This window comes from Myxine glutinosa, chromosome 4, assembly GCF_964187855.1.
Source record: "Myxine glutinosa chromosome 4, kmMyxGlut1.1, whole genome shotgun sequence".
Lineage (NCBI taxonomy): Eukaryota > Metazoa > Chordata > Myxini > Myxiniformes > Myxinidae > Myxine > Myxine glutinosa.
Genome location: NC_136264.1, coordinates 44,328,641 through 44,400,729, shown reverse-complemented (window position 1 = coordinate 44,400,729; position 72,089 = coordinate 44,328,641).

Genomic DNA, 72,089 nt, shown 5'->3' with positions numbered 1-72,089 from the left:
GAACAGATGGCTTTGTTGTATACGTGCGTTCTTTACAGGCCAGATAGCCTTGTCGTAAAACCCTCTCCTTGGCCCACAAACGGCGTCTCGAGCTGCGGGCAGGAATGCGGATTATATGTGTGTGAAATGTGAACCTTACGTGGGATGCTTGAATTTGTAGACATAGACCTTTGCTGATAGACTGTTAAAACATTAACTATATTTCGTATAATCAAATGATGCTCGAGTTATGATAAATATACTCTGGATTTAAGTTTAAATAAGAAAGTGAGCTGAAAGGTACATCCAACACCTAGAACTCATCAGAACGACCTCATACATTTTATGGCCTTATCAGGACCAGGAATGCAATCCCCCTTCAGTGAGTTATATTTCTTGTCACCTCGGAACCTTGAAAACACATCTGGTCCGGATCCTAACGGTGCGTGCTTCACTCCTCCAAGACGAAAGGACGGATGACGGTGGGGAACATGGCCCACTGGGGATGCCGGTGGGAGGACCCTTAGCCCAGTTTCTTTGTCCTCCCAGACTCTAGCGGAGATTCTCTGATAAAGTGTGCCTCTATATAAATGAACTGCGAATCGATGTGTCTTTAGGAAGGTTGACTTGGCATGTTGTCCTTTCATGCTGTAGATGTCTTGCTCCCTCCCAGCTGTGTACTTGGTTTTTAATAAACGTTTGTCATTCTCAAACTGATGGTGGAATTCTGTTACGATCAAGGAGTCACTCCCGACATATATATATACTAGGGCATGCCCGTACTATATCTATATCTAAAATTATATCCCCCCCTCTATTTACATGAAATGGTTTGGTTCATGAAATGTTTTGGTCCATTCGCAACGCCAAAGCGAACGGCGAACGCTTTACATGAAATGGTTTGGTGCATGAAATGTTTTGGTCCATTCGCAACGCCAAAGCGAACGGCGAACGGCTTGCGAGTACAGTGACAATCCCCCCCGGGGTTTTAATTAGTTTTAAAACATCGTTTAACGCCAACATAGCGCCAACATAGTTTGCCGACGGGATATAAATGAATACGCTCTCAAATGTGCCATCCGAGGCAGAGTGTGTTCGCCACGTTCGGCACACGCGATAGCTCGCTGCTCTCTGATTGGTTGAATCGTTTTTTGGACATACCTCGGTAAGTAATTGTCCGATTAATATGAAACCTTGAAAAGGCACATCCTCGGGTCCCCAGCAATATACCTGGCAAGTTTAAAGTATATCGGACCCGTGGTTGTCGAGAAACAGCGGTCACAGACAAACAAACGTACAAACAAACACACAGAGATTACTGGAATTATAGATACTAGGGCATTGCCCGTACGTGGGTGCCCGTTCCTTGGAAAAAAAAAAAAAAAACGCTACCCGTACGCTCTACCCCGCCCGTACGCCCGTAAACAAAAAAAAAAAACGCTCTTCGCTTCCGCCCTTCGCTCTGACTGAATTGGGAGAAATAATGCGCATAAGAAATCGAATTACGTACCGTAATGGCGGTCAGCTCGTAACGCGCTCAGCTCCGCTCGTCTCACATCGGCCACGCCTACGCAACAAAGCGTTCTGTGATTGGCTGCCGGAAAGCGTGCTGCCGGACAGTCTTCACTGTCCGGAAGTTCGCAAATCGCAGTTAGGATGAATCGTTTTAATTTAATCGCAGTTTGAATTCGTTTTAAAACATAGTTTAACGGCAACATAGTTTTCCAACGTGAAATAAATGAATACGCTGTCAAATGTGCCGTCCGAGGCAGAGTCTGATCGCCACGTTCGGCACACGTGATAGCTCGCTGCTCTCTGATTGGTTGAATCGTTTTTTGGACATAGCTCGGTAAGTAATTGTCCGATTAATATGAAACCTTGAAAAGGCACATCCTCGGGTCCCCAGCAATATACCTGGCAAGTTTCAAGTATATCGGACCCGTGGTTGTCGAGAAACAGCGGTCACAGACACACAGACACACAGACACACAGACACACAGACACACAGACACACAGAGATTACTGGAATTATAGATATATATATATATATATATATATATATATATATATATATATATACTAGACGACCCATGACCCGTTGGGTCAATGTTATTATATATAATTAAGGGGTTACCATGGTTACAGTGGGGGTCAAAGGTCAACCTATGGTGAAGATATATAATTTTCTCACACTTTCTAATAGAGAGGCAAAATGCCATATAAAACTAAATTTACTGGTTCTAATTGCTTTTATTTATCAATCCTCACATAGAAGAGCAGTTTTTAGTAATGAGCAGTGAGGAGAAGACCTCTCAGCCAATGATGCCACCCCGCAGCCAATGATGCTACCCCTCAGCCAATGATGCTACACCTCAGCCAATGATGCCACCCCTCAGCCAATGATGTGACCCCTCAGCCAATGATGCTACACCTCAGCCAATGATGCCACCCCTCAGCCAATGATGCTACCCCTCAGCCAATGATGTGACCCCTCAGCCAATGATGCTACCCCTCAGCCAATGATGTTACCCCTCAGCCAATGATGCTACCCCTCAGCCAATGATGCCACCCCGCATCCAATGATGCCGCCCCGCATCCAATGATGTCGCCCCTCAGCCAATGATGTCGCCCCTCAGCCAATGATGTCGACCCTCAGCCAATGATGTCGCCCCTCAGCCAATGATGTCGCCCCTCAGCCAATGATGCCGCCCCGCATCCAATGATGTCGCCCCTCAGCCAATGATGCCACCCCGCATCCAATGATGCCACCCCACATCCAATGATGCCACCCCGCATCCAATGATGCCGCCCCTCAGCCAATGATGTCGCCCCTCAGCCAATGATGTCGCCCCTCAGCCAATAATGTCGCCCCTCAGCCAATGATGTCGCCCCTCAGCCAATGATGCTACCCCTCAGCCAATGATGCTACCCCTCAGCCAATGATGCTACGCCTCAGCCAATGATGCTACCCCTCAGCCAATGATGATGATGATGATGCTACCCCTAGACGACCCATGACCCGTTGGGTCAATGTCAGTTTGAATAGATATGAGAATAGAACTAAAGCGAATGCTGGACATCTCCATAAGGCTCACCTCTCCAGCGTTCTAAATCACTTACCTGTGACACGTGATTTCGGCCCTTATCTCCGATCACGTTGACGGAAATCACCACAGCATATCGTCAAGATCCCTCCAAAAGGCTCGTCTTTGTCACATACATCACGCAACGTGCGATCCACAGCCTCGAAACTCTCTCTCCTGATCATAGGACACTCATCCCACACGATGAGTTTTGTACTTCGAAAGAGGTCTGCGATAGTGGAATTTTTATCGATGTTGCATACGCCATCTTCCCTCGGTGTCAGAGGGATTTGGAACCTTGAGTGCGCTGTTCTTCCACCAGGCATGAGGGTAGCAGCTATGCCAGATGAGGCCACCGCAAGGGCAAGTTCTCCACTCGCTCTCACTTTAGAGAGAATCAGGTTAATAAGAAACGTCTTTCCTGTGCCTCCAGGCGCGTCAATGAAAATCATTGATGACTGATTCGTGCGGATGTTGCTATTCGCGTCCATAGACGTGAGGTGTGAATGTGATTCATTGTCCGTGTCCGTAGCGCCGTCGGAGGGTTGATACGACATTCTTCCTGCAAATAGTATTGTGTTTGTGCTATCGTTTTGCCGATCATCAAATGACAAATAAATTACATTGTGAAAATTAAAGATTTCAAATAAACCTATTTAAAGTGTATGCGCATATAAATAATTTAAAAAATCGAAGAAATATCTCTCGGTAATTTCCTGAAACATATTTTACTTCCGGGTAATAATGTTTAATGAAATAACGACGATGTATACTGTATGCCTGTTATTTTAGGCGGTGTATTTTCGTATATCAACGTGGCGCGATTTTTTAAATATATCTCTGCAATTTCCCGTGTGTGCGTGAATGTTCTCAATTATTTCTTTTAACGAGTCTAAAACCATCGATAAAAATGAAATCAGATGGCGACTTAGATTGAAGATAAAGGCGTGAAACAGACTCAATGGCCTTGAAGATACAAGCCTTTCAGAATTCATTTCGTTCTATAAACGGAAACTTTCATCGGATTTTCTTCCCGTTTTTTTTCAACCGAGTCTAAAACTATGTTAGCGACTGTGAAAAATGAAATGATATATCGAATTTGATTTGAAATAAAACTGAGAGAGAGAGCAAGACACCACGGGCCTACAAAACAGGCCTCAAAGCTATGCGAGTTAATAAAATGGTGGATATTACTACTCTCTCAAAGGGGTAAGCCACGCCCCCGGACCGATCGAATGTTACATACAAACACGCAAGATTTCAATTTTATAATTATATAGATAGATAGAGATATATATATATATATATATATATATATATATATATATATATATATATATATATATATATATATATATATATATATATATATAAATGTCAAGTCGTAGATTCTTTATTGCTTAGAATTCTGTTTTAAACGTCGGTCGAATAATATGTTTTGATCCAAAATGTTGCTTAATGTTTTACATAAGTAAATAAAGGGGTTTTCCGCTTTGCTGGGGATAAATGGGAAAGTACTCGATGCATTTCGTGCTGAACGGATGGCTCGTCCTCCATGTGCCCTCTCGAGGCAAGATAAAGCCCGGTCATAGATTCTCTGATTCGGTCCGCAGATGGCGCCTCGAGCCGCGGGCTGGCGGACGTTTATACGCGCGTGGAATGTGTAGTTTCAAGTGGAGTGCTCGAATTGCAGATATAAACTTAAAAAACATTAATTATATTCCATATAATCATAGCGGCGCCTGAATTACAATAAACATGCTTCAGTTTGTGTTTAAAATGAGGAAAGGCTCGCTTCGGTCGTGCTGGACAATTGTATACGTGTGCTTTTTCGAGGCTAGATAAGGCCGGTCGTAAAATCACGCTCACATGCGCGTGATTTTGTGTAACGCTAGTAGAATGATTAGATTGCAGACATAAACCTATTGTTTTTACCATATATATTTTGTATTAATCACAGCGACGCCTGACTCTGTATAAACATGCTTTGAATTACTCATGTGAACAAACCCATATATTTTATGGTCTTATCTGGCTGGCCAAGCATGGTCTTATCTGGCCAAGCATGCACTCTTCTCTCTGTGAGTTACATTTTTCGTCACCTCGGAGCTTTTGAAACTATATCTGGTCCGAATGATAAGGAAGGGCTGACTCCCCCGAATGACAGAGCGGATGACGGTGGGGGCTAGGATGGCGGTGAGGGACTCTCGCCAGTCGCTTTGTTCTCTCGGAGATTTTCTGATAATCGTATTCCTATATAAGTGAATGAGAATCAATGCGTTTCCAGGAAGGCTAGACGTGGCATGAAGCTGGTTCTTGCTGTAGATGTCTGGCTTCTTCCGGATCTGTATAAGTTGGTTTTTAATAAAAGCTGCGTCATTTCAGGCTATTTGTGGACTTCTTTTGCAAACGAAGAGCTGCTTCTTCACAAATGGTACCAGGAGTGGGGTCAGCACCGGACGACGGGAAACGGAGCCCGAGGGACAGGAGGAAGGCTGCCTGAGGCCGGCGCCGGCACGCGGATTTGATTAAAGGTGGGAGTTGTTTTATATCAGAGGGCTATTATTCCAAATTCGTACCTTCCTCCCTCGAGCGGTTTCAGTCTCCCTGTCTCCGCGCGGCCTGCACTCGAACAGAAATTGTAAGTAAAGGCTCATTTTAGGCCTCAGAATGACGTGGCTTTGTTAAAGCCAGGATAAACAAGTAAGGATACCAGTAAGGACTTAACAGTAAGCTTAAAGTTACAGTTAGCACCAGGAGGGGAAAGTGAGGTCGGACAGCCGTAAAGGTTGAGCCAGGCCGAGAACTTTCCAGGAAGGAACAGCCCAGAGACAAGATGGGGTATGCCATTGCATGCCAGGGAACGAAGGGCTGTGGCTAACTTAAGAGGGCCATAAAAACATGGCCAGTAAAAGGATTTGCGCAGGATATCGGTAAAGATAACGTTCGATAAGGGTAACATTATAAGTTAACAAGGGAAAGGGGAAAATGAGGTCGGACAGCCATATAGGTTGAAGCCAGGTGGCCAAGATTTTTCCAGGAAGGAACAGCCCAGAGACAAGATGGGGTATGCCATTGCATGCCAGGGAACGAAGGGCTGTGGCTAACTTTAGAGGGCCATAGGAACATGGCCAGGAAAAGGAAAACGCGCAGTAGGTAGGCTTGACAAGTAAGTAAGCAGTTAAGCAAGTAAATCAGCGATTGATGCCGCTGGACCAGATGCCAGACCAAGACCCCCCAACCCCCCCAAGACCTGAGCTCAGTCCCGGGGCTCTAGGCAACACCCCCCACCCCCCCCAAGACCTGAGCTCAGTCCCGGGGCTCTAGGCAACACCCCAACACCCCGCCCTGCCTTCCCTTTTTCACCTCAACCCACCCCGTCCAACCCGTCCCAAAAATCCTTTTCCTTGAATGAGAGACGTAACATGAATGAGCAAAGATTGTACATGAGAGTGGCTGGAGAAAGGCATGATTTGAGTCGATCTGATTTTCGCGCGAAGTCTGGGAGACTCACTCGTATATGAATGAGGAATGAATGTATATTGGGATGTTAATTGACGTGTGTATCTGGCCAATGTATTTGTCTGTATGACATATGCAAAGCAGAGGGTTTCGGTGTGAAGCTTTGTAAGTGGTCTACTTGACATTCCCTAGCGACTATCCGAGGGAACAGGTGAGGTCCTGAACTGAGTCCGGATTTTCATCTGTTTGGGAGTTGTTTGGGAAGCGAATTGATATAAATCGGGTCAGGAAAGCACTCGGAGTGCCCTTGTCGACCTACTGTTGATATGAAGCGGTTTCTTGGAGATGGTTGCAGGATGGGCTGCTTTGTCTTTCGAGCGGCAGTCGGACGGAGGTTTGGAGTTTGTGGAACTGGAGGTTCAGAGTTTGGGTCGAAGTGTGTGTTTGACTGGAATCGAAGAATTCATTCAATGGCAGATATTGTGGATTGTATGTGTGGGATGTATCGCTGAGGCAGCTCACCTTTGGAATTGGTGTCGTGTGGTGCATTTGGGGTCGGGGAGGTGGAGCGTCGGAGATCCTGTTTTTTGCGATGTTTACGAGCTAGGGATGAGTTCTGACAGCTCACTGTTATGACGGCCCTCATTCGAGAGCGGCGCGCAGTTTTGGTTGCCACGGCTACGAGCCTCGCAGGAAACCGCGAGGCGGGAGCGTTGGGATTCGTGTGGAGGCACGAGGGTGCGCGCCAGGACGGAGGGCGGCGTGGCGTCGTCGCGTTGAGATGGTTGTGCCAGGTCGATCGGCGATCTCTGAATTTAAATCGGATTTTTGTCATGTGTGTTGTGAAATTAACGTCTATCCGAGAATCCTGGCGATGTTCGTTTAATTAAAGTGTGGTACAAACCTGTGTTTCCGCCGTGCGGCTCCGTGGAAGTTTGGGTAGAGGGATATTGTGCGTTCGGGCAGGAGCCGAGCGAACCGCGAGTCACGTGTGCGCTGAATGGGGGCTCTCGGTTTTGGGCAGTTGTCGTTGTAATTGTTGTTGTCAGGATGGGAAATAAGAGCAGTTGTTGTTGAGTTTGTTGAATTGGGTTCAGAGGATGAGATTTGCTCAGAGTGCCGGCGATAACTCGCCCACTCTCAGAGGAGGATGTGTGCCCAAATGCATTGTGGGTCATTTCGACTTTGCTGGATGTCGGACGTTCATGTCAGTATCTTGTCAGAATCTTCTTCTTCATGTCATGTCCTTCATCCTTCATCTTCTTGTCCTTCATCTTCATGTCAGAATTAGACATGAGTCATGAGCCATGTCGGAATAGTGAGCCTGCGACATACATGCCATGCAATGTCACAGAAGGAATACGTTATTTAAGATGGATTTATATAAGGGGAAGAAACGATTTCTAAACTAAAATTCGATTTCTAAAAATGATTTTCTAAACGCTAAAATAAACGATTTCAAGACAGAGTAATTAATTTCCGGTGACAAGTTCCAACAGGAAGTCTTGTTCATACAGTAAGTGAGGTACAGTGCGGAGTGGCGGCTGGAAGATGCCTCGATGCATTTGTGTTGATCGATGCGCCGGACAAAGGGTTTGCTGGCGAGCGATGCTGGTAAGGTTGTTATTAAAACGCATATGGGTCTGGGGGCAGATAATGTGGGACAAGCTGCCTCACGGGCGCTGCAGGGAGAGTATTTGGAAATTCAATAATTTGAGCAGAAATGTCACGTTTTCAACAGAACGCTTATCCGAGGAAAGCGGAATATCGAGGTTTCAACTGTCGGTATGTGGTGTGGCTTGTGCCAAGGTGTGGGCGCGAGGAGGTGTGTTGATGAAGCGTTGTGCGAACGAGGAGGGATGTGCGAAAGGTGTGCACCAGGTAGAGAGGTGCTGCATTGTAGAGCACGCCTGGAAGTTCCTGGGCGGTTTGTGACGGTTGTTGGATTCGTAGAAGCTAGCATTTTGCGATGTGGAGCTGTGAGTCACAAAATGTAAATGTAACACAGAGAGATGGACAGGACAACAATGGAGTTTATATGGACGGGTTTGGGGCAGGTTCAATCTGACGATTACAGAGGGCTTTGTTCTGTTCACGAAACATGTAAAATTCATGGAGTTGAAGTGGTTTGCAAGAAGGCAGCAGAGTCAGTACTGGGATGCAACCTCGTCCAGGGGTTTTGGTCCAGCCTGCAAGGAGTCCAGGGGCTTGTTTCAGGGCTGGGTCGCCAAAAATGGGATGCTGTGCCCATCTGGATGTAAAATTATCCATCAAGGACGGGGAATGATGTGCAGTGTGATTGGGTAAGAGGTAAAGGCCATAAAACACCAACCCCATGAGGAACGAAATAAATGGAGACGTCGACAATGGGGTCAGAAGTGGTGGTTGGGATCACATGATGGTTGGGATTGAAGAACAACCTACTGGGATTTCATGATGGGCAACAGTGTATGAGTGAGTAATTGTGATCTGTTTAAGTGTAAGAGGCGGTGGAGAAGAAAGGGGTGATGAAAAGTTATTTGTTTTAGTGTGAAGTAGGTTGGTTGCTTATTTGTCACAGTAAGATGAGAGTTGTGTTTTTAAGCTTGGTCTTTGAATGAATTGTTGCTTGGAATGTGTTGATTGGAAAAGTGATTTCTGATCGCTGATCCGATCTGGTTTTGAATTGTTTGATTTAATTTTGAGTTGATTGGAGGTAATAAGGATTTGTGTCGATTTCTTGATTTGAGTTGATCTGGAAACAAAGACAGATGGGATTAATGTGTATATCAGGAACATTTTGGAAAAGAAATATGGATATATGACATTACTAAAATATAACCAAGCAATTGAGAGTTCTTGGGTTAATGGGATATAAATAAATGCATCTACAAGTTGATGGTTTATAAAAAAATTTAGTTCTGGATGATACTTAAACGATGAACAATGTTGGCAATATACAAAGAATGTGACTTGTTTTTTGGGGGGAAAACATGTGGTTTAAAATTGGTTGGCTAAGTTTTAAAGATGGAGATGTTTCGCAGAACTCTTATGATTATTTATATGAGTGGTGGACTATTCCATGGCGAAGCATTTTTCAGTTTATTGAAAGTTGGATTTTGTAAAATAATGGTTTAATATAACCACAGTAGAAAATAATATACAGATTTGGGACATTTTGTAAACTTTCGAATAATGAGAAGATTCATAAAATTCATAAAAGGTGGATACTGGGAAACCATCGATGTTGGGGGCAAAGTTATGGGTGGATTTGGTGAGTGGTTTTGGGCAAACGAAGATTAATTTAGATTTATCATAGTTAAGTTCGAGGAAGTTGATTTGAAGCCAGAATTTTATTTGGATGCCAGAAAGGAGAAAGGAGATGCTGTTGTCTACTCTGAATGACAGGTGGTGGTATCCAGGGCGCTGAGGAGTTTGTTCACGCTGTAAAGTTTGTTTATTTATTTGTTTATTTAGTTTGTTTATTGTAGAGAAGAGTGCTTTTGGGATTCCGGAGCCAGAGTGGATAATTTGAGAGTAGTAGGTGGTCCTTGTAGGCTTGGGAGTGAACTGATTTGGGTTTAATAGGCACAAGCTGGTCTAAACAGGGTGAGGAGGATGGTGTGATTGATGATGTCAAAGGAGGCGTTGAGGTGAGGAGGATGAAAATGTTGAGGTTGCCGGCGCCAGAGGAGAGAAAAGGTCGCTGGTGATTTTGAGGAGAGCAGTTTCAGTACTGTGGCTGGAGCAGAATCCGGATTGGGATGTTTCATACAGGTTATTGGCAGAGTGGTGATGTTTGAGTTGAGTGGCCACAGCACGTTCCAAAACTTTTGACAGAAAGGGTAGGTTGGAGATGGGTCTGAAGTTATTTAGGGTGTCAGGGTTTAGTCCAGGGTTTTTCCAGAATGGGGGTGAAGTTTCACGAGTTTTTGGGGAAATCGGTATGTGAAGCTGGATTAAGTTGGAACTGCTTGATGAGCCATGGAGATGGATTGGGTTTTGTTGTTGGTTGTCTGGGAGTTCGGTTGTTGCATTGCCAAAGGTTTCTGTGTGGTGGACACACTCGTTGGCTGTTGTCTTGTGTGACGTGGATGGAGATGTATGTGGCTGTGTGTGGCTGCCTGGAATCGGGAAGGCGGCTACAGTGGTTGATATTGGTTGTGGATTGTCCGGGGTGCTTCGATTTGCATAGGGGGTGAAGATTGGGATATTACATTATTTTAAGTAAGTATTGGCATGAGTAATTACATAAGTAATTATGAGTTATTATGAGTATTAGTTATGAGTAAGTAAGAGTTATGAGTAAGCAAAAGCGGAAGGTTATGTTTGATCGCTGTGTATTTATTTGTATGTCTGTGTGTGTGTGTGTATGTGTATGTTATTCGCATAACTCAAAAAGTATTCAACCGATTCGCATGAAATTTGGTGGGATGATAGGTTATTATCCGGGAACCATTTGATTAGATTTTGGAATCGATCGGGTCAAAGGTCAAGGTCAAGGTCATGAAAAGGTCATGGATGTGATTACAATATCAAACTTTTGGCGGGATAGAATGGTTTAATTTGAAACAAATCTTCCCGCATGACAACGTAGGTGTGGCTTTGCTACACAGATCTTGTAGTCTTTTATTTTGGCAACAAAAGTAGCTGCGGCGAAGGTATGCGCTCTACCGAGTGCCCGTTCTAGTTTTAGTAAAGTTACATGTTTCGCTGTGTTGTGGATCTGGGGACAAGCTAGTTTGATGGGTACCCTGGGGTCTTCGGCGTGTCTATGTGTTTGGCCGTCGGGTACACCGGACTCTTGAATGGGTTTTCATGAGATGAATTTCAGACATAACAGTGAGAATCTATTTTGAGCGAATCACAGTGGGTGAGGAAAACATTGTGTGTGACCAGACACCAGAACTGACCAGAATTGAAATTGGAAGTAGACCAGGTTATTTCTATTATTTGTTTATTCGTGAAAATAAATAAACAATAGGGGGAGGTTAATGGAGGTTAATGGTGGTTTGTTTGTGTTAATGGAGGTTAATGGTGGTTTGTTTGTGTTAATTCTAGTTGAAACTCTAGCTGAAGTAATTTTCGTTTATTTTTATTATTTTATTGATTTTTTTATGATTTTGATTTGATTTGAGATTTGAGATGATTGATTTTTATTAATTTTATAATTTTATTTTTATTGATGTTGGAAACAGGTAATGGGATGCTGAGAGAAGGATTGAATTTAATTTGAATTGGACTGGATTAAATGGGATTGAATTAAAAAATTGAATATTGGATAAAATTGGATCCACTTAAAAAAAAGTGGATTAGGAAATTGGAGAAAAGGTGTTCTATGAAACTATGAATTGAATGAATTGAATCTATGAATTGGAGACCTGTAGACCAGGCGCTCCCAGGAGACTTGTGGACCAGGTGTTCCACCAGAGGAAAAAGACCAGGTGTTCGTGGAGCACTTCACCTGCAAGAACGCCTTGGAACCAAGGTGGAAGGGACCAGTCCAGGTGTTGCTGACTACACCAACGGCAGTCTTTTGCGAGGGCAAGACCTCGTGGATCCACGCCACGCACTGTAAGTTGGCCATACAAGCACCAGACACTACACTGCAAGATAAACACAACCACAACATAACGGCTATAACATTCTCTAGGGGGGTTAGTAGGATTAATGGGGTGGTAAAGGGACTCCAGTGCTTATCCACCCACCTGGTCCCACCCCATGGGACAATGTTTATATGCGGCGACAAGGCTTACCCCTATTTACCAAATAATTGGGGGGGCACATGTTATCTGGGTTCAGTCCTTCCTGACGTTGAGATACTGGATGAGCTAGACCCAAAGTCCTTGGACAGGCGTTATAAGAGGTCAGTCATGAACGAAGATGGAACCACTAAACTACACGGGAGTCTATGGGAAAAGGTGTTTGGTTTCTTCTTCCCAGGAGCGGGCACAGTCATGGATAGTTTCCGGATAGACAAATTGGCTTTGGCCCTAGAAAAGGTGGCAAACGACACCGCTACGGCTCATGACATACTATTGGACACGGTAATTCACATGCGTACAATGGTGATGCAGAATCGGGTGGCTTTGGACATGCTCTTGGCAGAGAAAGGAGGGGTATGCGGAATTATAGAGGGAAAATGTTGCACTTACATACCCGATCCATCTGAAGGAGTGTCAGCCGCAATAGTGAGACTAAGGGAAACTAGCCACACCCTGACGATCGATCGGATCGCACGCGAAAATTCTTATAAATTTAGCTGGCTCACTGACTGGTTCCGGGGATGGACGGGCACCATAGTGAAGTGGTTATTGACCGCACTGGCCGTGATAATCGGGGTAGTAATTTGGGGGGCACTAATGAAATCTCTAGTCCTCCTCTGTATGAGAAAGTATTTTACAGGATGGAAAGTGAAGAAGCCGCCGACAACGACTATGGCTCTGACCACAGAGGCCATCGACCTGAACAGGTCCTTCAACAAGGCAGTTGCGACCAGCGCTCCAGAAAATTGTATTGAATTTTGTGACGACTGTGATACTTGTGCGGATCCCATGTGGGAACTGGCTGCTGCCTGTAACGGTGTCTGTGATGACTGTGATACTTGTGCTATAAACCCCTTGCGTGTACTGGCTAACGCTGCTTATGTATTACAAGCTGACAGCTGCACGCCCCCTTCCGACCCAACTATGGATCTGATTGCGACGCTGGGTCTGGCGATCGAGGGACCCGACGTGGATATCCTAGACCCGCAAGCCGACCAGGCGCCCAAGGGAGACTTTGACATAAAGGAAGTTCCTCTCTTTGCTCCATATGTATTAAGTTCAAATGCTTCAAGTGAATCGGATTTTTACGCTCTGTACCCTGACCAGGAAATTGAGACACAAGATACTGACAATATTATGTATTCCCCAGAACAGCAGCACGTGAGGGACCTCATGGGCATGATCGTTGATTAACTTCGAAGATCTGCAAGGACTGAGTCTGCAAAGGGTGGGGGGAGCAAGTTCCGCAGGGGAGGTGATGGGCCCTCTGGCGGAGCAGAACCTCATCTGGACCAGACACCTTCGTTGTGGATCCGAAACGTTAATGGACTTTCATGTTCTGAGCCCTCAGGTTCAAAGCACGCACCACACGACACGCTCGCCAAATGCACGGGCGAGGCGCTTTGGGCGCACGATATGCCCTTGGGAGATACCCGCATTACACAATTATTTTTTCAATACCCGCATTACACAATTATTTTTCAATAAAGCCCGATGTGGCACGTTGTCTCTTAAGATACTTTGTCTCGACGAGACAAGAGGAAGGAATGTCAAGTCGTAGATTCTTTATTGCTTAGAATTCTGTTTTAAACGTCGGTCGAATAATATGTTTTGATCCAAAATGTTGCTTAATGTTTTACATAAGTAAATAAAGGGGTTTTTCGCTTTGCTGGGGATAAATGGGAAAGTACTCGATGCATTTCGTGCTGAACGGATGGCTCGTCCTCCATGTGCCCTCTCGAGGCAAGATAAAGCCCGGTCATAGATTCTCTGATTCGGTCCGCAGATGGCGCCTCGAGCCGCGGGCTGGCGGACGTTTATACGCGCGTGGAATGTGTAGTTTCAAGTGGAGTGCTCGAATTGCAGATATAAACTTAAAAAACATTAATTATATTCCATATAATCATAGCGGCGCCTGAATTACAATAAACATGCTTCAGTTTGTGTTTAAAATGAGGAAAGGCTCGCTTCGGTCGTGCTGGACAATTGTATACGTGTGCTTTTTCGAGGCTAGATAAGGCCGGTCGTAAAATCACGCTCACATGCGCGTGATTTTGTGTAACGCTAGTAGAATGATTAGATTGCAGACATAAACCTATTGTTTTTACCATATATATTTTGTATTAATCACAGCGACGCCTGACTCTGTATAAACATGCTTTGAATTACTCATGTGAACAAACCCATATATTTTATGGTCTTATCTGGCTGGCCAAGCATGGTCTTATCTGGCCAAGCATGCACTCTTCTCTCTGTGAGTTACATTTTTCGTCACCTCGGAGCTTTTGAAACTATATCTGGTCCGAATGATAAGGAAGGGCTGACTCCCCCGAATGACAGAGCGGATGACGGTGGGGGCTAGGATGGCGGTGAGGGACTCTCGCCAGTCGCTTTGTTCTCTCGGAGATTTTCTGATAATCGTATTCCTATATAAGTGAATGAGAATCAATGCGTTTCCAGGAAGGCTAGACGTGGCATGAAGCTGGTTCTTGCTGTAGATGTCTGGCTTCTTCCGGATCTGTATAAGTTGGTTTTTAATAAAAGCTGCGTCATTTCAGGCTATTTGTGGACTTCTTTTGCAAACGAAGAGCTGCTTCTTCACATATATATATATATATATATATATATATATATATATATATATATATATATATATATATATATATATTATATATATATATATATACAGTATATATTATATATATATATATATATATATATATATATATATATACAGTAGTGACCCCTAATTCCGAACGCCCCTCATCTCGAACTACTCTAATTCCGAACCGTAAATTCGAGAAAATTTTGTCCCTAATTCCGAATGTATTTCTATAACCGAAACGCCAACATAGCGTTAGCGTCGTTCGTATTTCCCGCCGCGAGCGTCGTTCATATTTCCCGCACATCTTCGCGCAGCATCACCCACGCCTGCTCCCGCATGCACAACCCGGAAGTCGCTTTGTTCCTTCAGTTCGTTTAAGGCTAGTAGGGGGTGGTTTGAAAAGTTTAAGAGAAGAAGTGGGATCCACAGTGTTGTTATGCATGCAGAGGCTGCTAGTTCGAATAAGGATGGAGCAGCAGACTTTGTGAATAAATTTAGTGCGTTTGTGAACACTGAGGGGTATGTGGCACAACAGGTGTTCAATTGTGATGAGACAGGCCTCTTCTGGAAAAAGATGCCAAGGACGACCTACATAACGAAGGAAGAGAAGTCTGTACCAGGCCATAAGCCAATGAAAGATAGGCTTACTCTCTTGTTGTGTGCTAATGCTAGTGGAGACTGCAAGATAAAGCCTTTGCTTGTGTACCACTCAGAGAATCCACGTGTGTTCAAAAAGAACAATGTGATTAAGAGCAAGCTTAATGTTATGTGGAGGGCAAACGTGAAAGCATGGGCTACCAGGCAGTTCTTCACTGAGTGGATTCATGAGGAGTTTGCCCCTTCTGTGAAGGCTTATCTTGAGGAGAAGAATCTACCCCTGAAGGCTCTTCTTGTGATGGACAATGCTCCTGCTCATCCTCCAGGATTGGAAGAAGATTTGGAGGAAGAATACAGCTTCATCAAGGTGAAGTTCTTGCCCCCCAATACCACTCCTCTCATCCAGCCCATGGACCAGCAAGTCATCTCAAATTTCAAGAAGTTGTACACCAAGGCTATGTTCCAGAGATGCTTTGAGGTGACAAACGAGACTGAACTGACCCTCAGACACTTTTGGAAGGATCATTATAATATCCTCCATTGCCTAAGAATCATTGACAAAGCATGGAGGGAAGTGTCTCTGAGGACAATGAACTCTGCCTCGAAGAAACTCTGGCCTGATTGTGTTGCAGGGAGAGATTTTGAAGGCTTTGAAGAACGTATTGTGCCTGCTATTGTAGCATTGGGTCAGTCCATGGGCTTGGAGGTGAGTGAAGAGGATGTGGAGGAGTTAGTGGAGGATCACAACAAGGAACTCACCACAGAAGAACTTCAGCACCTCCACAAGATGCAGCAAGAAGAAGTGGCAGTGGAAATTTCTTCAGAGGAGGAAGAGGGAGCTAGTGGTAACATTTCCAGTGCTGAAATTAAAGAACTGTGCTTCCATTGGTCTAAAACACAGGCCATTGTTGAAAAGTGGCACCCTAATAAAGCAGTGGTTAACAGGAGCATTAACTTGTTCAGTGACAATGTGATTGACCACTTCAGAAAAATTAAGAAAAGTCGCCAACACCAGGCAACTTTGGAGAGGTGGTTCTCTAAAGAAAGCAAGCCTAGTGAGCCCCAACCCTCTACAAGTGGTGTTACGAGACAAAGAGAGCAAACACCAGAAGCACAGTCATCTGATGTTAGCTTGGAAGTTGCCTCACCTTCCAAGCAATAAAACCCTCTCCCTCCTTCCTCCTCTCCAGCTTCCACATGCACCATTAGAACTCTCCACGAAGGTAAATGCAGTTATTTTCATGTTAGTACATTTATTTCTTGTTTTTATTATTATTCTTATTTGATATTTAGGGCATTTACTCATCTTATTTTACCTTGAATCATGTGTATTTGCAGTTAACAGTGTCTTGATAATGGGTTTTTGGGGTCCAGGAACGGATTAATTCACTTTCCACTATTTCTTATGAGGAAAATAGTTTCTAATTCCGAACTTTTCCCAATACGAACTGCTGCTGGAACGAATTAAATTCGGATTTGGAGGTCCCACGTATATATATATATATATATACACACACACACACACACACACACACACACACACATACTATTCTTTAGGGAAGGGCAGACAGTGTGTGCGACAGACTTCATTAAACCTAACGACGAATTTTTATTCGACATTGATTAGATTTTTACCTCATCGTAAGTAACACTCGACAAAAACGAAGCCGACGGAAACCTGACGCAACGCAGCTCACATTTCCCCTGCCAATCCCCATCTATAATCCATTGCAACCACAAAGGTGCACACGGTCCAGATAAAATCAGCTTTCCATCCAAACGATGTTTTTTCCAAGCTCAGTTCTCAGAATATATTATAAGTACGCATGCTGGAGTTGCCTTAAAATGGGAGGATTAATTGAATGCAAGAATTCATGGGTTTTGACACCTGCGTAAATGCCACACACTGAACTTCATTATGCACCGGGTCAGCGGGCTGTGCAAGTTAAAGGAAAGATAATGTGTTCGGTGAATTTCATGAAACCTGTTTTGAATCTCAACTCATAACATTTTAAAATCAGTGTGAGAACATGCTTATTGAGAGAACACCGACTAATTCAAAAGTGCTCAACTTCATACTTGGTGCATGCGACAGCTCACATGATGTATGAGACAGTTCATCTTGTTTTTTCAGATTTTGGAAGAAGTCAAGCGTTCTGAGTACGGTAATTATAAGATGAGTGACAGATTTTAACTGGCTTTAACCCTGATTAAACCACGTCTGCTGCCAAAGATAGTCAACAGACTTCCAGTTCGGGGTTGCTGCATGTGTCCTTCCAACCACACCCCTTCATTTTGCCACCATATTCATGTCCTATCTTTATGCATCTCTCCCTCGCCCCACCCTCTCAGAGCTACCACCTCAACATTCCACCTCATGCTGCCCCTCCTCAACCTCCTCCCCCTCTCACTGTCCGATTTCCTCTCAGCTCTCCCCTCAACCCACCTCCTCTCAGCTGCCCCTCATCACACCCACTACCATCTTCCCTCCATCCTGCATCCTCCCAGCCCTCCCCTATCCCACACACTTCCATCCTCCACCCCACGTTCGTCACTCTCAGCGTCCTGTGGTTTGTCGAGATCACTTAGCAATGGGTCTTACCACGCCCTCCCAATGCCTCCTCCCTTCTCCTTCTCTGTGTGGACCGCAAACATCTGAGGCCTCCAGTTCAACCTGACATCTCTCAATCCAGGCCACTGCTGATAAAACGGTTATCATCTGTTTAACAGAATCCTTCCTCCCACAGGACATCCCCGGCTCTTTATTGTCTCTCTCCAGCTATTGTCTTGTTGTATCGTCCTCCAAACAGTGATGACTCCATCTACATCTTTCTCTCTCTCTCTGACAACATGACCAACTTTTAACCACTCATCCGAACTCTATATTTCCACATACAGTATGTGGCGATTTAAATTGTCACTATTCAAATCTGTTGGGTGTTGGTACCTCTTTCACCAGCAAAAGACTTCTGTTACTCACGGGTCAAGCTGACCAGTCAAGCCTGTAGGCCTTGCAGCACACCTCACACCACGGGCAGTGTGGACAAACACACCATGAGGACGAGGCATATCTAATTTGGACATAAGTTACATTCAAGGAATTAAATCATCTTGTGATTTAATTAGACTCGTGAGATACCCGTGCTATGCATGGGTGGGAGGCCGGAAGCAAGCAGGCAATGCAGATACGGCGAATGCTAAAGCAAGAAACCAATAAATTCCACATTCCTGTAGCACCCTCAGTCACACATCAGACATGGACTCGTGAAGGACTTCCATGAAAAACGTACCCGTTCGCAAACAAACCGGTACGTTCACGAATAGAAACATTGATCGTGGGTCCATGGCGAATCTGCATATGACGATCCGTGAAGTTCACGTTCAGAAAGTAGAAACCATCACGGCATGTCGTCATTTACTTGACCTCAATATCTCTTTTTTTCATTTCAAACAACATATCTCCAATCACAAATTAATCACAAAATAAACTTTTAACAACATTGTTAATGTTTCCTTCATTGTAAAAACTACCAAGTCAACAGTTAAAAGGATTTTGAGCTGATCGGTGTTACGGCCTCGGCAAGATCGATGGAGACAGCGATCTGTTGGCTTATACACCGCCCAAATAGCTGTGTGGAATTCTCTCATGTAGAGATTAAACCCACATCGTTTGAACTTTGGCTGAGGTCATTATTTACTTTTAATGATGTTTATATACGAATCAAAAAGAAGATAATTGGTTTTGGGTCGTCATTTCCGCATATCTCGTGGGATTGTGAGTTGGAGAGATGGCCGTGATGGCGGGGAGGGGTTTGGCATTCTCTCAAGCAGGGATTCAACCCATGTCCTTATAAAAGGTCTTTGTCCGAGGTCTCCGAGTCTGATTGGTGCAGCCGATCGGTGCAGCCATGCAGCGATCGGTGCAGCCGTTTGTGCGGCACCCGGGAAAATATCGTTATGCGGGAGTCCAAACCTGAAAATGCTGGAGGCCAAAGCTGAAATTGGAAAAACAATAAAGCCTATTTTACTCCAGGAGATCCCAGGATTACCCACCCAAAATATCGTTGCGATCTGTTCAGCGAACCAACGGACGGACAGATGGACGGACATTTGATGAATTAATAGTAAGATGTAAAAATGTTCTTGTGAAATTGGACAACTCTGCCGAATTGTGCCATAGGTGAACAAGGTGCATTAGTTCCGCTTGTGGGCAGAGGTGCACTGTAAGTGTTGCGCAAATGCTGTCTTGAATATCAATTTTCTGACTGCAGAAGCTGCACAGAATCTATGCGTCCTTCACTTGTTATGGGTTGATTTATTTAACTTTGTCCGACATTTTCACCTCAAATGTCATAGAAAAATATATTATGGGAAAAAAACGAGCTTTAACCTCAAGTGCCATCTCTGCCACTCTATCACACCCTGTCTCTGTTCTCTTGGCTTCACGCTGTTGAAACCAAAGCTTTCAGAATCATTGGAATCTCCTGCGATGAAGCTGATTCTGAGGGCCTTTCACTTTCTCACTGCTGGCAGGTAGGTGGTCTTTCTGTCTTCTACTGACTCCTCTCCGGCTTAGCTCCCCCAGCTCTGTCTGTGCTCTGTCCTCTAAATATTCCTTCAGGTCGCACATGATCTGCCTGCAACCCTCTTCTGGTGAAACTGCCAAAATCAAGACTCTCTGCTCACCTTCACTCTTTCATTCCTCTTTTTTACTCGCCTGTGGAACAAACTCCCACACTCTCTTCAGTCCCATTCCTCCCTCCATGTCTTCAAAACAGCTGTTCACCACCATCTCTTATCTTCCATCTCTTATCCCCCATCCAAAACCTCGATCTTTTCTACCCCCATTAACAAACTCAAATCCACCTTTTTCAAACTCAAATCCACCTTATTCAAATTCTGCTTTCTTTCATGAAAGTCCTTGTTGGGGAGGAACACGGGATATTGTTCATCCCATGTACCCTGCCCCAGCCCGCTCTCTTCCACAGATTTCCCGATGTCCCTGTTCTCTACTGTTGACGTGATTCCCTCTATCTCCCTCTGGTTGAAGCTGGTTGAAGCCTTGCAGAACGACGATAACAGGCAGGTATCGGCACGACAGTGGATGAGGAGTTCCGAGGCGAGAGGCCGATATGGGAATTGTGCTGATATGGGAACCAACGGCAATCAACACGATGAGGTCGACATAGAAATCCCAAAGAAAACAAGATGCCCCAAGCAGACAGTCTCTTTGAGGACAAAATGACGTATCAGCCTGTAATGGAGGTGCTTGATTTTTCTCCAACAATAACTCACGCTTGGTCATAAAACCTGAGATGCAGGTTTAATTGCAATCGCTATATAGGACGATGTCGCGGGCAATCCCTTTCTCAGGAAGCCTCAACTCATTCACGGCCAATATCAAAAAAGTCCGCTCACAGCCTCTGCAACTCACGGCTGTATCTCTTGCATGGCCGTCTCCTCCTCCCACCTTCTCTTCCGGTTTGTTTGCCACGTTTTCCTTTTTCCTTCACAAACATTTCTTTCTACCTTTTTACTAAAGTCATCTCCATTTCACACAAAAATCTTAACAACAATATTACCTGAAACTAAAAATCTGACAAGTACATAATAACAACAAAGGCGGAAGTGACGGATCCATAACAGTGACCAAGAACCCAAACGACCACTTTGACAGAACTACGGAGTTCCTTGGCTGAGATGGGAGAACCTCCTGGAAGAACAACCATCTCTGCTGCACTTCACAAATCTTCGCTTTATGGGAAAGTGGTCTGAATGAGGCCACCCCTGATAAAAAGGCACATGACAGCATGCCTGGCGTTTGCACAAAGGCACGTGAAAGTCTATGAGAGCATCAGGTAAACGATTCTGTGGTCGGATGAGTCGAAAATTGAACTCTTTGGCCTGAATGCAAAGCGCTACCGAGTACAGCTCATCACCCATCTAACACCATCTCCACTTTGAAGCATGGTGGTGGAAGCATCATGCTATGGGGATGATTTTCAGCAGCAGGAACTGGGAGACTTAAGGATAGAGGGAACAATGAATGGAGCCAAATACAGGCAAATCATTGAGGAGAATCTGCTTCAGCCTGCAATAAACCTTAGACTGTGGTGACGATTTACATTCCAACAGGACAATGACCCCAAGCATACAGCCAAAGCAACACTGGAATGACCACAGAACAAGAATGTAAAAGTCCTTCAGTGGCCCAGCCAAAACCCAGACTTGAATTCAATTGAGAATCTGTGGAAAGACCTGAAGATTGCTGCTCACTGATGCTTCCCATTCAACTTGACAGAGCTTGAGCAAATCTGCAAGAAAGAATGGGCAAATCTCCCCAAATCCAGATGTGCAAAGCTGATACAGACATACCCAAGATATTTCTGTATTTCATATTTTTTTATTTTTGTAAAATATCTAAAACAAAAATTCCAATTTGACATTATGGGGTATTTTGTGTAGATCAGTGACAAAAAATGTCAATTTAAACCATTTTAAATTCAGGCTGGAACACAACAAAATGTGAATAAGTCAAGGGGTGTGAATACTTTCTAAAGGCACTGTATCTTTATTGAACCTACACAGCCTTTATTAAACTCTTGATATTGCTTTTTAAGATCGGTTAAAGAATCAAGAATGAACATTGAGCTTGAATCTATATATTGGTATGACACCCACAGAAGACAATGTTGGTTTTCATTTTGCTTTTAATGATATCATTGTAATGTACAATGTAATGTAATTGTAATGTAATGTACAATGTGTAATGTACTCATCCTGAACGAATACATCCTGGATAACAAACTGAACTTTCTCTGTCTCACCGAAACCTGGCAACAACCGCTGGACTACTACACACTCGACCTCACCACACCCAATGGATATTCCTACGTCAATAAACCACGCTCGGGGGGCCGAGGTGGTGGAATTGCCGTTATCCACCGTCAAGACATCAGGACCAGCCTCATCCCCATCGCCTCATCCTCATCATTTGAACACCTGGCTTTTAAACTCTCTGGTCGCACGCAGTCAGTCATGGCTGTCGTCTACCGCCCTCCCAAACCACACCCATCATTCCTGTCTGACTTCTCCTACTTTCTGACCCAGCTATGTTCCCTCTCCCCCTCAATCCTCCTCCTTGGTGATTTCAATATCCACATGGACTCCACTGACTCCACAATAACCACTGACTTCACTGATTTACTCACCTGCTTTAACCTCACTCAACATGTCGACTTTCCTACCCATATCCGTGGTCACATTTTGGACCTTGTCTGCTCCACTGGATTAAATTTGCACCATCTCTCTGGCTCCGACCTCACCCTCTCTGACCACTTAGCCATCACTATGACCATTAACATCCCCACCCCAACACCAAGACATTATCGCACTATCACCTTCCGTCAGCTAAACGCTCTTTCACCTACCTCATTCTCATCCACCCTCTCTGAAAAAATGTCCACTTCTCCCTTCGTTGACCTCCACACCCCTTCCGACCTCACTGACTACTACAACCACACTCTCTCCTCCTGCCTTGACCAGCTTGCGCCTGTAAAAACCAAAACAGTTTCTTTCACCCATTCTGCTCCCTGGTTTACCCCCGAACTCCGCCTGATGAAAACTCGTGCTCGCCAACTTGAAAGACTCCGCAATAAAACAGGTCTCACAGTTCACTCCCAAGCCTACAAGGACCACCTACAGCACTACAAAGATGCCCTCTCCCGCGCCCGCTCCGCCTACGACTCTCAAATTATCCACTCTGGCTCCGGAAACCCAAAAGCACTCTTCTTGACAATAAACAAACTCCTCCGCCCCCTGAACACCACCACCCAGTCATTCACAGTAGACAACTGCATCTCCTTCCTCTCTTTCTTCCAACGAAAATTGACAACATCTACAACAGCTTGACCACCGCCGCACCCGCTCCCCCTCCAACCACCTGCCCCCCCTTGTCCTGCCATCCCCTGTCTCGGTTCTCCCCAATCTCCCCTACTGACCTCTCTGAACTCCTCATAGGAATGAAAACTGCCACCTGCACTCTTGACCCCATCCCCTCCAGCTTTGTCAAGGCCTCCCTCCCTGCTCTCTCTCCACTTATCATTGCAACAATAAACTCCTCCCTGTCTACAGGCATCGTCCCACCTTCCCTCAAAATTGCTGCTGTTACCCCCATTCTAAAAAAAACCTGGTCTAAACCCTGACACCATAAACAACTTCAGACCCATCTCCAACCTACCCTTTCTGTCAAAAGTTTTGGAACGCGCTGTAGCCATTCAATTCAAACATCACCTCTCTGCCAATAACCTGTATGAAACATTCCAATCCGGATTCCGCTCCAACCACAGTACTGAAGCTGCTCTCCTCAAAATCAACAACGACCTTCTCCTCTCCTCTGATGCTGGCAACCTCAACATTCTCGTCCTCCTCGACCTCAGCGCTGCCTTTGACACCATCGATCACACCATCCTCCTCACCCGACTTGAATCCACCTTTAACGTTACCGGCACTGCCCTCTCTTGGATTAAATCATACCTCTCTGACAGACGCCAGTTCATCTCCATCAATAACTGCAAATCCCCCACTGCTCCCCTCCCCCAAGGTGTCCCCCAAGGTTCAGTTCTTGGCCCCCTCCTCTTCATCCTTTACCTGTCCCCCCTCGGTCACTTGATCCACCGTCATGGTCTCCAATTCCACTGCTTCGCCGATGACATCCAGCTTTTCATCTCCACCAAGTCCGTCTCCACCGACACCCACTCTTTCCTGACAAACTGCATCACTGAAATAAAATCCTGGCTTCAAATCAACTTCCTCAAGCTTAACTGTGATAAATCTGAAATAATCATCATTGGCCCAAAAACGCTCACAAAATCCACCCATAACTTTGCCCTCAACATCGACGGTATCCCAGTATCCACCTCCCCTCACATCCGGAATCTTGGCGTCATCTTTGACCAAACCCTCTCCTTCGACAAATACACTAAACAGATCACAAAGTCAGCCTTCTTTCACCTGAAAAACATTGCCCGTCTCCGCTCATCCCTCTCCTCCACGGCTGCAGAAACCCTCATCCACGCCTTCATCACCTCCCGTCTGGACTACTGCAATAGCCTCCTCTATGGTTCACCCTCAAAAATCACCAATAAACTCCAATACATTCAGAACTCTGCTGCCCGTCTACTCACCCATTCCCGGACCCGTGACCACATCACCCCCGTCCTTTACAAGCTTCACTGGCTCCCCATCCCCCAGAGAATCCAGTACAAAATCCTCCTCTTGACATACAAAGCCCTCCATAACCTGGCCCCATCCTACCTGGCTGACCTCCTCTCCAGACACACTCTCACCCGCAACCTCTGCTCTGCTGGTACCAACCTCCTGACCCCCTCCATCCGGACCAAATTCAGATCCTGGGGGGACAGGGCCTTCTCCATCGCTGCTCCCACCCTCTGGAACTCACTACCTCACACCATCAGAGACTCCTCCTCACTCACCACATTCAAAACATCACTAAAGACCCACCTGTTCAACACTGCATTCAACATTCAACCCACAGCATTTAACCCCTGACTATCTCCTCTCCTTCTCCCTCCTTTTGCTTTAAATATTTCCCTATTGATTCTTGTCTTTTTGCAATTGTTGTTTTCATGTATTGTTATGCATTATGTTTTCCACTCTGTCAAAGCGCCTTTGGGCTACTTGAAAAGCGCTAAACAAAATAAATGAATTATTATTATTATTATTATCATTAATGGATTAATGAGAAAATAATCATACATACAGTAAAACCAGTTACGGTGTGCACTGCTATAACAAACAAGAAAAAGAGCAATCTGAGATTGCAAACCCTCGCCAGGATGTATTTTCAGTGGTTTTTAAGGCTTTTCTGTTAAAACAAATATGGCGGCCAAACCACGTGACCGATGATGTCATCATTATTTCCCCCCCCCCCCCCCCCCACCAATTTATGCCTGCATTATGCTCAAGAAATTTCATCTTGATCGGATGAAGTTTTGTACTTGTCTAATTATGACGTCATAATTGAGGCACCTATGACATAATCATTAACATATTTTATTCCCCATGGCGAGTTCTTTACAATGAGCCATGTCTCAATTTTTTTCTGTTCAGCACATTCGGAGATATCGAGGTGCAAATTTTTTCGGTTTTTCCAAGATGGCGGCCGAACCACGTTACCGATGATGTCATAATATTTTTTTTTTTTCTGCACCAGTTTATTCCGACATGGCGCTAAATAAATTTCATCTTGATTGGATGAAGTTTTGTACTTGTCGAATTATGATGTCATAATGGAGGCACCTATGACATCATCATTAACATATTTTATTCACCATGGAGAGTTCTTTACAATGAGCCATGTCTCAATTTTTTCTATTCAGCGCTTTCGGAGATATAGAGGTGCAATATTTTCGGTTTTTCCAAGATGGCGGCCGAACCTCGTGATCTATGACATCATAATTATCATTAAAAAATTCTACAGGTGGAGTTGCACCTATGGTGAAAATTTCCTGTCAATCGGACCAATGGTTGCAGAGAAAATCATATTTATTCTGTGCGGACAAACAGACAGACAAACGGACAAACAAACAAACGGACCCAAATGCAATACACTCTCCTCTGGTGAGAGTAAAAATGCATTGTTGTCGTGTCACAGTTATATATCCATCGTTGTGTGATTGTGCACGATAACTATCTTTAATTGTTATGGATTTATTTATTACTAGTGGGGTCACCCGTGGGAATCCCACGGGCATGGACGTGTGTGACATTTGGACATCTTGATTTAGATGCTGCACATTAAATTTTACAAAATGGTTAAAGGCAATTCATCAGATCCAGAAATGGTGTAATGAACACAATTTATTTATTTCACATAATATGTGACCCCTCACTCCTCTCCACCTGACACTCTCCTCTCTCCACCCTCACGCCTCTCCAATCCCACTCCTCCTCACATCCCTCTCCAATACCTCCTCACACTCCTCTCCAATTCCTCACACCCCTCTTCAATCCCCTCACACTCCTCTCCAATTCCTCACACTCCCCTCCAATCGCTCCTTACTCTCCTCTCCAATCACTCCTCACTCTCCTCTCAAATCGCTCCTCACTCTCCTCTGCAATCGCTCCTCACTCTTCGCTCCAATCGGCCCTCACTCTCCAACTCCTCGCTCCTCACTCTCCAACCCCTTTCTCCTCACTCTCCAACAGCGAGCTCCTCACTCTCCAACTCCTTGCTCCTCACTCTCCAACCCCTCGCGCCTCACTCTCCAACCCCTAGCTCCTCGCTCTCCAACCCCAAGCTCCTCGCTCTCCAACCCCGAGCTCCTCGCTCTCCAACCTCTAGCTCCTCGCTCTCCAACCCCTCGCTCCTCAATCTCCAACCCCTCACTCCCCAACCCCTCGCTCCTCACTCTCCAACTCCTCGCTCCTCACTCTCCAACCATCTCGCTCCTTACTCTCCAACTCCCCAACCCTTGCTCTCCAACTCCTCGCTCCTCAATCTCCAAACCCTCGCACCTCACTTTCCAACTCCTTGCTCCTCACTCTCCATCCCCTCGCCGCTCACTCTCCAACCCCTCGCTCCTCACTCTCCAACTCCTCGCTCTTCACTCTCCAACCCCTCGCTCCTCACTCTCCAACCCCTCGCCCCTCACTCAACAACACCTCGCTCCTCACTCTCCAACCCCTCGCTCCTCTCCAATTTCTCGCTCCTCTCCAACCCCTGATGCCTCACTCTCCAACCCCTAGATGCTCACTCTCCAACCCCTGGATGCTCACTCTCCAACCCCTAGCTCCTCACCCTCCAACTCCTTGCTCTCCAACCCCTTGCTCCTCACTCTCGAACCCCTCACTCCTCTCCAATTTCTCACTCCTCTCCAACCCCGAGCCCCTCACTCTCAAACCCCTAGCTCCTCACTCTCCAATTCCTCGCTCCTCACTCTCCAAATCCTCACTCCTCACTCTCCAACACCTCGCTCCTCACTCTCCAACCCCTTACTCCTCACTCTTCAACCCCTCGCTCCTCACTCTCCAACTACTTGCTCTCCAACCCCTCACTCCTCGCTCTCCAACTCTCGCTCCTCTCCAATTTCTCGCTCCTCTCCAACCGCGAGCTCCTCACTCTCCAACCCCTAGCTCCTCACTCTCCAACCCCTAGCTCCTCACTCTCCTACCCCTAGCCCCTCACTCTCCTACCCCTAGCCCCTCACTCTCCAACTTCTCGCTCTCCAACCCCTCGCTGCTCACTCTCCAACCCCTCACTCCTCTCCAATTTCTCGCTCCTCTCCAACCCCTAGCCCCTCGCTCTCCAACCCCTCGCTCCTCGCTCTCCAACCCCTTGCTCCTCATTCTCTAACCCCTCGCCCCTCACTCTCCAACCCCTCGCCCCTCGCTCTCCAACCCCTCGCTCTCCAACCCCTTGCTCCTCACTCTCCAACCCCTCGCCCCTCACTCTCCAACCCCTCGCTCCTCACTCTCCAACTCCTCGCTCCTCAGTCTCCAACCCCTTGCCCCTCAATCTCCAACCCATCGGCCCTCACTCTCCAGCCCCTCTCTCTCCAACCCCTTGCTCCTTACTCTCCAACCACTCGCCCCTCACTCTCCAACCCCTCGCTCCTCACTCCAACCCCTCGCTCCTCACTCTCCAACGCCTCGCTCCTCTCCCGTCTCATTCATTTTGGAAATGGAAGTTTCCACGCAACGCATGAATTGTCACGATCCTCAAGAGGAAGTGTCTTGTAATCATCAAATGGCAAGTAAATTATATTGTGAAAATTAAAGATTTCAAATAAACCTATTTAAAGTGTATGCGCACATAACTATTAAAAATAAAATGAAGAAATATCTCTCGGTAATTTCCTGAAACATATTTTAGTTTTTACTTCCGGATAATAATGTTGAATGAAATAAGAACGAAGAAATATATGTCGTTTTTGTGACGACTGTCATCAAAAGTAAAAGTAATATATCTTAACGGAAAAGAAAAAGCGAAATTTTAATATATGTCGACATTTTCCCCGTCTGTTATTTTCGGCGTTGTATTTTCGTGTTTCATCATGGCGCAAATTTTAAAAATATATCTCTGCATTTTCCCGTGTGTGCGTGAATGTTCTCAATTTTTTCTGACACCGAGTCTAAAACCATCGATAAAAATTAAATCAGATGGTGAATTCGAGATAAAATCGTGAGGGTGACTCAATGAATGGGCTTTATTTTACCGGCCTTTGGGAAATCATTTCGTTCCATAAACGGAAACTTTCATGGGATTCTCTTTCCGTTTTTTTCAACCGAGTCTAAAACTATGTTAGCAACTGTTAAAAATGAAATGATATATCCAATTTGAGTTGAAATAAACCTGTGAGAGAGAGAAAGACAGCACGGGCCTAACTTAGCAGGCCTCAAAGCTATTCGAGTTAATAAAATGGTGGATATTTGTTTACATGAAGCCTCTCCAAGAATGGGTGGAGCTACTCTGTAAACGGAGTAAGCCACACCCCCGGACAGACAGACAGACAGAATCACCTTCGCCTATTATAATATAGATGTAAGCTTTGGGGTTTGGGGGAGCTACATCGGGGAATGAAGACAGAAGAGACAAGGAAGGATAGAGGAGTATGGGTGGTGTTATGAAAGCAGTGAGCAAGAAAGCAGTGAAATAAATTTGGGAGGATGTAGAATGGAAAGGAAGTCTATGTAGTGTATGTATACAATATACACTATAGTGGGTTTGTTGACGTGCTGTCAGCAATAACGAACCGTGCTCTGTACGTAGGTACATAATAAATAAAAGCTTTATGATCAGAGGCAAGCATCATCATCCTCCTGCTAGATGTAGGATTTATTTTCTATTTTTAACGGACGCGTTTACGGATTTTCATGTAAATTTTCATTGAGATTTTCATTGAGATTTAGATCACAGTTTACAGTTACAGAAATTACAATTTTCAAACATCAGATATCGATTGAGTTTTATTGTTTTTGATTTTGTGTTTTTGTTTTTGTTTATATGCTTTTACAGTCCTTGCGTAAATTTTCATCTACGGACACATTTTCTTGTTTTCATTTATGGATATTATTGTCATGCTTATTTCACAGTTTACAGTTATATAAATTACAATTTTCAAATGCTAGATATCAATTGAGGTTTTTAAAAATATAAATGTTTATGGTCTTTTTGTGTAAATTTTCATTTACAAATATTTTTTTCTTGTTTTCATCTGTTGGTATTATTGTCATGTTTATTTCACAGTCTACAGTTATATAAATTTCTATTTTCAAATGCTAGATGTCGATTGATGGGTTTTTTTTAACGGATGCGTTTATGTTTTTTTAACGTAAATCTTAATTTACGCACACTTTCTTTTTTATTTACGGACAATATTGTCATGTTTATTTCACAGTTTACAGTTATAGAAATAACAATTTTCAAATGCGAGATATCGATCGAGTTTTTTTTGTAATGTTTGATTTTAGGGTCTTTTGTATAAATTTTCATTTACAGACACTTTTTCTTGTTTTCTTTTATGGATATTATTGTCATGTTTATTTCACAGTCTACAGTTATATAAATTGCAATTTTCAAATGCTAGATGTTGATTGATGGGGTTTTTTTTAACGGACACGTTTATGTTTTTTTAATGTAAATCTTAATTTACACACACTTTCTGTTTTCATTTATGGACAATATTGTCATGTTTATTTCACAGCTTACAGTTATAGAAATTACAGTTTACAAATGCGAGATATCGATTGAGTTTTTTTTTTTAATGTACGAGTTTATGGTCTTTTGTGTAAATTTTCATTTATAGACACTTTTCTTGTTTTCATTTATGTATATTATTGTTATGTTTATTTCACAGTCTACAGTTATATAAATTACAATTTTCAAATACTAGATATCAATTGAGGATTTTTAAAATATTAATGTTTTTGGTCTTTTTGTGTAAATTTTCATTTACAAATATTTTTTCTTGTTTTCATCTGTGGGTATTATTGTCATGTTTATTTCACAGTCTACAGTTATATAAATTTCTATTTTCAAATGCTAGATGTCGATTGATGGGTTTTTTTTAACGGATGCGTTTATGTTTTTTTTAACGTAAATCTTAATTTACGCACACTTTCTTTTTTATTTACGGACAATATTGTCATGTTTATTTCACAGTTTACAGTTATAGAAATAACAATTTTAAAATGCGAGATATCGATTGAGTTTTTTTTGTAATGTTTGATTTTAGGGTCTTTTGTGTAAATTTTCATTTACTTTTTTCAACTTTGTCTTGTTTTCATTTATGGATATTATTGTCATGTTTATTTCACAGTCTACAGTTATATAAATTGCAATTTTCAAATGCTAGATGTTGATTGATGGGTTTTTTTTTAACGGACACGTTTATGTTTTTTTATGTAAATCTTAATTTACGCACACTTTCTGTTTTCATTTATGGACAATATTGTCATGTTTATTTCACAGCTTACAGTTATAGAAATTACAATTTACAAATGCGAGATATCGATTGAGTTTTTTTTTAAATGTACGAGTTTACGGTCTTTTTGTGTAAATTTTCATTTATAGACACTTTTCTTGTTTTCATTTATGTATGTTATTGTTATGTTTATTTCACAGTCTACAGTTATATAAATTGCAATTTTCAAATTCCAGATGTCGATTGATGGGTTGTTTTTTTTGATGGACGCGTTTGTTTTTTTAACGTAAATCTAAATTTACGCACACTTTCTTTTTTCATTTATGGACAATATTGTCATGTTTATTTCACAGTTTACAGTTATAGAAATTACAATTTTCAAATGCTAGATATCGATTGAGTTTTTTTTAAATGTATGAGTTTACGGTCTTTTTGTGTAAATTTTCATTTACGGACACTTTCGACGGTTCTGTGATTTTTCCCAGTATACCCGCTTTGACATTCGTCGACCCGCCAAATTTCAGCTTTCTACGACACAAGGTACTGAACATTAATATCTGTCAGTCAGTCAGTCAGTTGTTAGAATGAGCTTTATATATTAGATGTAGTTGGGAGGGAGGGGTCAAACATTTCGCCATATTTGCTAGCTTTGTAAACAGATGTCTGCTCAGCCGGTGAAAACAAATTCATTGGAATGTAAGAATGATTCATCAGTATGCACATCTCTATCTGGTGCCCTTTATTACCCCATGCCCACCGTTGTTTCTTTTCCTTATTCCTATTCAAAGGACTTTAGTACATGGCAGTGAGGCTTGCTGTCACCCTAAAGACAGACTGTGTTTCATGAATCGAGTGAATGTTTGTAAGGCGGGATGTGCACGCACAGACAATTTAGAGTGCAGAACGATCATTTGGATGCACAGGAGGAGACGCAATGTCTCTGAAGATTAATGTGAATGTCACAGGTTACTCATCCTTCCCGCTTTCATATTTCTGAGCAGCGGTCATGTTTGAATGCAATATGGTCACTTGCGTCACGGACAAACACAGCTAGTGAGACTTAATCAAACGGCTGACAGCAGATTGAGAAAAAAAACAATAATAATGAGCACCTTCAGCATTGAAACCAAAGATTGTTCTCGCGACAGTGCATTGAGACTTCCTTTACAACATGTCCTTTTTATTGCGCTTTTCTCCTGCAATCCATCCCTCTGCTCACAGACTCGTGGAATATAGATGGGACGCATTCTCACAACGTCAAAGATTTATCATGTTGGTGGGCCAGCATTGTGCACAATTAACAATTATACTCTTGGATTTCAGCTAAATGGATCCAATAACACTGGTCAACAGCCAAATTGGTTCTGACTTATTTTCAACTGTTTCTAACTAATTTGGTGCCTATGAATCTGAATCTGACATTAAAATTTCGCTATCACGTAACCTTGACGTAGTACATCATAAGTGTGGAAAAAATCTTTAGAGCATGCGAATTTCTTGATTAAGTCTCAATAAGTCTATTTATTGTCACAAAAAATAATATGAACTTAAAGTTTTTATTTACATCACATAAAAAAATGTAAATCTCCAAAAATAATATGAACTTTATAAAAGATCACAAAAAATAATATGAACTTTAAGTTTTTATTTACATCACATTAAAAGTGCTTCTGAAATTTACTTTTGCGTTTGTAGGAGCAATCACTTTCACGCTGTGAAGTCCAACAGTAGTCGCTCATCATGTTTGGATTGAATCGGCCTTGATATGGAGTCTCCATGATGGCAATTTCCTGGTGAAACCTTTCTCCATGTTCATCACTGACATCGCCAAGATTTTGTGGAAAGAAGTCCAGATGAGAATGGAAGAAATTTATCTTGAGTGACATTCGAGCACCGAGCGCCTGGTAACTCTTCAACATCTTGCCCACAAGCTCTTCATAATTTGGTGCTCAAAAATTTCCAAAGTAATTGTTCGCAAGAGCCACAAAGCTATCCCAAGCAACGCTTTCCAGCTCAGATAGTCTCGTTACAAAGTCCTGATTAGTGAGTACAAGACGAATTTGAGGACCATTGGAAACACCCGCCTTTACTTTGGCCTCACATACAATGCCTTGGAACTTCATTAGTAAGTAGTGGAAGCCAGCACCATCTTGATCCATGGCCTTCACAAAGTTCTTCATCAAACCAAGTTTCAAATGAAGTGGTGGTAGGAATACCTTCTCAGGGTCAACAAGAGGTTTGTGAATTTCAAATGAAGTGGTATTCCTATGGTATACTGGTTCTCAAAAACTGGATGTGCTCGTGAAAATTGGATATCATAATCGAAATCTACAGGTTCATGTTGGTTAGAATCACCTCAAAATATACTAGAACCATAAAACTTTAAAAAATTTGTTTACCAGTGTATAATTATTATATATATATATATTTTAAGATTATCTGTAATGTGATGAGTCGCTGCACATTGCTTCATGGAAAACAAGTATAAGAAAGAAGAAATATAACAGGAGAAAAAAAATACACATTAATGCTATTCATAGAATACTTACTCCTGGTGAGTGTGACTAGAGTGAGTGATAGGTTGATGATGGTGAAAATGATGATTGGAAAGCTCTTGGTGAACGTCATCTCGGGATATGCTCCGCAGGTTGGTCGGAGCGATGAAGAGAAGGACAAGTTCTGGTGTGCGATAGAGAAACTGATGGAAAACGTGAAAGATGAGGAAGTTGTTGTGGTAGGAGGAGACCTAAATGGACATGTGGGAAGGAGTATGGATGGTTTTGACGGAGTTCATGGGGGTTACGGATATGGTGTGAGAAATGGAGAAGGTGAAAGGATTTTGGAGTTTGCTGATGGAGCTGATTTGTTGATTTGTAATACTCAGTTCCAGAAAGAGGATAATAAGCTTGTTACATACACGTCAGGTGGGTCGACGACAACCGTTGACTACCTGATGGTGCGTAGGCGAGATAGGGGGCACCTCCGAGACACAAAGGTAATCCCGGGGGAGGAGGCTGTTTCACAGCACCACTTGGTTGTCTGCAACGTAAGGGTGAAAAGTGCGAGGAGAGCTCGGCGGGTGAAGTACCAACCGAGAATGAAGGTGTGGAGGTTGAAAGAGGTGACAGTAAGGGAGGCATTAAAAGAGAGGCTGAGTAGGGTCGAGGATGATGTGGTTGAGCTTGAAAGTGGTTGGATGTCAATGAAAGCTAGTCTGTTGGGAGCCGTTGGTGAGGTATGTGGATGGACAAAAGGACCACCGAGGCACTCGGAAACATGGTGGTGGGATGATGAAGTTGGAAAGAGGATTGACGAGAAGAGGAAGAAGTTCAAGGAGTGGCAGAAGGCGAAGGGTACGGGAGCAGAAACAGCAGAGCATGAAAGTTATAAGGCAGCCAGGAAGGCTGCAAAGAAAGAGGTAGCAAAGGCGCAGGAGGCATGTAGGAAAATGTTCGGAGAACGCTTGGATTCGGAAGAGGGTCAGAGAGCGCTATTCAGGATTGCAAAGCAGATAGCGAAAGAGAGGTGTGATGTGATGGGGGTGAGCTGCTTGAAGGATGAAGTGGGACAAATCGTTGTCGACCCAGATGGAATTAAAGGAAGATGGAAAAGATATATGGAAATGCTGTTGAATACAGAGAATGAATGGGATGGCAACATAGAGAGTAACCCAGTTTTAGGACCGGCAGAGAAGATAACTGAGAAGGAAGTTGAGGAAGCGATAAAAGCAATGAAGGGTAGAAAAGCGGGAGGGCCGACGGGAGTTGTGGGAGATATGTTGAAGGCAGCAGGAAGTTGGGGTGTGAAGAGAATGACAGAGATCTGTAATCTGGTGGTGAAAGAAGGCCGCATTCCAGTGGTTTGGGAACTGAGTACCCTCGTCCCTCTATACAAGGGGAAAGGTGACCCTCTGGAGTGTGGCTCGTACCGAGCGATAACGTTATTGGAGCATGGAATGAAGGTATTGGAAAGGGTGTTGAAGAGGAGGATAAGGAAGAAAGTGAAGATCGACGAAATGCAGTTTGGATTTATGCCAGGAAGAGGAACGACAGACGCGCTTTTCATTGTGAGGCAGTTGCAGGAGAAGTACATGGAGAAGAGGAAGAAGTTGTTTCTTGGGTTTGTTGATCTGGAGAAAGCATTCGATCGGGTTCCATGCAAAGTATTGACATGGGCATTGAGGAAGTTAGGAGTGGAGGAATGGTTGATCAGAGTAGTGATGGCAATGTACAAAAGAGCGCACACAGCTGTAAGGACGAAGGACGGGAACAGTGGTGAGTTTGAGGTGAAGGTGGGAGTGCATCAGGGGTCGGTACTAAGTCCACTACTATTTGTAGCTGTGATGGAGGTGCTGGGTCAGAACGTAAAGGAGGGTTTACCGTGGGAGTTGTTGTATGCAGATGATCTGGTGTTGATTGCGGAAAGTATGGATGGACTGAAGGAAAAGATGAACACGTGGAAGGAATGTATTGAGACAAAAGGTCTGAAGGTGAATATTGGAAAGACGAAGGTGATGGCAAGTGGTAAAGCATGTGGTGAGGTGGAAATAACTGGGAAGTGGCCCTGTGCTGTGTGTAGGAAGGGTGTCGGAGTGAACTCCATTCAGTGTACAATGTGCACTGAGTGGGTTCATCAAAAATGTAGTGGTCTGAGAGGGTCATTAACCAGTGTGGCAGCTACATTCAAATGTAAGGTGTGCACAGAGGGAGCTGCAGATGGAGGAAATGTTGAGTTGGATCTTGGAGACGGTGTGAAGCTGGAAGGTGTGAAAACATTTTGCTACCTCGGAGACATGCTGAATGGAGAAGGTGGATCAGACTCGGCAACGGTTGCTCGAGTGAGATGTGCATGGAAGAAGTTTCGGGAATTGAGTGGCGTGCTGATGATGAGGGGAGTGTCGTTGAAGCTGAAGGGAAAGGTGTATGCTGCATGTGTGAGAAGTGTTATGATTTATGGGAGCGAGACATGGGTAATGAACGTAGAGCAGCAACGAAGGTTGGAAAGGGTGGAAATGCGAATGGTTCGACGGATGTGCGGAGTATCGTTGAGAGAGAGGAAGACAAATGATGAATTGCGAAAGATGATGGGAATAGAGCCTGTGATTGATGCTGTGAAGAGGAACAGGTTGAGATGGTTTGGTCATGTGTTGAGGAAGGATGAAAGTGACTGGTTGAGAAGAGTGATGGAAATGAATGTAGAAGGAAGTAGAAGACGGGGAAGACCGAGAAAGACTTGGCTAAAGATGGTGGAAGAAGAAATGCGGGCAAGGGGGTTAACAAGGAGAGATGCAGAAAATAGGGCAAAATGGAGAAGATTGTCATGGGGACCGCAAGGCTAACCCCCGCTCTAGCAGGGAAAATGGCCTTTAAAATGCATGTTGTTGTTTGTATAGAATACTTACTCCACACAGTCGACTTGGTGCGAGCCAACTCTTCTGTTTTTTAAGGGTTTTTTTTTCTTTGATCCAATATGGTTGCCAGACCACATGACCAATGACATCATAAATTTACATTGTCCAATATAATTGTTGCATCGGTCATGCTCAAGAAGTTTCAAACTGATTGGACTAAGCATTGTCCCTGTTAAATCATGACGTCATAATGAAGGTACCAATGACGTCATCGTTAACAACACTTATTCCCCATGCTGAGTTCTTTATAATGAGCCACATTTCAAATTTTTTCCATGTAGCGGTTTCGGAGATATATATGGAGGTCCAAATTTTTTCTGGTTTTTCAAGATGGCCTATACTATGTGACCTATGACTTCATAATATCACAAAAAAGAATTCGACACGAGTAGCTGCATGTGATGATGAAAATTTCTTCTCAATCGCACCAACGGTTGCTGAGAAAATGAATAAATTTATTTAAACAAGATGGCGCCAGCACCACATGACATCGATAATCTCGCGATTCACCCTGTGCTGTGCCAAGGATTCGGCCAAACATCCAAACGCTTAACCACACGGATAACCGAATATCAATATGTTGTAAGGTGACAAGACAGGCTGTCCTTGATTGCGACACACACACACGTTCTCATGGAATCAGACCACCCTCAGAAGATCATTAAGGGTGAACCATGAGATTATCGAGGCCTGGTACTAGGCCTCGACAATATGTCACAGGTCTTTGATCGATCAATCCACAACATCAGGCGAAAGTCTTCAGACCTTGAGTTTATTCATCAAACCAAATGCATCGCAAGACACCCACGCAACAACTCAAGACATGTCTTCCATTCTCTTCTTCCAATGTATATTCCCTAGAGAGGGAATCTCCATGTAGGTTAATCTTTCTTTCAGTCGAATGCGATTTCCAGACGATTTAAAATTTGGAGGCAACCAGAATATTCTCAAATATTGGCAGTTATTCAATACAGGTCAAAGGCTAATCCTGACGTTATAAGCTGTTTCACTTTTACACAACTTTTAGAATACATAGCTCACCTCAACAAACATTACACAATTATATTTTACTTGCAGAAAAGCCCGTCAAAATGAGGGGCAACCCAGCTGTATTTTCACATTATATTTACCCTTGAAAACTTACACACAAAACCGAAATTACAAACAAGCATCTTAAATTATGAGACAAATTGCGCATCCCTTTATTTGAGTGGTGTATTGGCAAATGCTACTGCCTTAATTGCTTCTCAAAATAAAAACAACATGGATTAATACATACGTGAAGCAAAAACATGCATGATGATTGTTATGAGTAATAGTGTAGCAGCATAGCAAACCTGTTGTGCATTTTGTGATACAAGCACCAAATTTGGCACAAATGTACATTAATATGTTGCGAACATTTTCAGATATTGGGCCACTTGAAATTCCGTAATTTTTTTTTTCAAATTTTTTCAAATTTCGTAATTTCAAATTTTTCGGGTGACACCGTCTCAATTTCGGTCTTCGAGGCCGGCCGATATAGTGGGGCGGCTTAGCCCAAATATTCAAAAGAATTGTGCATTTTGTGATACAAGCACCAAATTTGGCACAAATGTACATTAATATGTTGCGAACATTGTGTGGTCAGCAATGAAGACGAGAGTCTGAATTACATGTATGCAAAAGACCTTGTGAACCAGTGAAGCAAATACACGGGTAAGCATGAATTAAATCTAGGGCATGATATAATTTCCATGATGTTTACCTCTACACTCAATGGTGGAGGGAGGTAATGTTTTGATCCCAGCTTGTCTGTATGTCTGTTTGTCTGTTAGTCCACAAAATTCCAGACAAAGCTTGTAGTAGTGGTAGTTGTAGTGGTAGTGGTGATAACAGAAATTGTTATATAGAACTGAACTTATATTATTATTATATGCAGAAAATAACTTCATTTCTATATGCCCTGCAGTGGACAGGTTAAATGGTTTATGCACTGAAGGGGTCACCCTGGTGTGCACTGCTGTGTTCTGCCTCACTGAGTTGTTCAGGTATGATGTACTCAGCACAAGCTTCCGGTCGGCCCGGAGGTGGGGGTGCGGGGCCTGTCACGGAACGTCAAAACAAACGGCCTGCCGGGCCGCCCAAAAGTCGGGCGTGAGGGGCGCGTCCACTAATGGAACGCCTCTCGCTTCCCAGATCGAGGGCCACGTGGTCAGGAGAACCTCGTCCCTTCCGGTCACACTTTGCCTATCGGCCGGCCTCGAAGACCGAAATTGTGACGGTGTCACCCGAAAAATTTGAAATTACGAAATTTGAAAAAATGTGAAAAAAAAAATTACGGAATTTCAAGTGGCCCAATATCTGAAAATGTTCGCAACATATTAATGTACATTTGTGCCAAATTTGGTGCTTGTTTCACAAAATGCACAATTCTTTTGAATATTTGGGCTAAGCCGCCCCACTATAACCCTTCTGTATTTTCACAATAATTAGCCTTGAAAACTCGGGCTAAAACCAACATTACGGACAAAAATCTTAATGTATACACAAGTTGCTCATCCATTTATTTGGGCGATGTATAGGCAATAGACTTCTGCCTTGATCGCTTGTCAAACTAAAAATTAGACGGATTACACACATGAAGCAAAAACATGCCTAATATACATGACTGGTAATCCTTCTGTCTTTTCCCATAAATCAGCTTTGAAAAGTCAGGCTAAAACCGATATGACCTACAATAAACCTCATTTATTAGACAAATTGCTTATGCGTTTGTTTGGGTTATGGGTGGTGTATATGCATCAAAGCGCTGCCTCAAGTGCTCCCGAAAAGTCATTCCTGCTGCTTTACGTCAGCGCTGTCTCAATGAGTTGCATGAGTGTCATTTGGGTATGGTCAAAACAAAGAGTTTTGCCTGGAGTTTGTTGTGGTGTCCCGGGGTTTATGCGGACATTGAGCCACGGTAAAAGCATGTGATACGTGTCAAAGTGATGCTGATAATCCCTCACGTGTGTCGTTGTTATGGCCGACTGCTGATAGAACGTGGCAGCACGTTCATGCAGATTTTGCAGGGCCAGTCATGGGCCGCATGCTTATGGTGTGATCGACGCTTACTCAAAGTGGCCAGAAGTAGCTATAACCCAGTCCACCACAGCAGCGAACAATTTGGAGCATCTGTGGAGTACTTTTGCGAACAATGGGGTTCCGGAGATTTTAGTTTCGGATCATGGTTCGCAGTTTGTGTCTGAGGTGTTTGCTGTGTTCATGTGTGCTAATGGTATCAAACACCTGAGGTTGGCACCTTACCACCCAGCTACAAATGGCCAGGCTGAGTACATTTGTCAAAGCGTTGAAACATGCCTTGTGTAGACGTCAAGTGGTTCGATCTGTCCAGAGTAAGGTTGATGTGTTTTTACATGACTATTGTATAATTCAGTGCAATCTACTACATCGGAAACGCCTGCATTCCGCATGTATCGCCGACAGTTGCGGTTGCACCTGGATTTACTTCAACCTGGTGCACCTGAAGTTGTTTGGCCAGGCTTATCTGGAAACGTCATGTGAATCGGTTGTTGGCTCGCGGGTCCGGTCATTCACACACAACCAATTCTGTTCCGCCGTGTGATGTGTCATTATCCATTGAGGTGCCCGTGACCACGTTTCGGCCAGCTGCCCATCCATATGTGGAGCCGGATGTTCATGGTAGTGACAGTAATGTGGATGTTCCTCCTGTTTTGGTTGTGCCTACAAAGTCCCGACAGAGCTTCCATTGAACTTGGGGATGGTGAGTGAGCTTCAGCGTGGCTCTTCCTTTTGTATGCATTTTCTACACATATCACACATCTTACACACATATCACACATCTTACACATATATCACTATACATACTTGTCTGACATACATGCCTGTTGTTTCTGTAGACAAAGAAGAAGACCTTTGTTGGTCGAAAGCTTGTCGACAATTAAAGATCGACGTCCTGAAGCTACGTCCGCGTCTGATTTAATCTCCCGATTACATATATATATTGTTACGGAACCCAACGTCGGCCTATGGTTCCCCTTTGAGGGGGGATTAGTCCCCTCGATTATTGCTGACCGACGTTGTCCCTGAAGCTGCACCGCGGCCTCCGGAAAGGCTGGTGCACAGCCCCGTTCGTACCGCGGATAAGATGTTACTTGATTGCCGAGCGGTGTTTAGCAACCGCAGCACGAACCGTTAACAAAGACTAACCCGATTCTCAAACGTTGGCCAAATCGTGCCACCGGTATTCAATTTGGAAAAGACAAAGACGACGGATGTGAAGAAGAAGAAGACAAGAGGTAGGAAATACGAATATGATTTATTTACTATTTACAATCAAAAGAAACCAAGGAGAAGGAAGGATAATACAATAAAGCAGAAAGAGGGACGGACCAGAAGGACACAGTGAAAATTCTAGCTTATCTATTACAGTTTTAATACCCAGGACAGAACAAACAAAGACGGACTCACACGAATGGGGAATTTGCAGGTAGGAATGACTGGAAAGAGGAATGGGAAGGTTCAGCTGGGGCAGATGGTTCGGGCTGGACCTCGACGGCCTACGATGCCATTGCAATCTGGCTCCTGCGTCGCAGCGGGTCGAAACTGCGTGGTCTCCAAGCTGGTGGTGGTGGACTCCAAGCCGGTGGTGGTGGACTCTCTGGGGACTCAACGTGGGGATCCCATAACCATCTGCCGTCCCTGGCGCAACTCTTAGAACTCAATGGTTCGCTCTCCGTGCTGCCGTGGGGACGTCGTGTGCTTTCTCAGGACTCATCTCTCAAATGCAACCACCTTCGACTCCTTGCCCAAACGCAACCACCTTCGACTCCTTGCTCAACTCATCTCAAAGGCTTCCACGCGCGCTTATATCACCCTCGGGCGATCAAGCCGCCGGCCTCCAGGACACGCCCATCGGTGAGGTCGCCTCGGCCCTGATTGGTGGGCACGGGCTCCCTGGCTCCACCCTTGATGACGATCGGTGGGCCACGCCCTGGATTCGGCGGCTCCTCCCCCTTCTTCTCCGAGCCCACCTCGTGGCTAATGGAGTCGCGGTGAAAACCGCCCAGCAGCTGCGGCGAATGCAGTTGGCAATCGAGGCTTTGGGACTGGGGCTTTGGGAATACAAGGGGGTCCATCTATTTGAATTCGGTGCAATGGAGTGTCAATTAATGGAAGACACAGCCTTAACCTACATAGAATAAGGAAATAAACTACCAACAAGGAGGAAATCTATGATTGGCTAAGGTGATTGTTTATGACCTAATTACGGAACGCACTTTGACCTTTATACACAACTGGAGGAAGGAGGGTGATATTTTACAATGTACTACACAATAAAAAAAACACAATCCTCATATCCACAACAATATATTACATTTTGTATTACACCTTCGGCATGCCAGTGTTACAATCCTGCTGTACCCATACACCGCTCAGCAGACATGCAAATAATTTGTGATTGTGAATACTTTGGTAATGATCAGATATGCAATGTTGAAAATAATTATAGAAACCCAAAAGCAACACCCATTCAAGAGTCACAAATGCGTTGCACGACCATAATGCAAAGGGTCATCCCTCTGCAGTCACTTCTAGTGTTACATGCATTATTTTCTACATGAACAGACGGTGCACGCAGAATCAATTCACCAAGCTTGTTCATCACATACTGACGCTCTGTTGGAAAATGTTCGGTTAGTGGGACGTCGTTTAAAACCAGGCACAACCAATCAACTCCCTCAGTGCGAGAGGAGAAATCACGCGGGTGAATAAGAGAGGGTTTTACATGGACTTTCTTCTCTCAAGGGGGCTTGGAGCAAAAAGGCGCGATAACGTGGAGCCGATAAATACTGTACTTCACTGTTCTTTGGTTTCCCTTGGGACTATCAGCAGAGTGCTACTTCATCACCCGCTCTCACTGTTCATAACAACCATTTCTCCTTCCTCGGGTTATTATTTTTCTTCCGCCATTTTAGATCGCTTTTTCCCAGTGAAATAGCCATTTTGTTTTAACCACTGCTCGGGTCACCCCAAAGCATTGGTATTTACTTCTCCTGAAAATCAACACTTCCCGACGGGTTTATCTGCTGAAACCTTCGAACAGCTTCTGGGGAGCATTGGTTACATCTCGGTGTAATATCCACCTTTACTCCCGTTTCCCCACGTTCGTCAAGCATAACGGAGAAGCCTGGTGTTGGCTTAGCGGTTATGGTGCCGGCTTGGGATCCTAGAATCCTGGGTTTGAATCCCGGTTGATCACTGAATTAACGCCAGGGGGGTTGCCTCAGCCTGACATCCTTCCGAGGCCAGCAAATTGAGTAACAGTTCACTGGTAATTCCTTGCATGTCGCAAGAGGCGACTAACAGGGTTGGCGGCAGGAAGGGCATCTGACCGTAAAACATTGCTTCAAAAAGGGGACCACCGTGCCAAAAAAAAGGCCAACTCCCACTCTGGGGGAAAAAATGGCCTCTAAAGGCGGTTCTTCAAGCATAACGGAAACGGAGGATGCCCAGTAAGCATGAAGCATCTAACCACCGTATGACCACATAGTATGAGTATAAATTGACACACATCATTTCCACACCTCCACCAAAGAACAAAAACATGCTCTAAGTCTGATGTTATGAATACAAAAGCTAAACTAAAGTTTGATATTGCCATGATTTGAAACCCCATGCAAGCAATTGCAGAGCTACAGCCCTGATCTTAAAAATGTAATTATTACTCGTATAGCAATGTACTTGCATTACTTATCAGCAGCTCAGAAGCACTCTTTATTGGTGACATCAGTATTATAAGAATGTTCCAATTTCCCATTTTACGAAACGACTGTAATGCTTTCATGTAGCAATGAAAATAACGCATTGGTATTGCAGGCCGGTATCATGAGGACAATGTTATTTACTTGAATTCCTGAGCAAAATAAATAAACAATGACTTGTATTGTGATCTGATGTGACGTTTTGACAGGTTTTCTGTTCGAGCAGATTTAGGTATAAATTATGGAGCCGAACAGGCCACAGGGAAACGGTTTCTTTTGTCAGGGTGACCCAGGGGAATGCATTCACAAATGTAGACGTTGCTGGGTTAACAGATGACTCTCTTTGACTCTCAGTCGTTAATGTAACCCCATTATACAGCACGTTATTAAGCGCCATTTTGTATGTGTATGTGTGTCACATGTGTATGTAAGGATTTCCCATGGACACAGCTGGGATTTTAGAATACCATTGTGGGTCCTGATGGAGGAGACACAATCCCACTCCATCCTTCCTTCCTCAATAGTTTGTATCAAATATGGAACCTTGAGAGCTAAATTACATGTCTTCTGTGTTATTAGGAGTCACCACCTGAAACGTGGCGGTAACATGTTGGCAGGGTGGCTTAGGGTAAGCACACTCATTAGAGATAAGCTGTGTTGCCTGCGTTTTAATCCTGACCAGGCCATACACTATCATGTCGGTGTTTCACAGGCAGGGTGATCCATCAATATGTGTGCCGGCTCGGCTTGAGGTTAAACTGGGCGTTTTATGTGCCGTCATTAGTTGGTGGATGTTAAAGATCCCACAGTGTCATTCGCGAAGAAGAGGCGAGCTATCGCTAGCATCATGGCCACGAAATTCCTACCATAACACCACGTTGCCCCTGTCCCAAGGAGACATAGTGCAGAAGGGTCAACCACCAAGGGGGTCGATATGCCTCTAAGCTGGGTATGTGGATTAACAGTAGTAGTCGTAGTAGTAGTAGTAGTAGTTACACAAAACAATTCTGGTAGCAGTCAGGATCTATTTGAAATTTAAAAAGCCTCTTCTGGCTAAACAGTTGTATAGGCTGCACCTCTTAGGCATGAGCTTAACCAAGCTACATCCCCCTACATCTCCGTTGGATCAAACCAGACCAATGTCCAATGATGAGTGAGAGGAGCAGGTGTGACGCATCATCGATGACTCCTGGAGCCAAGAACATATAAGGTGTAGCAAAGGCGGAAATTGAGGACTTCTCCAGAATCGGAGTATGCGTTTCTTTGCCACTCCAATCCAGGTCAAGCCACACCAAACTGTGCCGGAGCCATACTATCTCTTCAAAGCACCTTCCGTGTGTCGTAAAAAGCTGAAATTTGGCATGCCGACAGCCATCGAAGCCGGTACACCAGGAAAAAAAAAATCACAGAAGCATCGGAATGCGTCCATAAATGAAAATTTACATAAAAATCGCAAATGCATTTGTAAAATAATTAAACCTAAATTGTACCTACGTACGAAGCACTTGTTGTTACTGCTCAGTAACAAGTGTAAGCATACCCACTAGTATGTATATATATGTATATATAGTAAGCATACCCACATAACAAAATTCATTTTCGAAGGCCTGTAAAATAAAGACCATTGAGACTCTCTCACGGCTTTATCTCGACTCTAATTCACCATCTGATTTCATTTTCTGATTGTGTGTGTGTGTGCATATGTATGTGTATATATATATGCATATGTATATGTATATGGGTGTATGTGTATGTATGTGTGTGTATGTATGTGCATACAGTCAAGTGAAAAAGTAAGTACACCCCATGTAAAGTTTTGACTTTTTCAACATATTTCAACATAAAGCTATTTGATCTTCAATTCAACAATATTTACAGATAAAGTTGATATAATATAACAAATATCATGAAACATTTACATTTTGTAGTCCATTGTATAATTTAAATAAACATAAATGCAAATTTCGCATGCGGAAAAAGTAAGTACACCCTTGTCTCTAATAGGTGGTATTGCCCCCTTTGGCAGAAACAACCTCAAGTAGGCATTTCTTATAATTGTCTACCAGTCTCTGACATCGACTGGGAGAAATGTTTGCCCACTCCTCCATGCAGAATTCTTTCAGCTGTGCGATGTTTGAGGGGTTTCTTGCATGCACAGCTCGTTTCAAATCCCGCCACAACATCTCGATGGGATTTAGATCTGGGCTTTGACTGGGCCATTCCAGAACCCTCCATTTCTTTCTTTTCAGCCATTCCTTGGTGGATTTACTGGTATGTTTAGGGTCATTGTCATGTGGCAAGGTCCACCTTCGGTTGAGCTTCAACTTTCTGACAGATGGCCTCACATTATCCTCAAGCACCCTCTGGTACAATGAAGAATTCATAGTGGCTTATATGATGGTGAGCTGCCCAGGCCCTGTTGCAGCAAAGCTGCCCCAAACCATAATATTTCCACCACCATGCTTTACAGTTGGTATCAGGTTCTTGTGGTCAAATGCTGTCTTTGGTTTTCGCCAAACATGTCTTCTGGTACTGTGGCCAAATAGCTCTACCTTTGACTCATCTGTCCAGAGCACATTGTTCCAGAAGTGCTGGTCTTTGCCTAGGTGTTCATTGGCAAACTTTAACCCCTTTCTAATGGTAGACTCATGCACTTTGACATCTCATACTCTTACGATGTCTCTCCGAAAAGACCGACTGGACAACCCTCCCATCCACTTTCTGAATAATCCTCTCCAAGAAGTTCTGTCACTCAAGCTTTTGGGTCTCACTATCTGCCATGATCTTTCCTGGGAAAACCACATTTCAAATGTAGCCTCCAAAGCCATTCGCCGACTGGGCATCCTCCGTCGTGCGAAGTCCTTCCTTGGCACACCTGAGCTCCTCACCACATACAAGACTTTCATCTGCAGCTCAATGGAATCCTGCTCTCCCCTCTGGGCTGGTGCTCCTGCTTCACACCTAGCTCGTCTTCATGCTGTTGAAACCAAAGCGTTCAGAATCATTGGAATCTCCCGCGATGAAGCTAACTCCAAGGGCCTTTCACTCACTCACCGCAGGCAGGTTGGTGGTCTTTCCGTCTTCTACCGACTCCTCTCTGGCCTTGCCCCCCCCCCCCAGCTCTCTCTGGGCTCTGTCCCCCAAATATTCCTACAGGTCGCACAAGATCTGCCTGCAACCCTCTTATAGTTAAACTGCCAAAATCAAGACTTTCTGCTCACCTTCACTCCTTCATTCCTCTTTTCTCCCGCCTCTGGAACAAACTCCCTCACTCTCTTCAATCCCACTCCACCCTCCAGGTCTTTAAAACAGCTGTTCACCACCATCTCTTATCTTCCCCCATCCAAAACTTTGATCTCTTCTACCCCCGCTAATTTCACCCCAAATCCTACACTTTTTTGAAATACCAACTTCTGTCCTGGAAGTCCTTGGTCTCCTTGTGTTTTATACCTATCACCCCCCCCCCCCCCCACCCATCCCACGCCTCCTCCCCCCAGGCCCTCTCCCTCCCGCGCTTCTCCCTGCTCTCAGGTGTTGTGTTTGTGTGCTTCCCTTCCTCTCCCCATCTTGTCTTCCACTCCCTCTTTTTGTATGTTTTGTTTGTCTGGTTGATTTGTTTGTGAAATAAATGTTAGCTCTTTCATGAGCCTCGATTCAGTATACAAAAAAAAAAAAAAAAAATACAGTGCCAAGAGCTACCTGTAGGTCCCGTGATGACATTCTGGGGTTCTTAGAGACTTCTTTCAGCATCTTGCGGTCTGCTCTCGGGCTGAACTTGCTGGGGCGGCCTGGCCTGAACAAATTGGCAGTTGTTTGGAATATTCTCCACTTGTTAATGATCTTCCGGACAGTCAAATGATTGATTTCAAATTGTTTGGAGATCTTTTTAAATCCCTTCCCAGACTCGTAGGCATCCATAACCTTCTTTCTGAAGGCCTCAGAGAGCTCTTTTGATCTAGGCATGGTGATGCCGCACACTTCAACAATAAAGAGCAAACCAAACGAAATGTCTGACTTTCAAATAAGACAGGTTCCTCCAAGATCCTCTCTAACGATGTTCTAATCATTTGCACCTGAGCTGGTGCACCTGATTCTCATTTTAGGTATTTGAAGTAGTGATAAATGTTGGGGTGTACTTACTTTTTCCACATGCGAAATTTGCATTTATGTTTATTTAAATTATACAATGGACTACAAAATGTAAATGTTTCTATGATATTTGTTATATTATATTGTAGCGGTTGCCGCTGAACATACACAATCGCCTTACACCTGCCGAGGATGCAACCACGGAGCGATCGCTGTGCCGGGCTCGCCCAGACCGCCCGGAGACGCTCAGTCTCGCCTTTCCCGGGCATGCCCGGACTCGCCTTTCCCGGGCTCGCCCGGCCCGTCCGGCGACACCCAGTCTCGCCGTTCCTGGGCATGTCCAGGCACGCCCGGCCCGTCCGGCGACACCCAGTCTCGCCATTCCCGGGCATGTCCAGACTCACCCAGGTCTCCCGGACACGCCCAGTCACGCCTTTTAAGGGCAAACGCTCCGGCATGAGATATTCGAGTGCTTGTATATAATGCTGCCCGATAAACGGGCTTTTCAGAGTACCCGAGTTGATTTGATGCAATAAAGAAACTCGGACGAATTCCAGCCCTTTTGTCACGTCCATTCTTTCGATTCGAGTTGGAGCACAGCTCCTTCATTGGTGACCTACCGACATGGACACGGCAGTTGCCCTCAAACTGCCTACCTTCTGGGAGGCTCACGCGGCGGTTTGGTTCGCCCAGGCGGACTCCCAGTTCGCCCTGCGAGGCATCACCGCCGACGACACCCGCTTCCATCATGTGGTAGCAGCACTCGGCTCAGCCACCGCGGCCCGCGCCCTCAGCCTCCTCCAGCACCCGCCAGCAGCTGACAAGTACGGCGCGATCAAGAAGCTCCTCCTCGACGCTTTCGCCCTCTCATCGGCGGAACGCGCACGGCGCCTGCTCGACCTGCCCGAGCTCGGCGACACGCGCCCGTCCGAGCGAATGGATTACATGCTCCCGTTGCTCGGGGAGCACGCCCCGGATTTTCTTTTTCAAGAGCTGTTCCTCAGTCAGCTGCCGAGCCAGGTATGCCTCGCCCTGGCAAGCACGCAGATCACGGATCCCCGCGCCCTCGCCAGGGAAGCCGACAAGATGTCCTTGGCAGGCCAACGCATTGGGGCAGCGACCTGGAGCCCGCCGCCGTCCGAAGCAACGCCCATGGCGCCCGAGCACCCGGCACGGTCGGCGGCCGAACTGCCGGCGCAATTGGCGGCCGCTACGCTGCGCCGAACGCCTCCAACATGACGACCGGGGCCTACACCTGACCAGGTGTGGTGTTACTACCATGCCAGGTTTGGACAAAGGGCCCGGACATGCCGACCCCCATGCACTTTTGGCAAGTCGGGAAACGGCTGGGCCAGCGTTCATTACCAGCCATGAGCGCCGGCCACATGGGCAACTTACTTTTTATCAGGGACAAAGCGTCCGGACGTCGCTTCCTGTGTGACACCGGCGCCCAACTGAGCGTCATACCCGCCTCCAATCAGGACAGGCAGTCCGCGGTTTGCGGCCCCTCCTTGGTGGCAGCCAACGGATCGGCCATCCGCACCTTCGGCCTGCGCAACGTCACCCTCTGCTTCGGCAGCCAGCGCTTTCATTGGACTTTTGTGACCGCAAGCGTGCCCATGGCTCTGCTGGGCGCCGACTTCCTCTGCGCACACGGGCTGCTGGTTGACGTCAAACGGCGTCGCCTCATCAACGCTGAGACCTTCAGCTCCCTGGCATGCACGTTGAGCAGCTCCGCGCCGACCGAGCTAGCATGCGTCCTCCTGGCGGCGAACGACTTTGCTCGCCTGCTCGCAGAGTTCCCGGCCCTCACGCGGCCGACGTTTTCGGCCGTCGCGGTACAACATGGTATCGAGCACCACATACCAACTACGCGCCCGCCGGTCTACGCCAGAGCCCGCCGCCTCGACCCAGCCAAGCTCGCCATGGCCAAAGCCGAGTTTGACACTTTGGAACACCTCGGCATCATGCGGCGCTCCGATAGCGCGTGGGCTTCGCCACTACACATCGTACCGAAGCCGGGGGGCGGCTGGCGCCCATGTGGCGACTACCGCCGCCTTAACGACGTTACCACCCCCGACAGGTATCCGATCCCGCACATTCACGACTTCTCCGCCCGTTTGGCAGGACGGGTCATTTTTTCGAACATCGATTTGATACGGGGATACCACCAGGTACCTGTCAGGCCGGCCGACGTCCCCAAAACGGCCATCATCACGCCGTTCGGCTTATTCGAATTCCTTCGAATGCCATTTGGCCTCAAGAACGTGGCTCAGGCATTCCAGCGCTTTATGGACGGCGTGCTGCACGACCTGGCGTTCCTCTTCGTCTACTTGGACGACATCCTCGTCGCCAGCGTGTCCCGGGCCGAGCACCTCCTCCACCTCCGAACACTGTTCGGGCGCCTCTGCGAGCATGGCCTAATCGTCAACCCAGCCAAATGCCACTTCGGCACGACGGCCATTGATTTTTTGGGCCACCACATCACCAAGAACGGGGCCGTGCCGCTGCCTACCAATGTCGAGGCCATCACCGCGTTTCTGCGTCCCCGCTCCATCAAGGCCCTGCAGGAGTTCCTCGGAATGGTGAATTTCTATCACCGCTTCGTGCCCCGCGCTGCTCAGCTCATGCGGCCCCTCTATGAAGCCCTCCGGGGCAAGCCGGCCAAACACGACGTCGTCTGGTCCGCAGCCATGGACGCAGCATTTACAAGCTCAAAGCGGGCCCTCGCCGACGCAACACTGCTCGCTCACCCGGTGCTCAACGCTCCCATCGCCCTCACCACGGATGCCTCCGACTATGCGGTGGGCGCCGTACATGAGCAATGGGTGAACGGGGTTTGGCAGCCACTCGCTTTTTTCAGCCGGCAACTCCGGCCGAACGAGCTCAAATATAGCACGTTTGACCGCGAGCTCCTCGGTCTACACCTGGCCGTTCGCCATTTCCGCCACCTCCTGGCGGGCTGACCCTTCACGGCTTTCGTCGACCACAAGCCATTGGTTTATGCAATGGCCAAAGTCGCGGAGCCGTGGTCGGCCCGCCAGCAGCGCCACCTCTCCGCCGTGTTGGAGTTTACCACGGACATCCGGCATGTCGCCGGCAAAGACAACGCCGTGGCCGACTGTCTTTCTCGGGCCAGCACGAACGCGGTCCACCTCGGCGTGGACTTCGCGCTTATGGCGGCTGACCAGACCACCGACACAACGGTGCAAGCCCTCCGGGCGGCGGACACGGGCCTCCGCCTGGCCGACGTCCCCTTCGCGGACACTGTCCTGCTCTGCGACGTCTCCCAAGGCCAGCCTCGCCCCATCGTGCCCGTTACCTGGCAACGCCGCATCTTCGCCTCCCTCCACGGCCTTTCCCACCAGGGCCGGAAAGCTTCCCAGAAGCTGGTGTCGGCGCGATTCGTCTGGCACGGCCTTCGACGGGATGTCCGCGATTGGACCAGCACCTGCACGGCCTGCCAACAGGCCAAGGTCCACCGACACACCCAGGCCCCGCTGGCACCTTTCACCGTGCCCGAACGGCGTTTCGACCACGTCAACGTGGACCTGGTGGGCCCCCTCCCCCCATCACGGGGTTTCGCACACCTGCTCACCATGGTGGACCGGACCACCAGGTGGCCGGAGGCCGTTCCCCTCATCTCCACCACCACCGCCGACGTGGCGCAGGCTTTCATCGCCACCTGGGTCGCCCGTTTCGGCGCACCGGCGGACATCTCTTCGGACCGTGGGCCGCAGTTCACCTCCGAGCTGTGGGGCGCGGTCGCCCGCAACCTGGGGGTCAGGCTCCACCGTACCATGGCCTACCACCCCCAAGCCAACGGGTTGTGCGAGCGGTTCCACCGTTCCATGAAGGCCGCGCTCATGGCCGGCCTTCAGGACGGCGGCTGGACCGACCGGCTACCGTGGGTCCTTTTGGGCCTCCGCACGGCCCCCAAGGAGGACCTCCGGGCGTCCACCGCCGAGCTGGTCTACGGCCAGCCGGCGTCCCGGGCGAATTCGTGCCCGACGCCACCAGTCCCTGGTCCGCAGCTCGCCAGCGCTCGGACCTCCAGGAGACCGCCCGACGGTTTGCCCCCGTGCCAACGTCCCACCACGGTGACCCCCAGGCCTACGTCCCCCCAGCGCTTCGCACAGCGGAGTACGTTTTCGCGCGTCATGACGCACACCGGGGGCCACTCAGGCCGCCGTACGACGGACCCTTCCGGGTCCTGCGACGGGACGACAGGTCCTTCGTCATCGACGTCGGCGGCAGGTCGGACCGGATTTCGGTGGACCGCCTCAAGCTGGCGCACGTGGACATCGACCAACCACCTCGGTTGGCCCTTCCTCTGCGGCGAGGCCGCCCCCCATCCACGGTGCCTCCCGCTCGACCACCCACCCCCACACCGCCCCCCCCCCCACGACCCTCCAGGGGTCGCTTCGGCCGGGTCATCAGGACCCCCCTTAAATTGACCCTTCCGGTGCAAGTCGATTCTGGGGGGGCATGTGTAGCGGTTGCCGCTGAACATACACAATCGCCTTACACCTGCCGAGGACGCAACCACGGAGCGATCGCTGAGCCGGGCTCGCCCAGACCGCCCGGAGACGCTCAGTCTCACCTTTCCCGGCCATGCCCGGACTCGCCTTTCCCGGGCTTGCCCGGCCCGTCCGGCGACACCCAGTCTCGCCGTTCCCGGGCATGTCCAGGCATGCCCGGCCCGTCCGGCGACACCCAGTCTCGCCGTTGCCGGGCATGTCCAGACTCGCCCAGGTCTCCCGGACACGCCCAGTCGCGCCTTTTAAGGGCAAACGCTCCGGCATGAGATATTTGAATGCTTGTATATAATGCTGCCCGATAAACGGGCCTTTCAGAGTACCCGAGTTGATTTGATGCAATAAAGAAACTCGGACGAATTCCAGCTTTTTGTCGCGTCCATTCTTTTGATTCGAGTTGGAGCACAGCTCCTTCAATATCACCTTTATCTATCAATATTGTTGAAATGAAGATCAAATAGCTGTATGTTGAAATATGTTGAAAAAGTCAAAACTTTACACAGGGTGTACTTACTTTTTCACATAACCGTATGTGTATGTGTGTGTATTGTTGTGGATTTTTTGGACAGTATATAATTGATGAATCAAGAATTCAATGTCCAAAACCTTTTGTCAGAAGAAGGATCACAAATTTTAATTCCCGAGAAGGATATCACTTTTTCTTTACAAGAAGTGCACAGCAAGAAACAATAACCCTTATCAAATCAAGAAGAACATACTGCAAATCAAGAAAAGGCACATTGCAAGATACAAAACAAAATCCTAAATCAAAGTCCTAAGTGAAAATCCTGGTACAGTAGAGATGTACATCAAAGAAAACATCATAAGGATACACCAAATATACAGTGGCATGCACAGTATACAATATCGACATACAGTATCGACAAACCATGTGAACAATATCAACATACTGTATTTACAAACCAAGTGCAATCCTAAGTACATTTACAAAATAAGTGAAATCCTAACATTTGAAGTTGTCCACATCTTTTATACAGGCTGGAATTGGCAGGAGCAAGTGAAAAAGAGGAGTGAAGATGGGATTGGTCGCATGAAGAAAAGGGGAGGAGAGTAGTAGGATTGGTTGAGCAAAGTGTAGGTGGGAGGGATAGGGCAGTGGGGATTGGTTGAATGAAATATGTGGGTGGGAGGGTGCAAAGATCGAGGGATACAATGTGATTGGTCGAATGAAATATTGTGGTGGGAGGGTGCAAAGATCGAGGGATATTGGTCGAATTATTGGTCGAATGAAATATTGGGGTGGGAGGGATATCCCGCTGAGAGGGGAGAGATTGAGGAATGCATATTAAAATATCCTTAATGAGGAAGATATGTTCTTCTTTTGTTCGCACCAGACTCTGCGGAGCCAAGACTCTCCCAATTCTGCTTGGAGACTTCAAGGACATGTGAAAGTCATTCACTCTATACTATGTGAATGTAAACTACAAAAACTTTATTTATATTTACTGATTAAACTTTTAAATATAATCTTAGAAATACCTGAGTTTTGCAAGCACATCCAATATTGTTGCATGCGGAGCTTTGTTGCCTCAGGGAAATCACTCGGTTGCTGTGACAACCACATTCTTTGTCAAACTGCAAACTCATCTTTTCCCTCATAAGTCAAAAGATCATTATAATGAATATATATATATATATATATTGTATAGAACATATGGATATATTGTGCAGCATAAAATATATAAAGTTATATATACTTGGCAAAAAAAGAAACGCAAGTTTTTATGTCAAAGTATATAGCGAATGAAATTTACAAAATCACATGAACATTAAATTACAACAGATTAGTACGGTGTATGACCTACCTCTGATGTAATGCACGCTTGTATGCGCCGGTGCATGGACTGAATCAGCCTCCTCAAAGTCACTTGGGGTAGGACGCGCCACTCTTCCATTAAAGCAGCGGCAAGTTCTTGAGCTGTTCTAGGCACCACAGGACGTAACAGGATGTGACGATCGAGTTCATCCCACGCATGCTCGATGGGGTTAATGCTCGATGGTTCATCCCACGCACTGAACGCAGGCCATGGCAGGAGCTCAATATAGTGGTCATCCAGATACTGGGTGATCACCCTTGCTGCATGAGGTCGCGCATTGTCCTGTTGAAACAAGGCTATGTTCGGATGTTCATCCAGAAATGGCCTCACTACAGGCTTCAAAATTTCATGCCGGTATCTCTGGGCATTGAGGTTACCACCGTAGACTATGAGTTCAGTACGGGCATTTGCTGTAATACTGGCCCATATCATAATGCTGGGACCTCCCCACCTGTTCAGCTCCACGACATTACAGTCAAAAAGTCGCTCACCACGACGACCGTAAACTCGTACCCGTCCGTCATTATTGCTTACGCGAAATCGTGACTCATCCGAGAAAAACACCTGGTTCCACATTCTCTGCGTCCAGTCACGGTGTTTGCGGGCCCATACCAACCTACGGAGACGACGATCGGCCGTCAGTGGGAGACCTCTGTAAGGGCGTCTGCTCCTGAGTCCTACAGAACGAAGCCGATTTCTGACAGTCTGAGCACAAATCCTGTTGTTCGTACGCCCAGGCGTCTCCGTTGTGGTGGTTTCTGCGTTGCGATGTCGATCATGGAGGTGCTGCAGAACGACCCTGAATGGGCGTCGTCTCTCGCGGTCTACCACTTCTCCGACGATCTGCCACACTTCCAGTGTCTCTTAAATGACGTCTGAGCCTGCTTATGGTTGATTCGTGTACTTGGAGATGTGCGGCCACATACCCAGCTGAGATGCCCGCATCAAGCATTCCAATTGCGCGGGCCCGGTCATACTGACTTAGTCATGGCATTGTCGTCTGCTGAGTGAATTCGGTTCAAGCCTCCATGGACCATAGACTACCACAGGAACATCAACATTCTCATGCAATTTAGCCTTGGAAGCCACAGTAAGTGATTGTTTGAAAATCCATTCAACCCCCATTGTGGTGGTTCAGTGAGGCATGACAAATCTTTGTCATTGATAATTTGTGCACAATGCACATTTAAAAAATGCGTCTTATCAACTTCCGTTTCTTTTTTTGCCTGGTATATATATACCGTTACAAAAAAGGAATTACATACAAGTGGTCGTTATTTGGGATCTCCTTTTAGGATTTCACTGCACCTTCTTTCTTGAATGCAGACTAACTTTTGATCAAAACCCTAATAAACTATAAGCTTTCATTTATTCTCAACTCATTCATTTGGATTGATTTGATTCAGAGTGTTTAAATTATTGTTTTTGGAAAGATTTACTGAGAACATCTTGTTTTTTAACTCAAAATGCCAGAGGTGGCTACCCTTCTGAAGCAAACTTCTATACAACTGCATCAATTACAGGTATTTATTCCCGAATTGTTGCCTAGTCTTGTTTTTGTAAACCCAAGACTGCACACAATTTTCATAGTTCCACATGCAATTTTTTCAAAATCTAGTTATAAGATTCATTTGTATATGAAGAACAAGTTGGAAGAAAGAAAAGTAAATGTAAACCCATCCCCCACAGGTTAACGCAACCAGAAGTGGGAGGGGACACACCCCTCTATCCTGGCCAAATAATTTACAAGTATTTGCATCTCACTTATCAAACAATGTTCGTTGCATACTCCATATTGAGCTGATACCACAGCTACAATGAAAACAAGTTTACCGAGCAAATAAGCATTGATTGGAATTAGTTTTACAAAAAAATGGAAATTGTAATTAACTTCTTTGAATGCTAATTTACTTCAGACAACCTGGGTCAGACAACGTGGCACCAGCTGCCGGTCGTCATATTATTTACTTTGAACACTTCATCTTTCTACAACTTGCTTATATAACTCAATATCAAAAAAACATTTGATATATCTATATTTGAGTATATTTTAAAGACATAACGCAACGAGATTTTCTGAATCATTATTCGATATTGTTCAGAATTATTTCTCATTTGGGAAGACCCGATCCAACATTATATTTCAAAAGCACCATATCACCCTTAGTCATAAAGAAATATTATATAAAATATACATAAAAAATGATTTTACCATTCTGTGGTTCTCTACAGAACTATGACAAGAGGTTGCCCTCTTAAGAGTTTACTTTCTCGAGCAAACAAATTTGGTCAGGGTGCCAGCGATAATTCACCTACTGGAGAAAATCTCAACTTCTGTATGGAAGTCACAAAAAAACTTGCACACGAGATGATGAGGTTTTAAACACACGATTTTGACAGGTTGTGGCTCATATAAATCACTCGATTCATAGATAAATTTACACTTCCACAGTATATGTGTGTGTGTGTGTGTGTGTGTGTGTGTGTGTGTGTATATGTGTGTGGGTGTGTGTGTGTGTATATGTGTGTGGGTGTACGTACATCCATGGGAGGGGCTTCAAAAACAAATCACCACCATTTTGTTTCCTCGCATAGCTTTGAAGCCACTTTTGTTAGGCCGGCGGTTTGTTACTCTCTCTCTCACAGTTTTATTTCAACTCTAATTCGATATCTCATTTCATTTTTCACAGTCGCTAACATGGTTTTCGTCTCGGTTGCAAAAAACGGGAAGAAAATTCAATGAAAGTTACCATTCATAGAACAAAATGCATTTCCAACGGCCTGTAACATAAAGACCATTGAGACTTTCTCACGGCTTTATCTCGACTCTAATTCACCATCTGATTTCATTTTTATCGATGGTTTTAGACTCCGTTTTAGCAATAATTGAGAAAATTCACGCACACACGGGAAATTGCTGAGACATTTTAGAAATTTGCGGGACGATATATCATACACCGCCCAAATAACACAGACGGAAAAATGCTGAGATATATTTAAAATTTCAGCAGACTTTTACATTTGATGACAGTCATCACGATGAAATGTTTAATTTAGATGTAGTCACAATAAAAACTCAACAACGTGGGGAGAGGGTGGAGTTTTGTTCCCGTATCGCCACAGACGAGAAATTGTCGAGATGTATTGTTTTAGACTCGGTTGCAAAAAAACGGGAAGAAAATTCAATGAAAGTTAACGCATATAGTGCCCAAATAACACACACGGGAATTTGCCGAGAGATATTTATTCGTTCTTATTTTATGAGTTATCATCATCATTCATCATTATTATACGGAAGTAAAGGTAATCCTGTTTGAACTTCCATTCATTCCATCAATGGGGTTTTTATATGTCCCACTACTTGACGTAAATTTAACATAATTTATTGTGAGGTGTGCATGTTTGTTGGGAAATTAGGGTCACATTAGATGAGAGAAGAACCAATGTTTGTCCAAACTGCTCTTAAATAATTGAAGTGCACATACAATTTAAATACGTTTATTTGAAATTTTTAATTGAAAATATGTCATTTTGTATGCTGCAACGAAAAGAGTAATTTTGTTTTTCGCTGGACTATACACCACCCATATCTTTTTTTCCTGGAACTTTTCCATTTGAGCTGTATTCTTTGTATTGGTGGAATGTTTCATTCTTTAGACGTAGTCACAATAACAAGTTGCAATTATTAGGTACGCTGCACATGGAGAGAGGGGCGGAGCTTCATTCTCCAAAGGCCACTGCCGAACCTGCAGGTGAGGTCGAGTTGTTCATGTTGGAACAGAGTGAATCTGGTTCGCTGGTGTACTTCGTGATCCTGTGCACTGTGCAGTCACATGTTGCGGACGTTGTTTTGTCAGGTTCTTGGTGCGAGTTGCTCTCGACATCAGAATATGCTCTATATGTGTCACGTGTATCGGAATTGTCTTTAGCTCAAAGTTGCATAATGTGGGGCATGTGGGTGGTCATCCTGTTTCTTTATGTCAGCGCTGTCTCACTGAGTTGCATGAGGGTCATTTGTAACTGCCATTTTCAAAATGAATAAAAGAATAAAGGAATAGAATGAGGCCACCAATGAATGTCGTGATATTCTCCCACTCCCCCGTGTGTGACCCACTGACCCCTGTGTGACCCACTCCCCTGTGTGTGACCCACTCCCTCGTGTGTGACCCATATGTGACCCACTCCCCCATGTGTGATATATATATATATATATATATATATATATATATATATATACATAATAAAAGGAGCCGTGTCTGTCTGTTTGTTTGTCTGTCTGTTTGTTTGTTGTGTTATAACTTGAGAACTGACTTACGGATTTCAATAAATCCAACTACGGTGGATTCGGGTAACTCCCGGGACTGTTTGTGATCCAAAAAAAAAAGGTACATTTTTTTTTATGGGTACATGGGACATGCGTGTCAAAACTGCAAATGCCAACACGTGACGTGACGTTGGTTATCCCTGCACGGAGAGCAGGATCTCCCAGGAATCCTTTTTGTTTTATGCCGCCATTGATTAGCCATCGCAGCAAAGATTGGTATTTCCGTCAGCGAACCGATGGGTCTTATATTCTAGTATCTATGAAAAGCCCATACACAAAAACCTATAAAAAATATTTTTTTCCACTTTTCGGTATAACAACATGTTTTCTTGGTATAACATATAAATTCCAAAAAGGGTGGTCCTAAATTGATGTAGGTAAAGTTACAGAAGACCAGAATTTCACAATTCTAACTTTAATGAAAACATTATAATTTGATACTTTTCAATTTGTTTTGCATCCAAAGCAGATAAATCCATAACTTTAATTTTTTGCAAAAAGTAGACAAATCCATAGTAAACTTTCTTTGGTATCAAAGTCTCACAGAATCACCAGGAATTTGATTATAATCACTAATGCATTATGAACTAGAACGGCACTCAGTGGAGAGCATACCTCCACCTGGTTGGCCATATCACTCAATGGTGAAGAATCACTTTAAAAATTCTACTATCCGGATCTGAATCCGGATCTTCATTAAAATCTAATCATTCCGTCCTTGTCACATACGCTACCTCTCTGCCAAATTTCATCCGAATCCGTCGACAAATTTTTGAGATATCTTGTTCACAAACGGACAAACAAATGGACAAACAAACAGACAGACAGACAGAGGTGAAAACATAACCTCCATCCACCTTCATCTGAATATAAAAAGTTTCTGAGACAATAAAACCCAAAGTTTTGGGTGGGTGGGAAGGAGGGGGGTGGATTCCTTTGGATTCATCAGTCCAGCACTGGCTTGTAGGTATCTGAAAAGACCTCTGATGTTTTTGAGGTCTGAGACTAGATCTACTGTAATCTATATACTCCACAGAGGAAAATATCATAACCCTTTCTGTCGCTCCTGTTCATAGTGGGTGCATGAGTTGCCTAAAACTATATTCCAGCTGTCCATCAGATACATAATGTATATTGAACCAAACTATGAAGTCACTTGGAGATTAATTGAAATATACCTTCAACAGCAAGGATGAGGGAGTTGAGCGGACCGACGAGGCAAAATAAATATATTTTGTGTCACAGGTTATGACCACAATGTGGTCAAACTTGTTTTGGCAATAAATAAATAATTGAGACCATTATCGACTACTAGCAGAAGTACCCGGCATTGCCGGGCGGGGGAGGGGAGAGGAGGGGGGAGGGGAGGGGAGGGGGAAGAGGAGGGGAGGGGAACGGGGGGGAGGGGAGGAGAGGGGGGGGAGGGGAGGAGAGGAGGGAGGGGAGAAGAGGGGGGGGGGAATTACCCGGCATTCCGTGCATAAACGTGAGGGAGAAGAGGGGGGAGGGGGAGGAGGGGAAGGGGAGGGGAAGGGATGGGAGAGGAGAGGAGTGGGAGGGGGAGGGGGAGGGGGAGGGGGAAAAGGGAGGGGGAGGGGAAAAGGGAGGGGGAGGGGGAAAATGGAGGGGGGGGGAAGGGAGGGGGAGGGGAGAAGGGGAGGGGGTAGGGGGGAGGGGAGGATGGAGGGGGGAGGGGGAAGGGGGAGGGAAGGGGAGGGCCAGTCAACAATGACGTTGCAGTTCTCATGGTCGGAGAGCAGCACAACAATCGCGACATCGTCCTGAATCTTCACAACAGCACGAAGCGGATTTGGAGACTCACCGATCCTGTGACGCCCTCCAGTACCGGCATTGCCGGGTGGGGAAGGGAGACCCGTACATTCCCAACCCGTACATTCGCCCTCTCGACTCAAGCTCACTCGGACAAAAGCCTCGCACAAATTACACCGTGAAGGCCCAATGGCCATGTCTATGCCACAAATCAAGTACGTGAGCGAGTCGGGCGCACTGAATTGAAAATATATAGAACGCTCAAACTCCGTGAAAAGTGAAGCCAACTGGTGGCGGGGATGGAACATCACGTGATCGCTCTGAGCGAATCAGCGCGCTGCTCTGCCACCGGTCAGAACCCGTGTATAATATTCCTCGCTGAAAAAAAATCTATGTGAAACATGCTACTATCTATGCTAAATCATGCTAAATCATGCTAAATGCTAATCATGCTAAAATCTATGCTACTTGCTGTGAGTTTATGGCGGCAAGGAACATCACCTGATCGCGTCACGAACATCATTCGTGATCACGTCATCACATGATCGTGATCGTCATCAATGAGCGCGAATGAGTGAATCAGCGCGCTGCTCTGCCACCGATTCAGATTCCGTGTATAATATTCCTCGCTGAAAAAAAATATGGATCTAAAGATGAAAGAAAAAAAAACCTATGTGGTGTGAATGGCAATGTTCCTCGCTGAAATGTGAAAAAACGCAATCGCTTTTCGCTCTGAAATACGTGCGAACGCGTAACTGAGTTAATGGCGGCAAGGAACATCACGTGATCGCTCTGAGCGAATCAGCGCGCTGCTCTGCCACCGGTCAGATTCCGTGCATAATATTCCTCGCTGAAATGCGCTGAGGTAAAAATATGGTTAAAAAATATTATGAAATAAATTTTTAGGTCGGCCATGTTCTTCCCAGGCTCAATGGCCATGTCTGTGCCAAATATCAAGTACGTGAGCCTCTCCGTTTAGGAGTCTATCGGTAACATTACACACACACACACACACACACACACACACACACACAAACTGTGTTTTATATATATAGATACTCCCACAATATGCTGAGGAATGAAGCCTTGCGTACAGGAATTCTTTCTTTATTTGTCTTCAGAAGAAAGTACTTCCCTGTGACATCCCTGGCTCTCTGTTTGTTTGCATCTTTAACTTTAGGCCTCTGTTAAAAGTTCAAGGAGGCAGAGATGAACATTTGAGTTTATTCAAACAACACAGTGACCGAACACGCAAGCCTTCGGCTACAGGCCATCATCGAGCAACTGACTCCGCCTACCCGGAAACAGGTTTAGTCATGTGTAATACCAAAGGGTTTTGCAGTATCCAACATCTCCCCTTCCCTTCAAACCGACGACATATGGAGGAGGTTTCCAAGAAGTGACAGTCCCCCAAATCGATCAACATGCATGAGTACATACTACCATCAATAAAATCAATCAGCATGAGTACATACTACCATGCCTGCCCATAATCATACGTGTGGTAACAAGAACACAAAGCAATATAGAGCAACAGTTCATGCATAACAATTTACAAATCGAGTCGCGTAAGTGCCCGGCGATCGCGTGGACTGCGACGGAGTGGTAAGTCAAATCTCACTCGCTTTGGTGGGCAGGAAGCTGGTCAGTCCTTGCTTCCAACAGTAGATGGTTTTTGACCTTCACCCTCCATAGCGTAGCATTGAGGGACATATTGATGAAGGAAACAACGGTTCTTCCAATAAACTCTGCCCGACGACAGTTTCCCGTGATAGTCCCGGTGATGTCCAACACCGATGACCACACCCGTCTTATCCCAACGCCTCATCTGTGGATCTTGTACCAACACCTCGGTGCCGACACGAAATGGTGTGAGAGGTTTGGACGATCGGTCGTAATGCATGCTGGTTTTCGCCCATATCTCGGCGGCTTTTGCATCACACTCGGCAGAAGCCTTCTGCCACTCGGGTGCGAAAGTGCGCTGATGTCCAGGAACAGCAGTACATGTTGGATGCCCGAAGAGAATTTGAGCTGGTGAACTTCCAGATGTGCGTGGCGTGTTTCGCCATTCGAGCAAGCCGCGGAAAAATGTATCATTGTCGAGATTGCCTTTGTGTGTAGTCTTAGCGACCAGTGTCTTGATGGCTTTGACCGCTGCTTCTGCATGTCCATTCGAGTGTGGAAGGTGTGGTGTGGAGAAGCCATGGTTAACTCCCCAATGGTCCATGAATTTTTGGAATTCATAGGAAGCAAATTGTGGGCCGCCATCAGTTCGAAGACGAACTGGAACACCCAGATCCACAAAAAATAACCGTAGAGCTCGGATGAGGTCACGTGACGTGGGGTCACGAGTGAAAAAATAGATGCATGGCCACCCAGAGAGTCGGTCAACGTAGATCAGATACGATTTTCCTGCGTGGCAAAACAAATCGACAGATACCTCCTCGTACACACGTAGTGTATATCGGTCGTAATGGTCGAACACACGTGGTAGTGTATCGCTCATTAATGGTTCCTTCTGAAGGATGGCCATTCGCTCCTGACACACAGGACACGAGTGAGTCACATTGGCAATATGGTTATTGATATTTGGCCAATACACAGTCTGTCGAGCTCGGTGTTTTGTACGTTCCATGCCCTGATGTGAGTGGTGTAGTCGATTCAATACCTCCGTACGTGCTGCATGAGGTATGACAATGTGTTGACCGTAGAGTACAATGTCATCGTCACTTGATAGCTGATCATGTATCCCAAAGTAAGCCTTGAGGCGATGGTCCCACTCACTACGGTTTGCTAAAAAGCCGGCATTTACTGCCTGAGCTAGTAAGCAGTATTCCTCATCACGTCGTGCTTCCGCATGGAGTTTATCGACTATAGGATCACGTAGATGATCTTGACTTCCATCATTGACGTTCGCTACTGCCGCCAAGATGACTTGGTGTACGTGATGTTGAACGTGTATTTCCGCCTCCTCATCATCTGGCAATGGCCTATCCACTGGGTAGCGTAATAGAGCGTCTGGGATGGCATGCTCGCATCCCTTCCTCCACTTTGCTGTAAACATGTAGAGAGACAATTTTTCCACGAGTCGTTAGACGTGGGTTTTCGATAGCATCCAAAGTGTATGTGTTCAATATGGGTTCAAGCGGTTTGTGGTCGATGACAAGCTGAAATATGGGTAGGCCCAGTAGGTAATGATGGCATTTCTTCATGTCCCAAACTACAGCCAGGGCTTCGAGCTCAATCATCGCATAATGAGACTCTACATCACTGAGATAACTAGACCAACACTGAACAAGTTTCCACAGATCGCCGTGTTGCTGGAGCAATGCAAACACTAGTCCATTGAGACGAGATGCATCGGTCTGTATCATCGTAGGTAACGAAGGGTCAAAGTGCGCAAGGACAGGTGGTGATGTAAGAACACGCTTGGTAGCAAGAAATGCGCTGTCATGATTGGCAATCCAATCAAAGACTAATCCCTTCTTCAGTAAACTCCAGAGAGGATCCGAAGCTGTCGAAATCTCAGTGGAAAAGCTATCCAACTGACGAATCAAACCAAGGAACGACCGTAAGTCGGTGATGTTGATAGGTGTAGGAAAGTCCGCAATAGCACTTAGTTTGCCCGGATCCAATGCGACGCCATCGCAATTAATGATGTATCCGCCAAATTTGACACTGTCCTGAGCGAAGTGAAATTTCTGTGGGTTCAATGTGATGACATGTTCCCGACATCGGAAAAGTACATTCCGCACCTGTTGAACATGCTAATTGAATGTCGGTCCATAGGTTAGCATATCATCGACGACCCTGACCGTATTTTGGATTCCCTCAAAAGCGATGTCACCTCGGTAACAATATTAATCTCCACTCGCGTTGAGGCCCATTGGAGCTCGCAAGTATTTGAACCGACCCCACGGTGTCATGAATACGGTAAGGGATGGGCTGGCCTTGTCCAGAGGAATTTGCCAGTATCCCTTGGTCGCATCAGATACAGTATAGAAGCAAGCGTTCTTCACACGTGAGACTGCCTCAGCAGGTGTGATGAGAGGGTATACAGGGCGTTTGACATGGCAGTTCAACATACGGAAATCCACGCACATGCGAATGTGACCATTAGGTTTCGGAGTAAACACAAGTGGATGACACAATCCGAAGGCTCGCTTCCCATTGGAGAAATGACACCCTTGTTCACCATGTCGTCAAGTTCTGACTTAACCTGATCCCGCCAAGCCACTGGTAGTGGACGTGCCTTCCTCAGCTGGAAAGGTACAGCGGCATCCTTCAGGTTAATACGTATGCCCCCCCCCCCTCCCTCCATAGGTCGAATGCTATCGTCTGTGGTGAAAACGTCTGCAAATTCGGCTATCAGATGATCACGAACCTGTGATCGTTGTTGCTTATTAGGTTCATCGCCGAAATCCCATGTGCTGGAATTCGTTGGTGACACAGAATGTGAGTCATCATCGGATCGACTGACCGTGTTATGTTGTACAGGCTGTGTTTTACTGTTCGACTGTTCAAATGGTCTGCCACAATTGCACTACGCCAAGTCGTTCAACAAATAAAATGCCAGACAAGGTGTTCGGACCCCATCGCACACGTATACAGTCTCACAAACAGTTTTACCTCCATGACGGATACAAACGTGGAGTACCCATGCACTTCATTGAGCACCATCAGCGTTGACCACTCGGAGGTCGTCACCATCATCCAAGTTATCTGGATGCATGCAAAGTTGCTGCAGGTGTCCAGGACCGATGATAGTTGCCTCAGCTCCTGTGTCGAGGAGCGCCTCCAGGGTACCAATATAATCACCCTCGAAGTCGTCGATGTCGACACAAATCCGCAGTGAATGTTGCTTCCTCTGCAATGTGCGAAATACATCAGCGACCAAGACAATCCGCCGAACATCTGGGGGTTGCTTGTTGTCATTGTGCTGTCTAGCTCTCCATACAGGCTTGTCCCCCTTCGATTTTCGACATACACGTGCAAAGTGGCCCATGGTGCCGCACTTCTGGCACTTCCTATCATGAGCCGGGCAGCTCTTTGAATTCTTGTGGGAATCGTCCCCGCAATTTCCACAATCGGTGGTCTCAGGTCGGGACTGACTGCGATGATAAAATGGTCGACGAGAGTTTTTAGCAATGACAGCCCAGGACTGACGTCCAGCCATCATATCATCAGCCATCCTGCTGGCTTCCTCGCTACAGCACATGTCCAGAGTATGTTGTAATGTGAGATCTCTCTCAGCCATAAGCTTATGACGCACCTCTGAATCAGATATGCCAGTGATGATCCGAATAACAAACTGTTGTTCAACAGTCATGGTTGAGACATCACAATTAGCAGCAATCTCCTTCAGTGCACAATAAAATGAGTCGAAGGTCTCTCCGTCCCCTTGGTGCCGCTCATGAAAATCAACCAGATCGTGGATGATGTGTGCCGCTGTCCTCGTAGATGTGCTTCGATGCTGGCGAGAACATCCCTGACAGAAAGTATGTCCGATGTGAAATCGATATCAATGGCATTCTTGAGGACTGATCGCATGCCCAATATCAGACAGTTCCAAAGAGTTGCTAACTGCTCACGAGCTTGCATACGATCGAGACGTGTGATGAGGTCGTAATCATCCCATTGTTCTCTCCATGCCTTGAAATCCTGCAAGGTCGTAGACTCGGATAACACTGGTGGTTGTTTAACCGAGAATTTCAGAGCAGATAAAGATGATGCCTCAGGGGTGTTTTGACGATCTGGAGCACCATCGTCACCGACGTCACCAACCAGTGGGCGGGCGGCCTGCTATGGCCTCGCGTAGCAGTTTCATTTCCTGCATATGTGCCTGATGTTGATCGGCCGCGGCCTGTTGTTGGTTCAACATAGCACGTTGCTGCATAGCCATCATGTCCTTCATAATAACCACCAAGGAGGTCACATCCTGAGAGTGCTCAGTAGGTTTGTCTTTGGGACGCATGTCTGTGTGTCAAACTTACTCACTGAGAAGTGAAACAGACACGAACGTGAGAAATCCCCTTCCCGCGAAGGATGACAACGGACGGAAATCAAAAGTCAATCCGCTGCCATCCACCGTTATCAGCTTGGATTGGAACCGATGATCACACCCAGAGCTGCGCAGAATGTTCCTTTTGCCGACTACGCCATGTTAAAAGTTCAAGGAGGCAGAGATGAACATCTGAGTTTATTCAAACAACACAGTGACCGAACACGCAAACCTTTGGCTGCAGGCCATCATCGAGCAACTGACTCCGCCTACCCGGAAACGGAAACAGGTTTACATAATACGTCATGTGTAATACCCCCAAAGGGTTTTGCAATATCCAACAGCCTCCTTTGTTTACACTGCTGAATATCCATGTAAGACCGCAAAATTGCCTCCTGTTTGACGAATAAAGCTGCCCATTGATGTAAGAAAGATCGTACGATTAGAACGTACGACATGATGCACACACATCACGTACATTGTGCACATGCACATTAAATATATCTGGATTTTTACCCTCACCACTATGATGATTGAGCTCTCTTCACCACAACTCGAGGGGAATTACCTGGAATCCACTTCTTTTTAGATCCCCATGGTGAGAGCAAGACAGGCTCTTCAATATCGTCAAGACTGTACATTGTTTTGAGATAATTTTGCTTATTTGGGGGGTTTTTGGCGTCTTTAGTGAGGTGAATCGATCACCTCACTAAAGTATTGCATCGTATTGACGATGACGTATTGCATCATAGAAATATGACGTATTGCGTCATGTGACTTTGATGATGTGCGCTGATTGGTTAAATGGATATATCAGGTGTTGTTAAAAAGTGTGCACGACATTTATGGGTTTCTGAAATGAAGTGTTCAATAGCAGCACATAATTACATGGGTTATATTGTGTTTTGCAAAACAACGATTTGGTTATTGAAAAGACAGCACTGTGAGCTGCATCGTGGCACGCTTCATTCAGGTTTGGCAGGAATGGCGTTTGTCGGTTTTTGCTTATGAACTATTCATGTGTACTCAATATAATTTCAAAAAAGAGGACGACCACATGCACATATTTTGATTATACTGAGAGAAGTAGATGAAAATTCAAGATCCAGAAATGGTAGATAAAATTTTCGAGTATTTGATAAAATAGTATTTTTATATACATAGTCAAGGCTCGTGGAAGAGTGAGAACACAAAACAGATCAGGACACAACATAACAAAAGGAACAGCAGGAGAAAGGGTGGAGGGAGAGAAAAGAGACGGTAATGCACAAAAAAAGTGATGCAGGTAATGGTAATGATGAGAGTTTGGGGGGAACGCAAGGGGACGACAAGATGGATACAGAAGTAAATTTTTGGGAGGTGTGGGAATGGTATAACGGGTGTAGAAAAGGTCATTATTTTGGATGGGGGATTATTTGAGATGGTGGTGAATAGCTTTCTTAAAGACCTGGAGGGAAGTGTAAGATTGAATATATTGTGGGAGTTGGTTCCACAGGTGGGAAACTAGAACGCCACTCAGTAGAGCGCATACTCCCGCCGTGGGTCAAGTTGGAATAGTACGATTTCACGAGTAGATCAGTGACAACACAAGACAAGACAACACAAGACAGACACTGCACAGATATATATTTACAATATATAGAAGATAATGTAAAAAAAAAAAACAAGGCAATTTAACTTAGATTTTCGGATTCAGCGTTCAATTCTATATAAGTGAGTGTATTTTGAGGCATGTGTGACTTCAAATAAAATTGTAAGCCAGGAAAAACGTTCGTTTCATTCCTTAGGGATACAGCATGTAAAACAGGCCCAAACGTCAAAACAAAACTCGCTCATTTTAAGTCGTACAAGCTAATGCGATCACTCATTCTTCTGGGAAGAATCCCGTGCACATGCTTGTCACACTTATAACTCACCTGTCTTCATAAGTTCATCAAATACTGACACTGCGATTGACATTCGCTGAGGTAAATAAATGTTATCTCTTCTGAGGTTAAAAAAACAACAACAATAAAAACAGTTTTAAAGCATTATACGTATCAAACGATACATTTTATGAAACGGGGAAACCGAATACACACTTTGGTGGTTTTAAAATGACAGAATATGTCTTTATCAGAAAAAAGAGAACCTTGAAGACGACGCTGCTAACAAAATACACTGCTCTAACACATAACCACGAGTTTAAACTACATTTACAACAAATATGAAAAATATTTTCATATCACAATGTTAAATATAGAATATATAGAAGATAATGTTTAAAAAAAAATGACCCCTATCTTCCAATGGTAAAAAATCCTTCAAAAAATTACTGGATCCGGAATAATATCCTGAGCTTCACCAAAAACTAATCAATTCTTCCTTATCCCAAGGGCAATCATCCCACCAACTTTCATCAAAATCCGTTCAGAACTTTTCCAGATATCTTGTTCACAAACACACGAACACACACACATGCGCGCACACACACACACACACACACACACACACACACACACACACACACACACACACACACACCCACACACACACACACGGACACGAGCGAATGCATTACTCCCTGGCGGGAGTAAAAAGAGGAGCAAGTAATGTGGAGAACCTTTAGAAAACAAAATGCACGATTGATCCGATGCAACAATTAATTAATTTTGAACATGGATAGGAACGAGGTGCAAACAGGAAAATCCAATTAACGGCATGGTGAGTGTTGATCGTTGAGGAGTCACGACGATATTTGAATGTAGCGATACCGTATCATTATGTGTTTAGTAAGAATGAATGGAACAAAAAGGCAACAAGGATGTCACAAAATTATAATGAAAAATGTATTCAGAGCGAGTATGTATTCAGTGAGCCCAAAGGATGACGAGATAAAAAAAATTGAGATTGCTTTTGTTATATGTTTGAGATGCAAGACGTTTTGATGACATTTGTATGGTGAATGGAATACCGTACTTTATCAGACATTCAAAGACATTTGAATATTTAATTAAATAGTTAATCAATTAATTAAAAGAATAAATTACATTAAAGAAAGATTACAGAGATTTAAAGAGTTTGCCGCAGAAATATTTTAAATGATGATAAGAGTGGTTTAGATGTCTTGAAGAAGCTGCCACATTTATAATGCCAGCTTAACCACATCAAACATTTGCTTTCGTTGTGCATTAAACAAACCAACGGTTGCATTACTGTTGTGGGGAGGATTTTGTGTCCATATGACTGAGGATTATCGAGGAAATTTTGATGAAATAGTGTCAACTAAGAAGGATTTGCCAGATATCGAAAGGGACGCTCATTATGCATGGATTAAAGTGTTCCACATTCAATTTACTGGACGCAGGACCAGTTATTAATATTATAAGCATCAATTTAATGAAATTCAAGAGCAAGCCAAAGCGGATGAGTTTCGGAGGTTTAAATCGACAACAAAAAGTTGCTTTTTGGAAAAAATGTTAATGCTATGTAAAATGAAGATGTCATACAATGTCACGATCTTTTTTAATTTACCAGCAGGATCGGGAAAAAAACATTCTCATACAACATATTAATGAGATATGTTAGATTAAAAGGTTACCATTTGCTACTAAAGAAATAGCTGCAGGTTTGTTAAAGGGAGGAAGGATGTTGCACAGTAGTTTGAAGCTACCAGTACCACTACTATAAACCAACATCATACATGAAAGTACCATAGATTGAAGCACAACAAGTTCGACATTCAGTTTTGGTAATAATTGATGAGGCTACAATTTATGTGAAATCATGCTTTTGAGATGGATATATTTTGTTGAAAAAAAAATGCAGAATATCAGCTGGAAAAGTAATATTATTTGGCGGAGATTTTCAACAAAGTTATACCGAGAGCATCAAGAACAGATATCATTGAAGCCTGTAATAAAAGTTCACCATTATGGAGAAGTTTTGAGTTACTTAAATAAATATGCGAACAAAAAGACAAGATGATGATTTCAATGAATGGGTTCTGAAAATTGGAGATGGAAAACTCAGAAAAGCATTGTGGATTACCCAGAGGTGTTGAAATTCCTGAAAATTTGATTGAAAAACTAAACGCGTTGTTAAAGCTGTTTGCGGAACTTCTGTGGATATCTTAACATGAAGCTAAAAGCTATGAAGAACAAGGACATCTTGATGCTGAACACCGAAGTTTTGAAAATTATTCCAGAGATAAGAAGTGTGCAAAAGTGCAGATTCAATTATTACTGACGAGTCTGAGAATTTGATTAACTTTCACATTGAATTTTTGAATCCTCAAACACCTCCTGAAATGCCCCCCCCCCCCCCCCCCCCCCCCCCCCCCCCCCCCCCACCCCCCCCCCCCCACCCACGATTTGGTGTTAAAACTCGGATCGTTGTTTATGTTGTTACAAAATTTAAACTACGGGCAAGGCCTCTGCAACGGAACAAGGCTAATAGTAACAAGTACAAAAAGTTTTAATTAAAACAAAAGCCGCGTCGATGTTACACAATGCCTAGATGCAGCTGTGCCTATAACGTCGATGTTATAGGCACAGGACATTCCTATTGATTCGATTACTTGATGTTATTTTTGTGCAAAGTGAAAATATATATCGGCAATTTCCCGTGTGTGGCGACGAATTTTTTATATATCTCGGCATTTTCCCATCTGTTATTTCAGGTGGTGTATGACTGACCATGCCGCGATTTAAAAAAAATATATCTCGGCAATTTCCCGTGTGTGGCGACACGTGAACGAAGCTATGCTCCTCTCTCCACATTATTGTGACGACGTATCAATTAAATATTTCATCGTGACGATTGTCATCAAATGGAAGAATTTTTAATATATCTCGGCATTTTCCCATCTGTTATTTCAGGCGGTGTATGACTGACCATGCCGTGATTGTAAAAAAATATATAATAATAATAATAATAATGCATTTATTTTATATAGCGCTTTTCAGGAAGCCCAAAGACACTTTGACAGAGTGAAAAACATAATGCAGAGGAGTCGTACAAAAATGAAATGATATATCAAATTTGATTTGAAATAAAACTGTGTGAGAGAGGAAGACACCACAGGCCTACAAAACAGGCCTCAAAGCTATGCGAGTTAATAAAATGGTGGATATTTGTTTATATGAAGCCTCTCCCAGAATGGGCGGAGCTATGGTTCCCAGAGGTGGAGCTTTGAGGTTTTGTCTTCTCTGCAAGAACGAGAAGAAGAAGAAGAAGAAGAACAACAACAACAACAACAGCAGAGGGCACTCTATGAGCAGCGTCTGCGACGCGGCTAAAAACGTTATTTGAGAATTTCGTAGGTACTGAGATTTAACTGGGAGTAACAAAGGTGAATGAGTTTTTTATTCCTCGAATTTCACTCCTCGGGCCATGTGAACAATTTTTGCCATTTTACATCGAGAGGACGATGGTTCACTTAATTCCAGCTTTTGTTGTAACGGAAAATAAATCACAAGGACAAACTTATGATCATGTTGGAGTGTTTTTACCCGATGCAGTGTTTGCACATGATGGACAGCCATATGCTGCATTAAATAGAACTACATCAGAAAATAATTTGAAGTTGTTTGGTGTTGACAATGGGAACCAGGGAACTATTAAAAGATAGAAGAGTGTTCACTCAAGAACACAATAAATATTATATCAAATATAATATTAAACGAAATATGGGATTCCAAAAACGTTTTTAATTTCTAACCGTTTGTCAGTAATATAATGTAAGCACTTTAAATTACACTCAAGAGGACTTCTGACTTTACGTTCATTTAAAGACTGAGCAACACATTTTCTATCAGGAAAGAAAGGTACATTTTGATAACAACACATGTAGAGGAAGGAAAATAGTCATGAACGTAATGCGTGTTGATAGCACAAAGTATAAAATACAGTGTTCCAAAAAGACCTGGATAACTGGTTGTTAATTTATTTAGTCCCACAAATGATACAACGATATCCTGTGGTTTATATGATACAGACAAGTCAGGAGACGACGATGGTTCACGAGCGAGCGGTATTCAATGACAAAGGACGGACTATAACCGAAACAGGCCCGGACAGGCCAGGCCCGGAAATGTCAAAACGAAGGTTACTGACCTTGAAATGAGATCGAAAATAATGTATAATCAGTTATGAGGTTAGTTAGCTACACAATAACGAAAATTCGGTTCAATTCCGACAACTTTGAAACTTTGACCTTTGTGACCTTCAAAGGTCAAAGGTCGAAGATTCTGAAATTTGTTGGAAAACTTGTATTTCATGATGCACGTGATAATGTAAGATCTTGTACGACATTTCACCATATCAGGAAGCGAACAATGTAATAAAACCATCAAAAATCGACTTTTCTAAATTTCGTGACCTTGTGACCTTGACCTTGGGGCGACAATGGAAAATCGAGCTCCGTGGGGAGTAATAATAAATAATAGTCGTATTT